At 33.2% G+C, this 72,089-nt stretch overlaps 2 protein-coding genes across 2 annotated transcripts; one reads left to right on the plus strand and one right to left on the minus strand.

Annotated features, from left to right (window-relative positions):
• Positions 1-30,413: 30,413 nt before the first annotated feature.
• LOC139856066 (putative phytosulfokines 6) lies at positions 30,414-31,120 on the plus strand. Its single transcript, XM_071845298.1, has 3 exons — positions 30,414-30,609; positions 30,728-30,804; positions 30,952-31,120. The coding sequence occupies exons 1-3, from the start codon at positions 30,465-30,467 to the stop codon at positions 31,060-31,062; spliced, it is 333 nt and encodes a 110-aa protein (XP_071701399.1). The 5' UTR covers positions 30,414-30,464; the 3' UTR covers positions 31,063-31,120.
• A 2,049-nt stretch (positions 31,121-33,169) lies between these two features.
• Positions 33,170-33,715, minus strand: LOC139854734 (uncharacterized). Its single transcript, XM_071844021.1, has one exon. It carries the CDS (start codon positions 33,713-33,715, stop codon positions 33,170-33,172), a length of 546 nt encoding a protein of 181 aa, XP_071700122.1.
• Positions 33,716-72,089: the final 38,374 nt, after the last annotated feature.

Consider the following 72,089-nt stretch of genomic DNA (forward strand, 5'->3'; position numbering starts at 1 on the left):
AGAATTACAAAGCCAATTACAAGAACTTTTAGAGCGTGGTTTTATTCGACCAAGCACATCACCGTGGGGAGCTCCTGTTTTGTTTGTCAAAAAGAAGGATGGTACATTCAGGTTGTGTATTGACTACAGAGAGTTGAACAAACTTACCATCAGGAACCGTTATCCACTACCGAGAATCGACGACTTATTTGATCAACTACAAGGCTCGTCGGTTTATTCGAAGATCGATTTACGATCCAGATATCATCAAATGTGGGTGAAGGAGGATGATATTCCTAAGACTGCTTTTAGAACACGTTACTGTCATTATGAGTTTATGGTTATGCCATTTGGATTAACTAAAGCACCAGCTGTGTTCATGGACCTCATGAACCGAGTGTGTGGACCATATCTTGACAATTTTGTCATTGTCTTCATCGATGACATACTTATTTACTCTAAAAATGATCAAGAGCACGAAGAACATTTGAGAAAAGTGCTAGAATTGTTAAGAAAAGAAAAACTGTATGCCAAGTTTTCAAAGTGTGCATTTTGGTTGAAAGAAGTTCAATTCCTCGGCCACATAGTGAGCAAAGAAGGTATTCAGGTTGATCCGGCAAAGATTGAAACCGTTGAGAAGTGGGAAACACCGAAAACTCTGACGCAGATACGCCAAATTTTAGGATTGGCTGGTTACTACAGAAGATTCATCCAAGATTTTTTCAAAATAGCAAAACCCTTGACTACATTAACGCATAAAGGGAAGAAATTTGAATGGAAGGATGAGTAAGAGAAAGCGTTTCAGTTGTTAAAGAAAAAGTTAACTACAGCACCTATATTGGCATTTCCTGAAGGGAATGATGATTTTGTTATTTATTGTGATGCCTCAAAGCAAGGTCTCGGTTGTGTTTTAATGCAACGAAAGAAGGTAATTGCTTATGCATCCAGACAATTGAAGATTCATGAGCAGAATTATACGACTCATGATTTGGAAGTGGGAGCTATTGTTTTTGCATTAAAAATATGGAGGAACTATCTCTATGGGGTCAAATGTACCATATATACTGACCAAAAAAGTCTCCAACATATATTTGATCAAAAACAACTGAACATGAGGCAACGTAGGTGGATTGAGCTGTTAAATGATTACTATTTTGAGATCCGTTACCACCCTGGGAAGGCAAATGTGGTAGCCGACGCCTTAAATAGAAAGGAAAAAAAACCTATACGAGTAAAAGCTATGAATATAATTAACAAAAATGCTTAAAATTGCATTCTCATTCATTTTCATCAACAATTCTACTCGTATACAACCGTATTCGTACTCGTACAATACCCAGCTTCTAAATGTATTTACTATTGGTATATACACTTCAATGATCAGCTCTTAGCAGCCTTAATGAGTCATCTAAACATGTAGGAACCATCATTTAACAACTAGCATGAAATATCTAACAAAAATACAAACTAATGGAGCCTATATCTTGACTCCTAATTCACAAAATTATGCACTCACACAAACACTTTCATTTTCCAACTTTTATGCATCAAACTACTCTCTATCAAGTTCTCTCTTCATGTTCTAAGTGTTCTTCATCATCCTCATCAAAATCTACATCAATCTAGTTCAAAAATCCTAACTTAGATCAACTTACAAAACAACTACTCAAGAACACATCAAGAACACTTTCAAGTTTGCAAGTCTACTTCCAAGCTTTCTAATTCATTCCAATCAATCATCTAAGATCAAGAAACCTTTGTTATTTACAGTAGGTTATCTTTCTAATTCAAGGTAATATTCATATTCAAGCTTTGATTCAATTTCTATAACTATAACTATCTTAATTCGAGTAGTAATCTTACTTGAACTTGTTTCCGTGTCATGATTCTACTTCAAGAACTTCCAAGCCATCAAATATCCTTTGAAGCTCAAGTTATTTTCTCATCATTTCCAGTAGGTTTACCTACTATACTTGAGGTAGTAATGGTGTTCATAACATCATTCGATTCATATATATAAAACTATCTTATTCGAAGATTATAACTTGTAATCACTAGAACATAGTTTAGTTAATTCTAAACTTGTTCGCAAACAAAGTTAATCCTTCTAACTTAACTTTTAAAATCAACTAAACACATGTTCTATATCTATATGATATGCTAACTTAATGATTTACAACCTCGAAACACTAAGAAAACCGTAAAACCGGACATACGCCGTTGTAGTAAAACCGGGGGCTGTTTTGGGTTGGAAAAATAAAAACTATTTTAATCTTTGAATTTGAAGTTTGTTTTCTGAAAAAATGATATCTCATATGAACATGATACTATATCCAAAAATCATGGTTAAACTCAAAGTGGAAGTATGTTTTTCAAAATGGTCATCAAGATATCGTTCTTTCGACGGAAATGACTACCTCTTTCAAAAACGACTTGTAACATGTATTTGTGACTATAAACTTATACTTTTTATTTTTAGTTTCATAAATTTTAGTTCATTATGAAACCATATCAACTTTATTCACTCAAAACGGATTTATAACGAAGAAATTATGGGTAAAACAAAATTGGTTAGATTTACTAGTTTAGCTACGAAAATTTTATAACAAATCTATACTAAAAATAACTTAACTAACTTATATTGTATTATACATGTAATCTAACATATATTATGTAATCTTGATAGACCATAGACACGTATACAATGTTTTGACATATCATATCGACGTCATCTATATATATTATTTGGAATAACCATAGACACTCTATATGCGGTAATGCTCGAGTTAGCTATACAGGGTTGAGGTTGATTCCAAAATAATATATATACCTTGAGTTGTGATCGAGTCTGAGACTAGTATACATTGGGTCGTGGATTGATTCGAGATAATATATATTGATTTATTTCTGTACTACTAACTATGGACAACTAATTGTGGACTACTAACATTGGACTGTTAACTTAACAAATTTAAATCGTTAAAACATAATAAAATAAGTTGTGAATATATTTCGATCATACTTTTGATATATATATGTATATATTTTTTATAGGTTAGTGAATCAACCCATGGCCAAGTCTAATTCTCGATGAATTGATAATCTGTGAAAGTGAGTTATAGTCCCACTTTTAAAATCTAATATTTTTGGGATAAGAATACATGCAGTTTTATAAATATTTTACAAAATAGACACAAGTACGTGAAACTACATTCTATGGTTGGATTATTAAACAGAATATCGACCCTTCAAGTCTGGTAACCTAAGAATTGGGGAAATGGCCCCTAATTGACGCGAATCCTAAAGATAGATCTATGGGCCTAACAAACCCCATTCTGGAATTTGGAATACTTTAGTACTTCGATTTAAATGGTGATTGCGATTGCCAATATTTATGGCATACTTACGAGTATGCGGGGGATATTCTATATGCATTATGTTAATGTCGGTTACCAGGTGTTCATTATACGAATGATTTTTATACACTTGCGAGTGTATGATTATTTATTAATGAAATCTTGTGGTCTATTATTACAATTTGATACATATATGTTAAACCTATAACTCACCAACATTTTTGTTGACGTTTTTAAGCATGTTTATTCTCAGGTGATTATTAAGAGCTTCCGCTGTTGCATGCTAATTAAGGACAAGATTTGGAGTCAGCATGCTTGTATAATATTGTTTGAAAAATGCATTCGGAAAATAAATTGTTGTAAAATATTATTGTGAACCATTATGTAATGGTCTTGTGTAAATGCTATATTTTTTATTATCATTACTTGATAATCTATGTAATGCTTTTTAAACCTTTAACGATAAAATAAAGGTTATGGTTTGTTTTAAAAATCGAATGCAGTCTTTGAAAAACGTCTCATATAGAGGTCAAAACATCGTAACGAAATCAATTAATATGAAACGTTTATAATTGATATGAACGGGACATTTCATAGCATGCAACAAAGCTTGAAACCAAAATTTTCGAAAAACTTGTCTCGTTTCACGTCTTGACTCGTTTTCCCTTTCTAAAACAAAAATGGTTTTCTTTAAAAGCCTTGTCTTCCTTAAGGCTAAAACGTTTTCCGTGGGTGACTCATGCAACTTGGCGCTCCATTTTACCAAAGTGAATCTTGTGGGTGATTTTTGATCGATTGTGGTACGGAGAACTAGATGGTGGAAATGAAACTCGATGATTTTATGGTTTGAAGAAGCTCGTAGAAAGGTTTGAACTAAAAAGCTCGAATCTTGATTTGATTACTCTTAATTGCAAAATCTTGAGGATATTTGAACCTTTTTAGGATGCATATATGTTCGTTGTTTGATTGTTTGAAGAGTTGTAAAGATCTGGAGATGTTAGTTTAGGCTTGAATTGTGATTTATTTGGAGGATTTTTGGCGAAATGAAGATTACTTGAAGCATTGAGTTGAGTTTTTGATTAGTAGAAGAAGAAGAAGAGAAGAGATTATGCTTAGTTCTTAGCAAATGCAAGTGTTGGAGTTCATTCTAGCCATCAAAGTGCACATTTATGGGGGGTATCATTTATTGCCCAACTATTGCACTTTGGCTTTGATCATTGATTTCTATTTATCTCCAAGTCTTGTTTATTGTTATGCTTTGAGGACAAGCAAGGTTCAAATGTAGGGGGTTTGATATTGCTCGAATTATATACGTTTTATCTCGCAATATTTATCTCATTTCATTTGGTTTTGAGGATCATTGAGCTCGAGAGTTATATATTTGTGCAAAAGTGTCGGTTCAAGGCTAAAAGCTCATATTGGTGTAAAATTGACCAAAATCTTGTCAAATTAGTGAACAAAAGTGCAGGGCATGATCCAAAGTGAAAAGGGGTTGCAAAATGGGCAATTCCAAGTGAAAAATGGAAATTCTGGAATTGCAGTTATAAGGTGCGGCGCACCAGATCCAAAAGGCGGCGTACCATTGCTCTAAAATCCCAGATTTCAAATTCAGAAGTTGAAGAATGAAATTTCAGTTATAAGGTACGGCGCACCAGCCTTGGGGTGCGGCGCACCTGGTCCCATGTTATAAGGTACGGCTTACCTATACATGGTGCAGCGCACCACGCTGTTTTGGGTGCATATTTTTTAAACTATAAAAGGCATAAGATAGGGTTTCAAAAGGGAGAGTTGCAGTTTTTGTCACGAATCTCATCCTAGAAACCCTAATTTCATCATCCAAGTAGAGATTAAGTCTAATTTGGAGGATCAAGCAAAAGCTCAAGCGATCTTATCACTAGATCTACTTAGTTTTCTCATTTGGGTTGTAATCTCCACCTTTATTTCTCTAGGTTTGAATTGAATACTTGTAATAGTTAAACATGAAGTTTATTTGTGATTCAATGCTTTTGATTTGTGTAATCTTAGCCACGCTTGGCTAATTTGATTGTGTTTGCTTATCTATGAATCTGTAGTGTAAGGATTTTGCCCCAATTCATTGAATAAATGTTGTTTTGAATGATATATATGAGCAGTGTTATTGTGTTAGCTATAGATCTATTGTTATGCATTTGTTTTAGGCTTTACTTTGATTACATAGATTGTGTAGCTATTCTAAGTGATTTGATTAGTGAAACAATTTGTGCTTCAACACTTTATGTGATCTTGATAACTAAATTGGGAATTTCAAGTGATTGTGTTCTTAATTTATGTTCGTTTTCAATTGGCCTTTAGTCAACATATTGATGTTCGATTATCTTAACTGATTTTGATAGTTGAAGGGTTCTAAGTGATTTCAACCCAAGCATAATTTCAATGACCGGTCATAATTAACTTGATCTTAGAATATGATGCTTATGTGAGTTTGCAAAGTGTGATTTGATTAAGGTTTGGTAGTAATGCTAAACATCTATTAGTTCAACAACTAATGCGATAGCAATTTGGGTAAAAATGGGGCAATCCAAGCATAGAGTGAATTAGATAAGTGAACATTACTTAGTTAATTGAATTGATTTAAACTCCTCTATTTCGTTACTTGCTACTTGTTACTAGTTATAATTGTTAATTTAGACTTTGCTTACTTGTGCGAGTTTTAATTGTTAGTCGAATCAATCAAAACCTCCCTAATCAAACGACCCTAGAACAATTATTAGTTTCAATTATTCAACTTATACCGCTCTCTTGGGATGAACTTGAAACGAATACTTACATGAAAAGTGCTATAATGATCGGGTTTTAAGTTGCTCATTAGTTATGTATGCTTATTTGTAGTGTTTAAATCTTGTTATAAATTTGAGGGTAATTGGTGTATATTTTCACACGCATCAATCAACAAGTGAAATTCCAGATCTACATTACCTTCTGATCCGACACTTTCTCAGGATCTACCCACCGAGTTACGTACACCCTCTACTCAATAAAGACATCACTCAAAGGGAACTGTCAACTCTTCCATGGTAGACAAGACTACGATCGAGCGAATGACCTTAAACAGAAGCGCTTCTCGGGAGGCAACCTATGCAATAAAGTAGTAGTAGAAGACAGTAAATAAGTGATGACAAAAGAGCCTACGAATAAAGAAGCCTTGAGAATGCTGAAGCTTCCTGCCCATCACTTAGCCAATTTCTTAAATCACATCCTCAGCAACTCGTCGAGAAGTACTCGTTACTAGCTCTAAATTCAAAATGCATTAAATAAAAGGCGCATCCTTGCTTAACACTAAGTGTGGGATTCCAAACCCCAAAGAACTACTAGACAAATATTACCAAAAGCTTTACTAAAAACCCTAAGTATGGGATTCCACCCTGGACAATAGGAACATTAGGGACAATGTTCGTCTAAGTGTGGGATAGCGGTGTACACCTTTTTAATGTTATATTGTATTAAACCTGTTACATAGATTCCCCGTCTTTAACCCAAATTCAAAATTTTTAATAAAAGAAAGTATTTGCGAATAAGTAGTTTCGAACACCTAAAACGTTTGTAATAAAAAGTAAGGCTTATTTAAGGCAGAAATCTTGTGCGGACGAACCGATTCTTTAATAGAACATTACATGACTTGGCGTATTCGACCTAAATTGATTATTTTGAGGCACCTAAATAAGGCCATGAAAAGCATTCATTTTTAATGCTTCACTATTTTTCGTTGAGTGTGCCGATGTCTGTGCTCGGAATCAAAACTTTCTCCTGATCTACATCTTCGAGTAGCGAAATGTGATATAGGTTTAACTAGAAGAGCTAGCCAATTGTTAGAAAACTTTCACCTCCCTACATCATCACCATCATCACTACCTTCCATTTTCACAACCATAAAAATATCATCTACCCAGCCACTATCACCCTTGGAAAACCTAGAAAACAAAATCACTTCACAAGGAAAATCCTTTCGTTAGTCACTTACAAGTATTGTGGTAGAAAATCTTCCAAGCCTACCAGTGGAATCTCTCTGAGGTTGATTGGTAAAAAAATCATCTCTTTCAAAGTTTTGATTAAAGGAGCAAAAATTAAAAAAAAAAAAAATAAAGAACCACTGGAGGACTAAAAACAAAAACTCGAAGGAAGTTTGTTCGCAAAGAACTTCAAAGTGCTTCACAAAATTAGTCGCACTCCTATCTATCATTTTCAAAAATATTCAAATAAGTCTTTAAAAAGACTATTCTACTCTTTTCACCTTTTTTCAACGAAAGTACCCAAAACTTTACCATCATCCATCATTTCTAGACACCCCTTTTTACCTTTCTCTTTCATCAAAATGACCTAGAAGCTATGGTTATTTCCGACATCACACTAATAAGAAGAATTTGAGTCTCGATCAAACATATGAAGAAGAGTGCAACATTTCTGGCTATGAGCGACATTATATCATAGAATTATAGGGAACCCCAAACACTTGCGTAATTTGGGTGACCCGTGAGAAATAGACAAAAAGTCATGTAACCTCCTCTCATTCTAGCAGAGATAGTTTCACACCCTAACAAAGAAAGACTCGTAGTATTTTTGCTCTTATAATAAAAAGCAATCCGCCTAAGCATATAGAAAGGAAATTTCGAAAGATTTCTTTAAGTTAAAAATTAGAAGTTTGCTTGCGGACAAGAAAAGTCTGAGTGTGGGATAATTTGATATCGGAAAAAAGACATGTTTTTATACCCGATATTAAGCCCTAAAAACAATAAAGTAATCAACTTTATCGAAGAATATGACGGTCATTCGCTTTATTTGGTAGATCAAGTAATTACATGAGCATTGCAAAAAGAATCGAAGAAAACGGACTTAAAACGAAGAATCTAAAGCGAAAACAATGAAATAAAGTTACGTCCCAGGAAACAAACCAAATCATCAAATTGTTCTTGACTATACGGGCTGCCAAATGGCTCAAACGAGCTACCATTTTGGATCTAGATGGGCTACCAAATGGCTCAAATGGACTACCAATTTGGCTCTACATGGGCTGCCACAAATCTACTCGGGCTGCCAGTTGGTTTGCTAAACGGGCGGTCTCCACGGGCAATAATTGCACACGGGCTCCCAAAACGGGCAGTGTGCATGGGCTGCCCAAATTACATGGGCTCCCAAAACGGGCTGCCAGGACCAGAATTCATTATAAATAGGCCCATTTGTCATCTATTTAAACACACACTTCAATACACACTCAAACACACAATTCACTCTCAATCTCACTTCTCTCTCTTGTATTATGATAATAATTATCGATTAGAGATAATTACCTACAATAGTTGTTAAACGGAGTCAGTAACTGATTAGAGGTTTCCGAAGTTATCACTTTTGTACTTCAGAGCTCGTTTAATCAAACGGTACTTTTATCTTCTTATACTATCTTTTATAATGACTTGCATTATTCTATTGATAGATGATATTATTGCCATGATTAGCGAGTATATTTTTAGTGTTTGTTATGCAGTAGTTAGTTACGATATTGAAACACTGAATGTGTAATGTGATGCTATTAAGATGCTCTCCGATTATGATTAAACTCAATCGCTTTTCCAACTAATAGAACGTGGTTATATGCTCTGTTATTGGGAAGTTGCGATCCCTGATTTGGGGTAAACTATCTGTTGTTTTAACACCCCGTCAAAATCCAATAACAGAATGTTAACTCTGGTCTCAGTGCTTGGCTTGACTTCTACGTAACATCAATGTTTTACAGCGGAAGCAATTAATACCTGAGAAATAACACGCAAAACGGGTCAACAATAATGTTGAGTGAATCTACAGATTTTAGGTAAACAATACAGTATATTTAAGAAACGATTTTCAGAAAACGTTTATTGGTGAAAGACCACCAAGGTTTAATATTAAAAGTTTGCAGACAACATTTGTCAAGTTTTAGTCTGTTTGTGTGCATCAATGTCAAGTTCAGTTGTGTATGACATTCAAAAATGTTTTGTTTCTCCTGTTTGCAAAACACAAGTTTAAGTGACCAATTACAACGTATGAGACCACAATGGTTTCATGTTTAATGTTTGTAGACAACATTGTGTCCGGTTTCAAATGTTTTTGGACAATATCATGTCAAGTTTTATTCCTCTTGTCTATAAACCACGGTTTTAAGTAGCGCAAAATAGTATCTGAAAACACTATTCAGAAAAATAGTTCATTTGCATTTGATCACGAGATTTCAATAAGCACAACCCAAAGTTGAAAAATGTTACATAATCCATGAGCACCTGAATACTAGCATAAAGACCTGTGTATAGTATACACTACACTTATCCTTTAGCCCATAAAATGTATACACTTGTTCGAGTGTACAAACAGTTCAAAGTAAATGCACCACAGTTATAGTAGAGTGAGGTTTGTCTAACCTGACAGATCCTCCCATCTAAATTGTGCTTACCCGAAGGTAATAAAAGTATTCAAGCTAGGGGCTTTGTGAACAATAACTCAATACGTAATAATAAGTACTCGTGTCAAACATTAAAAGCATGTAAAAATGTAAAAGTAATCAGCGTGTATTCTCATCCCTGAAAATATGTAAAAAGCAGGACTGTAGACTCACCTTTGAAAAGCTCGAAATGAAAAGTAAGCAAGCAGCTTGTACGGTTTACAGTCAAGTAAAGCAACCTAAGTATACGTATATAGGTTGGTCAACATATATGTCTTATACAATAGTAGTTTCATAGAGTAAGTTTTCCTATTGCTCGACTCGACACATTTCAAAGTAAAAGTCCACACATAGTCAACTAGTTCATGAAAGTCAACAAAAGTCAACCAAAGTCAAACAAAAGTCAAAATTGGTCAAAGTAGTCAACTAAAGTCAACCACATCAGTAGGTCATGAAATCTTGGTTAACATGTCGATCCTAAGTCAACTAACATGTTTTAGTTCACAGTTTGTCAAGTACGCGTTCACAGTTTATCGTCTAGCATAAAGTTCATGCACAAGTTGCAAACAACGCACATAATTCATAGCACATAAATCATGGTAATATGGAAAACTCCAGATCTTAACTAGACTCGTAAACATTTCCAGAAAGCATAGCCAGGGTCTCATACGATGTCTACAAGTAAGGTTTCAGAGAAGGTGCATTTATGATTTACCAAATCAGTTTCAGACTGTGCACCAATCTCGTAATGGTCATAACCAGAGCTAGGGACATGAAATTAACGCAGGGTCAGTGGAAATGGTTTAAGGACAAGTCAAATTACCACATATCAAAAGATGAGACATTTTTTTTTAGCCAATTGGTACAGTTTATTCATGAAAGTTAGACATTCTGTTTCAGCTCAATTCAGCAGTCACCAAAAATACGGCATTAGTGTGCACAATGTATCAGGTTTCAAAGTTTGCAATAACTTAGAATTTTATCCCATAATATACAAAGATTAAATTTCCAGAAGATTAAATTTTCAAACCATGCACAAGTCAACTTATAGGGCTAGAGGTGCATACGTAGCAGATTTGGGCAGAGTACAGGTTACCGTTTTCGCACACACATTACGCAAGCTATACTAATACATACAATGCAAGGCCTAGATGAAAAGTCACCTAAAGCATATGAATTTTCCAGATATACAAAGACTTGATTCATTATCTCATTTCAAATAGCCTTTAGAATTTATTTTAAGTTACCGAGCAATTCAGTTTCGTCATGAATGTTCGATTAAGCATAACGTGAGCATTACAACACGAAATAGCATGATATCCTAGTCTAACTTGAGTATTTTTGAATTCTCTACACATTTGTGGTCAGTATATAACTCAATTCCATGCATGTTTTTCCAGAATTCGAATAAATCACAGATTCATCAACAAAACTTCATTTAATCGTAACTTACGCATACGGTAACGAAAATACGCAAATCCAAAGCCTAAAATTATTAATTTTTCGAGAGGATTTCAAATATGTAATAATATTTAACATTCAATAAATATAAGTTTCTGTAATCATGCAAAACAAATTCGTGATCAACCCTAATCACATCAAACAATCAAATTAACGCAAGCAATTAATGATATCGTATATAGACTTGAGCAATAGACCTCTTACACTATTAAACACTAACAAAATCAGATCTATATGAATTGGGGTTTATCAAAATATACCTTAGATCACTAAATCGCTTATACCAACGCGTAGCTATCGACGTGAATTGCAACGTTTGTGTTGAAGGTTTTATCTAAAAATCAATTTTTGATGGTGATTGTATGGTGGTGATAGGCGACGGTTGGGAGAGAGGAGGAGGGAAAGAAAAGTCGACTGAAAAAAAATAAGTAGGATGGTTTACAATAGTTTAGGGTTAATTAGACTTATATACTTAGGGCCTAATCACAATTTCTACATGGATTAAACACACTAGTGGCCCAAAAATTAAATTAAAGGGGTGGGTAGGGGGAGGTCGGCCGAATGGGGCCCACATGGGTATCTCGGGCTCGTGTTGTCCAAAAGCGTGTATCTGTGGTTCGTTTCAAGTGCCGTTTAAACGTACCGAAGGCCTGGAACGCTAAAACCGATCTTTAAAACGCAACCAATCGTTTAATTTATTAAAACACCAACAAATTAAATATTTTACAAAGTTAATAATTATTAAAATAATTATTAAATATAAACCGGAGCGTTTCGTTACTCGAAAAGTAGTTTTGCAGTTATTCAAACCGTTGTGTTTTTATCGTAATTCATTATCCGAAATAAGTTTATTAATTAATATTAACCCATATTAATTCACGTAACCCTACAGGGATCAAGTATGCATTTAATACAGGTAAACACATATAAATTCAAGTAATCACCATTAAAACGATTAACAACACAGTTAACAGAAGTGACGGAAAAAGCAGGGTTGTCACAGTTGTCAACCCTTTGGTAAGAAAAATCTATCAGATACATAGTGCACTTAACAGAGGCACACTGGTTGTAGTACGTTAATCGATACTATGGATTCCAGTAGGTGGTCTTTTGTAAATGGAAACTCTAAGCGAAACTTAGAGTACACGGATGGCCTCATGCTATGTTACTGTAGTCAGTAGTATTTAAACATTGTGAGGAGGCACACCGGTTGTAGTACTCTATGCCTCTGCCATGTATGGCCATGGAAACGGTCTCAGTGTGGATAATGTACATTTACACCATAATGCGGTCTCAGGCATTGCACTAATATTGAGGGATTCTTTAGTTAATTCAAGAACTGTTTGTTTAAATCAGAAAGGGTTGGACTGTTAGGATAACTAAACGTGTTCGTGGAGTTTACGTTTGTATATCTAGCAATGGTGTTCTTCATGGTTGAATTTCTTCTAAATAAGAACATAACTGATCTTTTACCAATCATTACTGAAAGCATTGAAACACATCACGTCTCTCGTTTACGATATTCCTTTTACTTCTGTCCATGCTTAAGAAAGTTCAGACCTTAAGGATCGTTAATACGCCACCTTACCGGGTCGCTCCTATTGATGATCCGTCTAGTGTATTCACGTAGTCATGTTGCCCTGGCGTCGGGGGTATGGGGTTGTTGTCTATTAAGATTTTTTAAGCCTTTCATTATTACCTAGTGACATGTATTTGACAGGGCCATTAGGATAGTATAGCACGTAACTGGTACATTACACATATCAAGCATCGTACTAACAAAAGCTACAACATACAATAGCCTTAACCTTATATGAAATACGAATTTTATCTTTACTGCTTTATTTATTTATGTATCTATTAGTCAGGAATTAGAAAACAAAAATATATCCCAAATACTCCTTAGAATAATACTAAGATTAAACTAAAAGCAGTTGGTTCGATTATGTTGACTTCTTAAACGATCGACCCTAGGTCATACTTCCCTTGCTCACCCATAGGAAAGAGTAGTAGATTTAGGCCCCAAAATTATAAATTTAAAACCACTAGCCTTTTGCTGTTCTCTTAATCGAGGTTTAGCGACTTCATGACACCGAATAAAATAAACTGTCCGTTTCGAACACATCAGCCCGTGTGTTTTTTTGATTTTAGGGGCATAATTGTCCAGTTTATGCTAATTATCTTAATGGCTTCATTAAGATGAGTTGTTTAATCTAATGGTCATTATTTAAGATAATGTTTGTAATGGAAGGCTAAGTTGCATGTTTAAGTTTCTAAGGACACTAATGTGGTTTTCTTATTATGTATAGTAGAGATGTATAGTAGAGATGTATAGTATTCACCATTATTATCATATAGCTTATCGAGTCCAAGTGTGTCTTCAAAAATTCTAAATAAAACATACAACTCACTTTTTTCTGAAAGTATACACACCTTCTCTACTAATGTATACCATTCTTCATCAAAGTTCATATTTTCGGGTTCATCAATTCCTTCTTTGTAATATTATATTTCCATTGAATCTGGATTATCCGGTAACTTTTCTCAAAAGAACTCTTTCAACATCTCCATACCAAAGTCACAAAATCTACATTACTGAACGTAGTTTTCTACCCTCATGTGAATTTTGTTTCATCATTTCATACAAATTCACAGTCGTGATATACGTCAATTAAGACGTACGTCGAATCCATAGTAGGTGTGTGTTCATGCAAAGATCAATATGCACTTTTATAACCATAACTCTCCAAAAACTGGCTTTTTTTAAAAAAAAATATATATTATATAATTTATAATCCTAAAAGATACGATTATTTTACATAAATTACAATCCTAAAAAACAAAATACGATTATTTAAAATCTTAAAAAAACAAAATACGATTATTTTACATATAATAAAACCAAAAAAATAAAAAATATTACATAATTTATAATCCTAAAAAATTAAAAATATTACACAAACGGTCTCTTAGTCGGAATCCGTATAATAACGACCATCAGGATCGTAAAAAGGCCCAGCGGGTTCATCTTCTTCATGTTCGGCATTTTCGTCGATGTAACGACAACCCAAAGTTTCTTCATCTTCCAAAACTAAATAAACAGAAATTCGAGTTAAATGCGAATCAACGGCTTCTTTTATACCATACCATTGTTCGTCGGTACGAAGGTACGTAGTGAACACTTCCGAAGCACTGTCATAATACAACACGTCAGTGTGTTCGAACAATAAATTTTCTTTTAATAATGCAAACAACTCCTGTAAACCAATGTCATGAATGTTAATGTCTTCGAATGAAGCTTTTGAAGCACGCATATAAGCGTACATTTTATTTTCAATACAAAAGGGACTACCATAATACACATAGAATGAAACAATGATCGGCGAAATAATTAACATTTTTGAGTGAGTGAAGTGAGCGAGAGAGTAAAAATGTCATGAAAATGGGATTTTTATAGTAGAGGAAACTGGCATTTGAAATGGCGATTTAGGGCATGGGTGGCAGAAAAAAGGTAACGAGCTGAAAATTGGTGACACGCAGGACAAACTGGGGTTTGAATTGCCGACTTCTGATGACTGAGACAAAATCGGCATTCCAAATGCCAGTTTCACCAGGTTTACAAACTTGTTTTTTTTTTTGAAAAATTATTTGACATGACGAACTCAATATTGATGTGATAGGCTCAAAGTTAGACCGTTATTAACGCAGTCTTATGGCCTGAAAATCACCACTATCACGCCACCATAGCGTCACAGCGCAGCGTGATGGGCTGGAAAAATTGTCGGCACGATGTGTGCATCACCGGAAGGATTTGTGCATGATGGATGGCTTTGACCAATCAAAATCTTCCATGTATTTTTTACTTTGATTTCATTTTCTTTTTTGGTTATAAATAAGTTGGTAATGTAATTTATGTGTGATGTGTTAGTAAGTTTGATGACCAGATCCCTTTTTCTATATGTTATAATTGTTTCTATTCCTATGATGATAGATGATATTGTTGTCATGATTAGTGAGTAGTTATCTTTAAGTGCTTGTTATGATGTAGTTAGTTACGATGCTGAAATAATAACTGTATAAGCGTGATGTCGTTGAGATGTTTTTCGATTATGATTTAAACTCAATCTCTTTTCCAACTAATAGAACGTGGTTATTGGCTCTGTTATTGGAAAGTCGCGAACCCTGCTTCAGATTACGCTATATGTGTCACCCCTTGGTAAGAAACGCCGCGGATACATAGTGCGTCTGTTAGAGGCACAACGGTTGTAGTAAGGCAACCTACGCTATGGATTCCGATAGTCGCTATTTCGTAATGGAAACTCTGAGTGAGATACGTAGTACATGGTTGGCCCTGAGCTATGCATGTGTAGCCACTAGCATTTAAACACTGTAAGCATATGAGGAGGTGTGACGACCCGGAAATTTCCGACCAAATTTAGACTTAATCTTTAAATGATTTCGACACGATAAGAAAAGTCTGTAATGTTGAGTCTCAAAAATTTTGAACTGTTTTAATATATCCAGTTAACCTTTGACCATTCTCGACGATTCACGAACCACCATTTGTAAATAGAAATGTATGTGTAAATAATTATATATTATAATTTAAGTTATTGTGTGATTTAGTTATAATGAAAGATAACTTAAGATAATTTAAAATTTATTAATTAAAACAGTTTAGTTAATTACAGAAAGTATATTGAAAGTAGAAAAAAAAATTGAACATAATTATCAACGTTAACAAAGTAGTAAATGTATACTTGGAGTTTATTTGCTTCAATATATATAATTAATATACTTAGTTATATAATAAAATTTGATATGTATAAGTTGTTATATTATTATTATTAATATTATTATCATTAATAATATTAATATTATTTTAACTAGTAATCTTGATAATAAGATTATTATTATCATTATTATTAATTAAATTTATCATTTATCATATTATTATTTGTCATGTGTTATTACTAGTCTTTTTATTAATAATATTATTATTATATGTAATACTAGTAATAGTATTATTAATATATATTTATTAATTATAAAAAATTTATGAATTATATAAATGTATAGACATATATATTAACAGATTTAGAGAAAAATAGAATTTTATACATAATTATACAGTTATATATAGTTTAAATACAGATAATTATATAAATAAATAGTATATATAAATAATTATAAAGATTTATATGTATGTGTGTAGATACTGTTAAATACGTATATACTCCATATACAACACAGAATAATACGTAGAATAGTTGTAGATTATTTTCAGTCTTTTGGGAATCGATTTTCAATCTTCCATGTCGTACCAATCAGGAATAAAACCAATTGAATGAATCCAATTCTGTTAACACTCGCTATATGTGTTATTTTTTTTATATATTCTCCTGTCTCTGATTGTACTGAGTGTCGACCACTTTCACAAGCCTACAAACTCAATCATTCCCATTTTCCTGTTTCATTTATTCGATTACAAACATTATAACCATCTATATACATTATCATTCGCGTCTGCTAAGGCAATTAAAAACCTAAAAATCCTAAAACCACATGAACACCTCTGTACACTCATATTTTCAGCCAAAACATGAATTCTAATCTTTTGTCAAAATCTAAAAATGCAGAAGGGTTCTAAATCTAGTCGTGATTCTATCGGCAAAATCTCACCTTTCAATTCTTCAAAACGAAAGAGAATTTTCGAGTCAAAGTTAAACATCAAAAAGTCAAACAGGTTTGTTCATCAAGAAATTTAAGCCAGTTTTAATGTTTCTGGTTCAATTAATGATTTGAGAAGTTTATACGAATGATTTCCTATCTCTTTCATGTAGAAATCGTGATACAAAAACATCTAAATCTCAAATTTTGAAATTTTGTTCTTCGTTTTTGTAACAGCGAGTTTTTATTTTTTTTATTTTTATTACATATTTTTTTTTCTTTTCGTTTGTGGCTGTTAAAGATTAAAAAAAATGAAAGTCGTTTTTAAACTCACATCAAACCTTTAATTGACTGTTATGGTTATGGTATATTTTTATCGAGCTGCTAGGAAGAAGGAGAAGTTAGAATTGATAAATAATACGGTTTATAATGATTAGAAGAGTAATTAAATCAGAAAACGGGCGATAGCCTAACTGGTCAGAGCGTTAGATGGTTTTCATGAGGTCGGGGGTTCGAGCCTCGTATGAGGCACAATTCTTTTTAGAAGCCCTTTCGTAAGGTAGTTCTATTTCATTATTATTATTATTTTTATTATTATTGTTAATATTATTATTGTTATTATGATTATTAATATTAATGTTAGTATTATTTACTGTTGTTATTATACAATTAAAATGATTACTATTATTAACAATTAGTTATTATTAAGTAATAACATTAGAGCATAATAAGTATTATTATTATTATTATTATTATTATTATTATTATTATTATTATTATTATTATTATTATTATTATTATTATTATTATTATTATTATTATTATTATTTTGGTTATTGTTATTATCATTAGTATTATATTATTGTTATTGATACATGAAAATGATTATTATTATTATTATTATTAGTATTATTATTATTACTATTACTATTATTATTACTATTATAGTTAAGTATTACTAGGTAATATTATTATTGTAGTATTTATTATTATTATTATTATTATTATTATTATTATTATTATTATTATTATTATTATTATTATTATTGTGAAAATAATACAAATTATTATTATTTTCATAAATATTAGTATTATTATCACTTTATAAATGTTAGAACCATTTTTATTAATATAAGTATATTATTATTATTATTAATATCATGATTTTTATCACTAATGAAATCATAACCATTAGCATCTTAATGAGTAATATTAAGTAGTATAACTATTATCATTTTTTATTATTATTATTAATATTGCTCTAGTATTACTTTAACTAATATTTTGTAAACAAAAGATTAAGTAAATGAAAATATGTATAATAACCATAACTTAAATATATAAGCACTTTACTTAAATATACAAAATGAAAATATAATAAAGTATATAAGTTATTAATATAAAAATTATCACTAATAATAATAGAATTATTGGTTCAATCGCAATTATATGTATTGATAAAAATACAAATGATATAGGTTGGTGAATCCGAGGCCAACCCTGCATTGTTCACTATCGTCATATGTATTTTTACTACAAAATACAGTATGGTGAGTTTCATATACTCCCTTTTTAAATGCTTTTGCAATATAATTTTTGGGACTGAGAATACATGCGCTGCTTTTATAAATGTTTAACGAAATAGACACAAGTACTTAAAACTACATTCTATGGTTGGATTACTATACCGAATATCGCTCCTTCAAGTCTGGTAACCTAAGAATTAGGGAAATCGCCCCTAATTGACGCGAATCCTAAAGATAGATCTATGGGCCTAACAAACCCCATTCTGGAATTTGGAATGCTTTAGTACTTCGATTTAAATGGTGATTGCGATTGCCAATATTATGGCATACTTGCGAGTATGCGGGGGATATTCTATATGCATTATGTTAATGTCGGTTACCAGGTGTTCATCATACGAATGGATTTTATACACTTGCGAGTGTAAGTTTGTTTATGAAAAATGAGAATCTTGTGGTCTATTAAAATTATGGAAATGATTGATTATGATAAACTAATGAACTCACCAACCTTTTGGTTGACACTTTAAAGCATGTTTATTCTCAGGTATTAAAGAAATCTTCCGCCGTGCATTTGCTCATATTAGAGATATTACTTGGAATCATTCATGACATATTTCAAAAGACGTTGCATTCGAGTCGTCGAGTTCATCAAGATTATTACTAAGTCAATTATAGTTGGATATATTATGAAATGGTATGCATGCTTGTCAACTTTCGATATAATGAAAGTTTATCTTTAAAAACGAATGCAATGTTTGTAAAATGTATCATATAGAGGTCAGATACCTCGCGATGTAATTATATGTTATTGTATCCGTCCAGATGGATTAGGACGGGTCGTCTCATGTGGTATCAGAGCGGTGGTCTTAGCGAACCAGGTCTTGCATTAGTGTGTCTAACTGATAGTTGCTTAGATGCATTAGTGAGTCTGAACTTCGACCGTGTCTGCATGTCAAAAGTTTTGCTTATCATTTAGTGTCGAAAATTATTTGCTTATCATCCTTAAAGTCTAGACACGTTTTACTGCCTCTATTACATAGACTGTATATAGATAAATTCATATCTTAGCGTATATGTTACCGTTACCTTTGCCTGACAGCTTCCGTAGATTTCTCCGTAACTTATGGGATTTTAGTATTATATATGCATATGTAAATTATGTATTGCAGGGTAATAATCTACATCCTATAATCTATTTCTTATCGAAAAATCCTTCATCTGATCGTACGAGATAAATCCCTCAACCAGTTTCAATTCCTCGGATTCCGTCAGCTATTCTGATATGGAGTTTCACCTAAGCTCCGAAAGCAGTGTCACCAGAATGAATCAACCAATTCATCTGATGGGTTCGTAGCCTACTTAATCATTGGAGACAAAAAGAAGGTGATCCTTTCCATCAACCAAATTCACCTCTTGGCAAAGAACCTGAAGCACTTACCGGTGAACCAGTTCGAAATATCATTTTCACTCTCATTTCTCGAATATCTCATCATGATTACATAATATCTCAGATTCTAAATCTTATTCATTCGCTCGTTCCGACAGACAATCATCCCGGAATTATATAAGAAATCAACAAACTTCGCGCTCGAATAATCAATTTGGAGAATATGGTGCAAAATTTACCAGCTTCAACAACATCATCGGCACCAACAGTACCATCAATAGACAACACCAGTACCACCAACAACCTAAGTTTCAACATCACACGCCCCAACATCTCATCTGTACCTCGAGCATAATCATCATTTTACATGACGTTCTACATCATTTTTCTTCGCTCGACATGGCGATTATGTAATCTCTAATGTTTCAGAGATTATATATTCTTGTTCTAACGGTAAATCAAATGAGTCTAATATCATATTGACTCATTAAATCCATGATTACATCTAAAAAAATATATATGTAAGTATATTTTCATAAAATTGTAATTAAAAATTCTTTTGTACAAACTGTTAATGGTGAAAATATTTTAACGGGTAGGTAATACCCAAGGAATATTCAGATTTCACATTAATAAGTTACACTGTACATTCTTTCAAATCTAATTCAACAGTCATTTACTATCCTACTTACATTCACAGATATACGAATCCGTTTACCACATAATAATCATTTTCATTTAATTTCATATTTTGATTTTGATCTATCAGAATCCAACAAGTGGCATAATGAAGAAAACATTTGACAAAATAAAATTTGTTAGAAACAAACAAATTAACTATGAGAAATTCTGTTAAGAATCCACGCTAACTGTTTCCAGCTAACTGTTCCTAGCTAACTGATTACATTTTATTTATTACAATTTATTTATTGTAATTTATATTCTCGTATTTTAATTTATCGTCCTTTAATTTCTGTTATTTATTTTACGCACTTTAAATATCGGGACACGTATACAAGGTTTTGACATATCATATCGACGCATCTATATATATTATTTGGAATCACCATAGACACTCTATATGCTGTAATACTAGAGTTCACTATACAGGGTTGAGGTTGATTCTCAAATAATATATATACTTTGAGTTGTGATCGAGTCTGAGACATGTACACGGGTCACGATACGTATTAATTAATTCAAATAATATATATTAAACTATATATGAATTATTGGACTGTTAACTGTGGACTATCGACTGTGGACTAATAACATTGGATAATTAAAATGAATTAAAATATTAATTATAACATATGAAACTAAACATTTCTTCAAGTTTTCCACTTGATTTCATCTTAAACCTCATTTGTATCTTGACGATTACAATCTGCGTTCAAACCTTTCATGATTCTTGAAAACACTTCAGTCGAGAGGACGAACCAACCGCACTCCATCTACGGAAGAAAAGAATGATGAATATAGATATGCATTTGAAAACACTCTGAACCTGAGTAAAACGTTTAATCCGTATCTGTGTTAGCTCCTTTAGCATTATTATTACCCAAAATAACTTTACAATTCCTTTTCAAGGTAGCAAATTTTGTCACAGCTCCATCAAGCCAATTTCGACTTTTCGTTCGAAACAGCCTTATTATAATCTTGATATATATGCGTACTCTTTTATTGTTATCGAGGAACCTTTTATATTCCATCTTATTACCAGCAGACGTACCAGCAACCTCGTTGCTCTTTGGATTAAATCCCTCCGACAAATCACTACATTTATCTATTGAAGTCTCATCATATTCTCATCCGCATCTGGTAACGAGAATTGACATACCAATTACTGATAATCAGCAATCAGTATTTTGAATCTCGCAGTGTTTTTACATCAACAGTTATATGTATACATATAACATTTACCTCTTAGAATTATGATCTTTCATTCTGAAATTCTGAAAAGCAACCAGTCTACGAATCAATACTCGGAATGTTGAAAAGGCTCAAAAATTTTGATACTGAAAAAAAAATGAATTGAGCAAATCATGAAGGAGACTCTGAACAAATTACAAGGACTAAACTTGTACATAAAGGATTCAGATGATTCTGTTTCTGATAAAATCTTTAGCGAATACCTTGCTCCTTAATCGCTCTAAATCTTCGTGAATGAATTTCTTCATCACAATTTGATTCTAAAATTCTAAGATATTATCGTATCTTTCATTATTAATATCCTCAATATTTCTGAAAATATCTTCATAAATATTCTTATATGAAATCATCTATTTCTCGCATTATCAGTATTACATCATAAAGGAAACTGTATAGTTTCTATATTCTGTAAACCTTCGGGTTTAAATTATGAATGTTTTTTTTTTTTTTGAAAAAGTGTTGGAAATTGATGCATGAGTTAGTATAATATAATGACACTTGATTAACGTGATTATATTACAGTAAGTCATGCTGAGTTTCTAAATGAACGTGATGATTCACAGACCATAACGTCATCATGTGCCATGTTACATGACTCTTACATTCTATCTAATCTTCAAACATATCAAGAACATATTTTACTGATAGTTCTATCTTTTCCCTTGAATACAGGAAATCAACCGTGACTACGTCACCGGTTAAGACGAACCTGCATTTAATCATTTCATTCTTTTGCGATAGCTTGATTCGTACTCTTCGAGTAATCGAATTATGTTATCCATATTACTCTACAGTAATAAAGCTCTATTTATTAGCTCATATTCATCGGGAAAACATTCTTACTGTTAGCCATGACGATCTCGATCAAATTTCGGGGACAAAATTTCTTTAGCGAGTAGGTACTGTGATGACCCGGAAATTTCCGACCAAATTTAGACTTAATCTTTAAATGATTTCGACACGATAAGCAAAGTCTGTAATGTTGAGTCTCAAAAATTTTGAACTGTTTTAATATATCAAGTTAACCTTTGACCATTCTCGACGATTCATGAACCACCATTTGTAAATAGAAATGTATATGTAAATAATTATATATTATAATTTAAATTATTGTGTGATTTAGTTATAATGAAAGATAACTTAAGATAATTTAAAATTTATTAATTATAACTGTTTAGTTAATTACAGAAAGTATATTGAAAGTAGAAAAAAAAATTTTGAACATAATTATCAACGTTAACAAAGTAGTAAATGTATACTTGGAGTTTATTTGCTTCAATATATATAATTAATATACTTAGTTATATAATAAAATTTGATATGTATAAGTTGTTATATTATTATTATTAATATTATTATCATTAATAATATTAATATTATTTTAACTAGTAATCTTGATAATAAGATTATTATTATCATTATTATTAATTAAATTTATCATTTATCATATTATTATTTGTCATGTGTTATTACTAGTCTTTTTATTAATAATATTATTATTATATGTAATACTAGTAATAGTATTATTAAAAATATTAATATATATTTATTAATTATAAAAAAATTTATGAATTATATAAATGTATAGACATATATATTAACAGATTTAGAGAAAAATAGAATTTTATACATACTTATACAGTTATATATAGTTTATATACAGATAATTATATAAATAAACAGTATATACAAATAATTATATAGATTTATATGTATGTGTGCAGATACTGTTAAATACGTATATACTCCGTATACAACACAGAATAATACGTAGAATAGTTGTAGATTGTTTTCAGTCTTTTGGGAATCGATTTTCAATCTTCCATGTCGTACCAATCCGGAATAAAACCAATTGAATGAATCCAATTCTGTTAACACTCGCTATCTGTGTTATTTTTTTATATATTCTCCTGTCTCTGATTGTACTGAGTGTCGACCACTTTCACAAGCCTACAAACTCGATCATTCCCATTTTCCTGTTTCAATTATTCGATTACAAACATTATTACCATCTATATACATTATCATTCGCGTCTGCTAAGGCAATTAAAAACCTAAAAATCCTAAAACCACATGAACACCTCTGTACGCTCATCTTTTCAGCCAAAACACGAATTCGAATCTTTTTTCAAAATCTAAAAATGCAGAAGGGTTTTAAATCTAGTCGTGATTCTATCTACAAAATCTTACCTTTCAATTCTTCAAAACGAAAGAGAATTTTCGAGTCAAAGTTAAACATCAAAAAGTCAAACAGGTTTATTCATCAAGAAATTTGAGTCAGTTTTAATGTTTTTGGTTCAATTAATGATTTGAGAAGTTTATACAAATGATTTCCTATCTCTTTCATGTAGAAATCGTGATACAAAAACATCTAAATCTCAAAATTTGAAATTTTGTTCTTCGTTTTTGTAACAGCGAGTTTTTTTTTATTTTTATTTTTATTACATATTTTTTTTCTTTTCGTTTGTGGCTGTTAAAGATTAAAAAAAATCAAAGTCATTTTTACACTCACATCAAACCTTTAATTGACTGTTATGGTTATGGTATATTTTTATCGAGCTGCTAGGAAGAAGGAGAAGTTAGAATTGATAATTAATACGGTTTATAATGATTAGAAGAGTAATTAAATCAGAAAATGGGCGATAGCCCAACTGGTCAGAGCGTTAGATGGTTTTCATGAGGTCGGGGGTTCGAGCCTCGTATGAGGCACAATTCTTTTTAGAAGCCATTTCGTAAGGTAGTTCTATCTCATTATTATTATTTTTATTATTATTGTTAATATTATTATTGTTATTATGATTATTAATATTAATGTTAGTATTATTTACTGTTGTTATTATACAATTAAAATGATTACTATTATTAACAATTAGTTATTATTAAGTAATAACATTAGAGCATAATAAGTATTATTATTATTATTATTATGATTTTGATTATTGTTATTATCATTAGTATTGTTGTTATTGATACATGAAAATGATTATTATTATTAGTATTATTATTACTATTACTATTATTATTACTATTACTATTATAGTTAAGTATTACTAGGTAATATTATTATTGTAGTATTTATTATTATTATTATTATTATTGTGAAAATAATACAAATTATTATTATTTTCATAAATATTAGTAGTATTATTATCACTTTATAAATGTTAGAACCATTTTTATTAATATAAGTATATTATTATTATTATTAATATCATTATTTTTATCACTAATGAAATCATAACCATTAGCATCTTAATGAGTAATATTAAGTAGTATAACTATTATCATTTATTATTATTATTATTATTATTATTAATATTACTCTAGTATTACTATAACTAATATTTTGTAAACAAAAGATTAAGTAAATGAAAATATGTATAATAACCATAACTTAAATATATAAACACTTTACTTAAATATACAAAATGAAAATATAATAAAGTATATAAGTTATTAATATAAAAATTATCACTAATAATAATAGAATTATTGGTTCAATCGCAATTATATGTATTGATAAAAATACAAATGATATAGGTTCGTGAATCCGAGGCCAACCCTGCATTGTTCACTATCGTCATATGTATTTTTACTACAAAATACAGTATGGTGAGTTTCATTTGCTCCCTTTTTAAATGCTTTTGCAATATATATTTTTGGGACTGAGAATACATGCGCTGCTTTTATAAATGTTTAACGAAATATACACAAGTACTTAAAACTACATTCTATGGTTGGATTACTATACCGAATATCGCCCCTTCAAGTCTGGTAACCTAAGAATTAGGGAAATGGCCCCTAATTGACGCGAATCCTAAAGATAGATCTATGGGCCTAACAAACCCCATTCTGGAATTTGGAATGCTTTAGTACTTCGATTTAAATGGTGATTGCGATTGCCAATATTATGGCATACTTGCGAGTATGCGGGGGATATTCTATATGCATTATGTTAATGTCGGTTACCAGGTGTTCATCATACGAATGGATTTTATACACTTGCGAGTGTAAGTTTGTTTATGAAAAAAGAGAATCTTGTGGTCTATTAAAATTATGGAAATGATTGATTATGATAAACTAATGAACTCACCAACCTTTTGGTTGACACTTTAAAGCATGTTTATTCTCAGGTATTAAAGAAATCTTCCGCTGTGCATTTGCTCATATTAGAGATATTACTTGGAGTCATTCATGACATATTTCAAAAGACGTTGCATTCGAGTCGTCGAGTTCATCAAGATTATTACTAAGTCAATTATAGTTGGATATATTATGAAATGGTATGCATGCCTGTCAACTTTCGATATAATGAAAGTTTGTCTTTAAAAACGAATGCAATGTTTGTAAAATGTATCATATAGAGGTCAGATGCCTCGCGATGTAATCATATGTTATTGTATTCGTCCAGATGGATTAGGACGGGTCGTCTCAGGAGGCACAACGGTTATAGGACTCAATGCCTCTTCTGTGTATGGCCGTGGAAGCTAATGTTCAGTGCAGATACAGTACATTTCACCATAACGCGGTCTCAAGCATTACACCCCCTTGAGGGATTCTTGGTTAATTAAGGAACTGTTTTTTTAAAAACCCATAAAGGATTGGACCGTTAGGATAACCGAACGTATCTATGGAGGTTACTTTGTAACTTGGCCATGGTGTTCTTTATGGTTCTTCTCTTTTAATTAAAGGCCTAATTGATTTAATAAGTTCAATCATTAACGAAAACATCGAAAACACATCATATCTCTCGGATCAGGGATACCTTCTATCTTTACTTATACTTAAGAAAGTTTAGACCTTAAGGATCGTAATATGTCACCTCACCGGGTCGCTCCTATTGATGAGCCGTCAGTGTTTGCATTTAGTTCATGTTTCTCGAGCGTCGAGGGTATGGGACATTGTTGTCTATTCAGAATCTTCAAGCCTAACATATTTACCCGGTGACAATTCCGTGTTCTGACAGGGACGGTAGGAACAGTATAACGAGTTTAAGGTCATCACATATTCGTGAGCCAACATCATACATTTTCAGCTATGTAACTAACGAAATAATAACTAGCACTTGCTTTTAACCTTATATGAATTAAAAATTTTATCTTTATCGCTTTCGTTTATTTATCTGTCTTAGAAAATAGAAAAACTCAAAATACACCCAACACTACTCCTTAGAAATTATAAGTCTAAAAGTGTTTACTATTGCGAAAGGTTCGATTATGTTGTCCTCTTATAACGAACGACCCTAGGTCCCATAATTCCCTTACTCATCCTTAGGTAGGAGTAGTAGATTTAGGCCCCGCATATTATAAATTTAAAAAACCGTTCCTCTAGTGACTAACCTCAATAGATGGGTGGCGACCTAACGACACAGCCGAAAATTAAACCGTCCGTTTTGGCCACATCAAATACCATAGAACGTACGGGCATCTTTGACGAATATCTCCGTCCTAGAATTATTTCTAAAAGAAATTCAATTATCGGGAGTAAAATGTACCACCGTGAACCAAATGCCACTCATTTTTCAATGACTAAAGCATGTCTTCACCGGTGCATGACTCACAACATTAAAGTAAATATTGCTCATTTGGTCGCTTCCCGAATGAATCAGCTTCGTTATGCATAAACAAGACCTCATCTTCCGTACAGAGCATTTCTGAATCGTGTATTTACTAATATTGGTGTGGTTGAAGATCTTGTGTGACGACATCCGATAATTAGGTTACCTATCGATAGGTCCTTCGTCGCTGAAACATCGACAACATCGAGCTCAGGTTCTAAAAATTTGTCCACTAGGTCGGATGCTCGTAGTCATCCTCGTCGTCGTTAGTAGTGTTTCATTAATAAGTTTTCCAACTAGTTCGGATGCTTGTCGTTATCAGTGTGATTTAATTTCAGTAACTTTGTATGATTTCCATTTAATATTCGTTGTTGTAATGTGATTTAATTCAGTAACTTTGTATGATGTTGCTCGTAGTTGAAATGTTTTTATTTCAGTAACTTTGTTAGAAATCGAAAATAACTGCGATTTTTCATTCATTTATTAGAAATTACATTAAAATATTAAAACAACAACATAATTAAACTAAAACACAATACAATATTAAAAAAATGACATAATTAAACTAAAACACAATAAAAGTTTCTTCATCTTCCAGAATTAAATAAAGAGAAATTCGATTTAAACGCCAATGGACCGTTTCTTTGATTCCTCACCATTGTTCGTCGGTACGAAGGTACGTAGCGGACAATTCTGGAACACAATCATCTTCAAAATACAACACGTCAGTGTGCTCAAACGGTACATTTTCTTTCAAGAATTCTAACAACTCCTCTAAACCAAGGTCGCGAATGTCAATTTCTTCGAATGAAGCTTTTGAAGCATGCGTATAATCGTAAACTTTATTTTCATTACGGAATTTACTACACGTCGAATAAGACAATAATCGGTGGAATGGTTAACATTTTGTATGATGTGTGTGTTTTTATAGTAATTTAAGTTGATGTGTGTTGTGATATTAACTTAGCTGGTTAAATAGAGATTCATTTATTTTCTTTTGCGGCGAGCCTTGATTTGGTGCGAAAACCTGGAGGGAAAAATATTCACGGGGGAAATTTTGGAGGAAGAAAACAAAACAACGGTTTACATCGGCGATAAACATATCGTCGCAAACAAAAAATTCAACGTTTGACCATTTCTGAAGAAAAAGAAAAGAGAAAAGAAAGTTTTCTGGTTGTGGGCTCCGTTTATTTGCGACGACCTCTAAAATTAATCGCCGCAAAAGAGAGGTGGACCCCACATGGACCCAAAACGTAGTCAAAGAAACGAAAATTTTTGTCGTTTAGCGACTTCTTGCGACGACGGACCCTTGCCGTAAAAAATGGGCCGTCGCCCGTTCTACTTTTTCTTGTAGTGAATGAACAACCATATTATTCAAATCAGCACTAGTCACCCCGAACCCTGTGACGGTAACTTAACAAGTATAAAGTGAAGTTTATGAGTTCGATTCCACTCATGCATGTTTGGTTATGTGATTTTTTTCTTCCACGTTGACCGCAAGACTTACCTATGATGTTGTTTGGTTAAAAAGCTATCTTACAATACAACGCACTCGCTTTATAACTTATATAACGATAATAATAATAATAATAATAATAATAATAATAATAATAATAATAATAATAATAATAATAATAATAATAATAATAATAATAATAATAATAATTTTATGTCATCAATCTCAATTGTAATAATAATAATAATAATTTTATGTCATCAATCTCAATTGTGCATCAAGCAATATGGTTAGCATTTGTGTGTAAGTACATCTTTTTGTTTCTTTTTAATGAGAAAGAAAGTAAAGTAATGTTAGAAAATGGAAGTATTCATTCGAATGAAGTGGGCATATGTTTTACTTTTTTAGAGTAAAAGATACCGAGTATAAAAAAAGAGAGAGTAAAGATGGGAAACAGTTGTGGAGTACATGGAAAAGGTTGACTTGGGTTGGATGCTGTCAGCCACTATCACACACTGATTCTTGTAATGTGGACCACTTTCTTCTCTCTCTTATATATTCTATGGTGGTTTCACATGACTTATCATCATCTTTCATGTGATGAAAAAAAAAAAAACCACCTTTCATCATCATCACCATAATCATGCCTTCATAAAAATCGAAACCATTTACATACATGCCATAATAATATGTAATCATCACAACTTACAAATGTTATATACCTTGATGATAAGTAATTGGTTTGGATAAGTATTTGTATTTACAAATGTTATATACCATGATGATAAGTAATTGGTTTGGTTTGTATTATTTGTATTTACAAATGTTAAATACCATGATGATAAGTAATTTACTCTATAATCTGGTAATTATGTAAAGCACACTACTTTTCCTTTTTAACGTCCTCACAAGCGTACTATATTATATTATATACTCCCTATATCTCGTATTAATAGTCTAATATCCTATTTCGAAATGTTCTAAATTAATAGTTCACTTCCATACATATAAAAGAATAAGAACTGAAGTTCTATTATGTCCTTAATGTATGTAGATAGGATTAAAGGAAAAAGAAAAAGTAAGAGTAAAACTGGAAAGTAAACAGAAGTACAGTACTTTTATAACATTTTCTTAAACTATGTATTTTTTGTCTGTGAACTATTAATATGTAACGGAGGGAATATCACGTTTGATTCAAGAATAGGTCTCATTCTAAAACTTTAATTCTCAATCTTATACTGTAGTTAAAAGTGATCAGCTCGATATAGCTATATACATGTCTTTTGGTGCATATAGATCTTTTAGATCGATAAAGTTTCAAATAGCCAATTAGCTAATGTGTCAATTTCAAGTACAATAATTATGGAAAATGATAGACTGCCTTCTCACCATAAGATCTTTTTTATGGTAGATAGGATATTATTAATATATATTTAATTATAATTATCTATATATTATATTTATATTATATATTTATATTATATTATATATTTTATATATAATAAACAAATACACAATAAATTAACTTGTTTGATTAGGAGTCAATATGAGTCAATAAATCAGTATCTTATCAAGTAAATAAGTATCCCTCCAAACCATAAGTCAACAACTTCAACTACACATATATTATACACTACACACATTACAAAACACACCCACAAACCCACACACACAATTTCTCTCTAATTTTATACATATATGACATATCACTCATACTCAACACCACTCAATAGTAAGGCAATGAAGCACAACTTCCGTTGTAGTGTTTGTTTGATCTTCTTAATTATCTCCATTATTGCTTTATTCTCACAAGCATCAGCTAGCTTTTTGCACATCAAACCAGGTAACTTTATATCTAATACTTCTTTAATTGATTATGTTCTTAACCTTCATAAATCTCTCAATATATAATCTAATTAAGGTATGTTTTTAACACCTTTTTTTTTTCCATATATTTTCAGGTGAAAAATCTGATGATGAATCCATCAACACAAGTGAAAACTCACTTATTGACTTGGATCCAATCAACTCATTCAATGTAAATTTACCATCTTTTTATTTAACCTTTTTTCAATTTTTAAATTAATTAATAATTTATTTTTTTGTGTTGTCACTTCTTATGAATTTGGTTATTAATTAATTATTAATTATATATTATATTATATATTTATATTATATATTGCAGGAGTTGATGGGAATAGAGGAGTGTGGAACTGGAGATGAAGAGTGCCTGAAGAGAAGAGTTCTTGCAGATGCTCACTTGGATTATATCTACACACAACGCCATAAACCTTGATACATTAAGTCATATTTCACTTTCTTAATTAATAAAATAAAATAAAATTTATGTTTATATTTATATATAGTAGTGTTTTTTTTTTTATATCTTTCTGTCACATACGGAGTAATTTTTGTAAAGTAGAGACTTAATTATATGCATCCACCCCATGAAACTTAGAGTACTTAGTTTAAGGGAGATAATTGGGACTGGGTGTAACTTAAACTTTATCAACTACACTAATATCAATTAAGTAACTATAAATAATACAGAGTACTGTAGCTAGTAAATTTGTGTACTTCTACAATAAACAAGTCGATTTTGTAATATGAAATTCAGGTCGAGTGTTATATGAGTTATTAATTCATATTGAGCTTTTCTCCTGTTAATGAGTTTATTTCAACTTCAAAGATTATGCGCCCCAATTGTTCAAAAGTATTTTTGAAAAATCTCTTTGGAGTATTTGGAGATTGCGCAACAGTGTCATTTTTAAAGATAAAAGCTTCCGAAAATGCCATGTGATTGATAATATTGTGGTGACAAGCTTCAACTGGATTTTTTCGAGATTTCACAAGATGAATTGTAATTGGAACCTATGGTTGCAATCTCTTTGCTTTCCTTGTAATTCATGTTTTTTTGTTGTTGTTTTATAAATTGTAATTTCTGTAACTTTTTGTTTTCATTTCAAGCGTTTTGCTAGTTTCTAATAAAATTGTCAGCTGTCCGAAAAAAGAAAAAAAAAAGTTTTGGCATTATAACTTGTATGTAGAGTTAAAGTTTGAGCCGATAAAAACCCCAATGACATTAATATGAGTTCTTCATGCCATATATGCAAAAGCACTACTTTCTCTCGTTTATAAAATATATCGCCCAGAAATATTTGTCATATTAAGAATATACCCTTATATATACCCTTATTATATTATATACGTGTTAAACCTAGTTTCAGCTTCCAATTCATGTTTCGGTTGTTGTTTATAAAAGCCGGTGTTGTTTTAATTCCCTTCAGGTGATACATTACATTACAGAAATATATAGAAAGACATAAATAGGCCAAGCCCTAATCTAGAAAACACAAGCTGTTTGTTCGCTACTAACAATTCTGTCAATCACATGAGAAAGCCTGTTTGCAAGAATTTTAGAAACAATTTTATACAGAGCTCCAATAAAGGAGATAGGACGGTAATCCTTCACATTAACTGGATTAGTCACTTTAGAGATCAAAGTAATAAAAGAGGAGTTGGAACCATTCGGAAAATTACTAGATTGCATGAAGTCGACCACAAATGTTTCGATATCATCTATTAAACAATCTCAGTACTTTTTAAAGAAGAAAAATGGGAATCCATCCGGGCCGGGTGGTTTGTCCAATTAACAATCCCAAACTGCATATTTAATTTCTTCTCGAGAGATCGCTTTCCAAGAATAAACAATCTGTGTGAGAAAGAGTTTTGACAGCATGTAGCTACACAAAAGATCTAGTAGAATGGACAGATTAAAACTTGGTATTAAACACAATACAGAAAGTGTTTTTAACTTGCCCTGGATTAGTAATCTAAGTGCCATCAACAAGAATACCATGAACAAGTTGTGATCGTCTTCTCATTTTGAGAAGGTTGTGAAAATATCTGGAGTTCCCATCACCGTCTAGCACCCAACGAGCTCTAGATTTTTGAAAAACATCTATAGCTTTAAGGTCCTCAATATTCGTTCTTTCCAATATAAGAGATGCTCAACAAGATACATCATAAGTAGTAGCCGAGCCATTATCCATTAAGAGCTCGATCCTTAGAATATCAGAATTAATAGAGTTTAGTCTCACCATATCTTGATTTCGGTTCACTGCATTCCAAGCTTAAAAATCAGACTTCAACAGTTTCAGCTTTAAGTGTAGGGGTGCCACACGATTAGTATTAATATTGGTGTAATGAAAGTGTCAATACCCGCCCGATTTGACCAAGACTTAAAAAATTTAAAAGGAATGGGACCGTATTCCAAATTTTCAAAATGAAAAAGAAGAGTGTTATGATCAGAATACTTTTTATCGAGCACAGTAACGTGACCATCTTGTAACAAATCTGGACTTGAAACAGAGAAGAATTCTATCAACGCGGCTCATTTTGGTTCACGGGGTATTCATCCACGTGAAAGCTCTGCCTCCGATTGGAAGATCAACTAAACAAGCGGTATCAAGAAAGAATTTCAAAACACATGCCTCCTCTTCGGAAAATATTGAGCCAAATCGCTCAGATTCATCACGCACGACATTGAAATCTCCAAGCAACATATAAACTCCCTGATGCACATCCATAAAATCACGCAAGGCACTCCAAATAGCAGCCTTTTCACGTGGATCCTGAGACGCATATACATTAACCATGAAAAAATAATCATCACACGAACACCACTTGCCCTTCACAATTAAGTAAGAGCGATGCCACCACGGATCCCATATGGAGATAATGCCCCCTGAATGACCTTGCGAAAAGCTACACGTAAAATCATAATTATAATTGCCCCAAATAAACTTGATACGAAAATGTTCAAAGCGATGCATTTTAGTTTCTTGTAGACCAACAAAATGAATGTTATGTTTCAAACAAAGCTCTTTAACCCAATCCCGTTTACTTCGGTGCTTCGATCCACAAATATTGAGGGATAAAACGTTCATTTATCCACAAAATCATCCCCCATATTATTAAGCATTTCTGTGAAATTATTGTTGCAAGCATCAACATTTAAACCAAGTTGCTCACCAATGTTGGCAATGTCAGATAGCTCATGAAGAATCGAGTACCAATTAACATTTTTCTTCCTGCTTGTTACAAACGTGTTGAAACAATTTTGATTTAAAGCATTAAACTGGTGTGGAGTAGAAATAGAATTGTTACTTGAATCAGTAGGAACAACACGTGACCTTTTTATTATACAATATAATTATTTTGGTTAAATACTTTAATTTAGTCCAAAAGTTTAGTAAAATGAAAAAAGTTAAAATTAGGGAAAACAGAGGAAAGCGAAATGAAATTGAATAAAAAAAAAAAAGAAGCTTAATATGGACAATTTTTTGTTGACTAATTCAAGTTCTAAAGAATTTAAAACACAAAAAAAATACAACAATTAATAAGAATATGAACAAATTGAAACCACGATATTTTTTTGGGGGATGATTTTCACACACACTTTTTTGATCCTCACACACAAATTGAGTATTATTAGAAGAGTAAAAGGTTAAAATAGGTGTGTGAGGATCAAAAAAGTGTGTGTGAGAATCATCCCCCTATTTTTTTAGGTAAAGAACCACGATATATATTTTTTTATTAAGTAATTAAACTAAAATAGATATATTACAAAAATCACCATGAGAGTGGTAACGCGTCAACTAAAATTTCTGCTCAAAGTTCTATTTGAACATAAAAGTGAAAATAGTTGAAGTGTGATTCAGTGTTCTGTTCAGTTTAAAGTAATATACATGGACCAAAAAACAAAAAAAATGGAAGAAAGCTAAAAGAAAAATAGCCTAAAACATTGAAACCCAACGTTCGTGTAATAACTACAGACTGAAAACGTCGAGAGGATGCCGATCGTAATGTCAGGCGAGTGTGGTAGGAAGCCAAAAATCCGCGTTCGATGGGGATCAACCTTTGAAAAACGCAACCACTACTAGTACTCAAGGATAAAGAAGAAAACAAATAAAATATTTTAATACAAAATGGCTAAACAGACAACGTGAATATTAGAAAAAATATGTTAAAAAGTCACCTAATAAAGAAAACATAAAGCAAAGTAAAAAATTAGTACTAAATAACTAATAAATAGTCTATATTAAAACTTTACCTTTTAGACCTCTACCAACAGGCCTTGCCGCTCCCTCTGCCCTCAGCCGTGCCCTCGAGGGCGCTATTAGCACTATATTACCCTCAGTGTGCCCTAACAACCTCGCCCTCACTTAAGCGTTGGCAGAGATAGGCAGTGGTGCGCCATCTCCCACGCCAGTCAAACCCATAACGACATTTGACGCTGAAAACATGTCCCCACAATTAGATTTTTTTTTTTTTTACTTTTATTTGGAATCTAGCCCATTTAATATCAGAAAATAATTAAAAAACAAACGGTGATGATAAACGTTGAAATTTTAATATATATATATATATATATATATATATATATATATATATATATATATATATATATATATATATATAGGGGCAGGATCAATGGGAAAGTAACCAATCGGGGAGAAGCGGGAGGAAGCAAAAGTTTTTTTTTTCGTTTTTTTTGAAATTTTTTTTTTTCGTTTTTTTGAAATTTTTTTTTTCCGGCATCAAGATCACACAAAAATATGAATATTTAGAAGAGACACTTCGTGATGAATGTTATTATTTAGGCGGGAAAACGATCGACAAAAATAACATTCAAGATAATATTGTCCGTGAAGAACATGAACGTTTTTTTTTTTTTCATGTTTTGTGAAGTAAAATTTAGCCCGATTTAGAGTTTAGGGTTTAGGGTTTGGTGTTTTGGGTTTATTCCATAAACCCAAAACACCAAACCCTAAACCCTAAACCCTAAACTCTAAACCGTTCGTGTTAAAAACTCAATCTAAATCCTAAATCTAAACCCTAAATCTAAACCCTAAACCCTAATATTTAAACCCTATAAACCCTAATATCTAAACCCCAATAGCTAAAACCTCAAAATACGCTCGAAAAACACGATAATTGTTATATATTACTTCTTCGGGCCTTTTCCCGCCAAAATAAATATATTTATCACAAAGTGTCTCTACTAAATGTTCATATTTTCATCTCATCTATAATGTTTGTGAACAAAGTTTTTTCAAAAAACGAAAAAAAAAAAATTTTTGCTTCCCCCCGAATGGTTACTTCCCTCTTGATCCTACCACTATTTATATATATATATATATATATATATATATATATATATATATATATATATATATATATATATATATATATATATATAAAACGTAAGCTTACTTTTAGCAAACTATAAATACAACCCATTTTCATTTGACAATTTACACAGACAAAATTGACTATTTCGTCTCCGTGTTTTTCACTTTTTGCCCGTTTCATCCTTGTATTTTATTTTCTGCATTTTTCATCCTTAAAAGCATTTTAAAGTCTCAATTTGATCCCTCACCCTAACGAATGTTAACTGACTCCGTTAAAACTTTTCATAGGACTATCTACGTAATCTTTAACCAATTAAACTACAAAAATCAACCCCTTGTGAGTTTTGGTATAGGTTCTTGCGAAATCAATTTGTGAATATGATTTCTTCTATCTTTCTTTTTATCAATATAAACTTCCAGTTATAATAATCGTTCCATCTATTATTCATTATCAACTTATTATTGATTGAATATCATCAGATTATTATTGATTTCATGCAGCTGCTATTAATTATTTGTTTGGTATCTACCATGTTCATTAACAAAAACAGAGGTAAATGTAAAAACATGTAATGATAACTACTATGGAATAAGTCTCACCACAACATCATCAACGTATTTGTAGGTATCGTCTATTAATGCCAGTAATCGTTCCATTGTTGCTTCCATTCCATATCAGTAGGGAGTTTGTCCGCTGATGTGGTTTTGAGTATTTCAACTAAAATATTATAAATATCAATGTTTAATTTACCATCAAAAGTGAATTGATCGACTAAAAATCAATAATGTGCACTGTGCACAATACGCATGTTGAATCAGCTATATTAGGTTGTTCAATCAAATGGAATATTATCTTAAATATACGATTTCTAACAACTAATTACTTAGCCATCATTATGGTTTTTATATGCTTTGTCATGATTATAAAGGTTCTTTATGAATTGGGTTTACCCAAACTACCTGATGACCACTGTATCCTATAACCAAATTTAAGTGATTGATTTTTATAATTTAATTAGTTAAAGATTACGTGGATAGTTCCTGTAAATAGTTTTAACGGACTCAATTAACGTTCGTTAGGGTGATGGATGAAATTGAGACTTTAAAATGCTTCTAAGGATAAAAAATGCAGAAAATAAAATACATGGATGAAACGGGTAAAAAGTAAAAAACACAGGGACGAAATGAGCAATTTTGTCATTTACACAATAGTTCTACACAAAAACAATATCATTTCATCTAACTTCTACTACATTCCATTCAAAATGTCCGATTCATTCCCTAGTCTCCCGCACTTCTCAAGTTAGTGCGTGACTCTGTATGTGGACCTCATTCACTTCAGCACTCTTTGTAACAACGATTTTTACAACCATATGTTAAACATCCTATCCTGCCACCAAATAATATGTCTTCTAATAAAGCTATCAATTCGTATCTAAATCAACCAAGTTTTTCGCAAGTTGCTCCAAAATCAAAACGCATTCTATCAACAAAAACAACAAATACCATTTCCAAGACAAATACCATTTCACAAAAACTCATACATTTCACAACAATAACCAAATCTTTTCAACTAATAATTTTCTTTTTTCTCAACAAATGGCATACATTCCACAACTACCAACACAACATAATATTGAATTATTACCCAGAACACAACCCGAAATCGAACAACAAAAAGCAAAAGGAAAAGGAAAGAAAAAAGTAGGCGAAACAAGTAAACGCCCAAAACGTAAAGTTATGCTTTAAACCCCGGGTGAAGAAAAAATATTGGCGGAACGTTGGCGAGATACTTCGAAAAATCCGTCAAATCAAAAACTTGCAAACTCACGATTCTTTTTGGAATATAAATTTATCAAAATATAATCGTTTTGTTGTACTCAAAAGGAAGAAACATTGACAGACTAACTGGAAAATGGGAAAACTGTCAAAAGGCATTAAATTATTTATTTCTATTCACAATCACTATAAAAAAATGGCGAAGTGGAGCTAGCGAGTTGGACATAATGGAAGCGTCAAGTACGACATTCGAGAGAGATCTGGTCACAATTTTACGTATAAAGAGGCATGGAAAGTACTTTCCGATTGTCTGAAATGTAACTGTCCGGAAAGTATATTGCCAACCGAAGACGTGGTTTGTCACAAGAGGACTGGGTTTTAAATTTATAGTATGCAGGTCTAATTCTACTACTCCTATCTAAGGATGAGTAAGGGAAGTATAACCTAGGGTCGTTCGTTTAAGAAGACGACAGAATCGAACCTATCGCAGTAGTAAACATTTCTAGACCTATAATTTCTAAGGAGTGGTGTTGGGTGTATTTTGATATTTTCTATTTCTAAGACAGAGAAATAAAGGAAAGCGGTAAAGATAAAATTTGCAAATCATATAAGGTTAAAAGCAAGTGCATGTTATGATTTTGTTAGTTACATAGCTGAAAATGTATGGCATCGACTCATGAATAGGTGATAACCTTAAACCCGTTATACTAGTCCTACCGTCCTGTCAGAACACTAGCATGCCACTGGGTAAGTACGTTTGGCTTGAAGATTGTGAATAGACAACAATATCCAATACCCCCGACGCCCGAGAAACATGAACTACATGCAAACATCGACGGCTCATCAGTAGGAGCGACCCAGTGAGGTGACATATTAATGATCCTTAAGATCTAAACTTTCTGAAGTATAAGCAAAGATTGAAAGTATCCCTAATCCGAGAGACATGATGTGTTTCCGATGTTTTCGTTAATGATTGGACTTATTAAATCATTTAGGCCCTTAAATTAAAGAGAAGAACCATAAAGAATACCATGGCCAAGTTACAAAGTAACCTCCATGAGCACGTTCGGTTATCCTAACAGTCTAATCCTTTATGGTTTTAAACAAACAGTTCCTTAATTAACCAAGTATCCCTCAAGTGGGGTGCAATGCTTGAGACCACGTTATGGTGCAATATACTGTATCCGCACTGAAGATTAGCTTTCATGGCCATACACGGCAGAGTCATAGAGTACTACAACAGTTGTGCCTCTTGATATGCTTACAGTGTTTAAATGCTAGTGACTACACAGGCACAACTCAGGGCTAACTATGTACTACGTATCTTAGTCAGAGTTTCCATTACGAAAGATTAGCTGTCATAATCCATAGCGTAGGTTGCTTACTACAACTATTGTGCCTCTGACAAACGCACTATGTATCCTATAGCGTTTCTTACCAAGGGGTGACAGAGATAGTCTACTCTAAATCGGGGTTCACGACCTCCCAATAACAGAGCCAATAACCACGTATATTAGTTAGAAAAGTGATTGATTTTAAATCATAATCAAAAAACATCTCAACGACATCACGCTTATACAGTTATTATTTCAGCATCGTAACTAACTACATCATAACAAGCACTTAAAGATAACTACTCGCTAATCATGGCAACAATATCATCTATCATCATATGAATAGAAAGCACTATAACAGTTAGAATAAAAGGGATAAAAGTACCAATAGATTAAGCGAGTTTCGAAAGTAAAAAAGTGACAACTTCGACCTCTAAACAGCTCCTACCACGAGCTTCGGCGTTCGCCACCAGGTACTAAATTTCCCGCTTGGAGGTGAGAAGGCCTCGAAAGTGTCTAAAGTGAAGTATTTAGTAAGAAGTGTGAAGTGCGAAGTGTGTGATTGAAATGGATTACAAATGACCTATTTATAGCCAAACAATCTCGATGGGTAGGTCGTGTTCACGGCTGTGCACACTGGGCAAGTCGTATGCCCTGGCCATGTGAAGCAGTCGTGTAGGTGTCGAGCCCGAGTGAGGCAGCCGTGTGCAAGCCATCCTGGGCAAGCCGTGTGAAATGAGGGCCGTCCATGTGCCTGGTCTTCCTTGGTTGCTTTTGCTGATTTATTGGATCGTAACATGGTTTCCGGGTTCATAACTTAAGTTTCATCGTTTTCGCTCTAGATTCTTCGTTTTAAGCTCATTTTTGTCGATTCTTCTTGCATATCTTCGTAATCACTTGATCTATCAAATAAAGAAAATGAACGCTTAATCCGGAGATAAATTTATATCTTTAATTTTTTAGGACTAAATATCGGGGGTAAAAACGTGACTTTTTAGTCGATATCAAATATCCCACACTCAGACTTTGCTTGTCCTCAAGAAAATTTCTTGTTTTTAAGTTCAATAAATCTTTTCAAGTTTTCGTTCTATATGTCTAAGCGGTTTGCTTTTTTATTATAAGAGCTAAAATAAGGGTGAGTCTTCTATGTTGGGGTAAAAATTATCTCTGCGAGCATGATAGGAGGTTACATGACGTAGGCTTTCTCACATGGGTCACTAAATCACTCAAGTGTTTGGGGCTTCCTATAGATCTAAGAATCAAAATCGCTCAAAACCAGTCATGTTGCACTCTTCGTCATAGGCTTGCTCAAGACTTAAATTCTTGTTACTAGTGCGACGACGGTGATGACCATAGCTTCTAGGTCATTTGTTTTGATGGTGATGGTGAAAGGGTGTCTTGTTGATTGGTGTTGAAGTTGATTAATTATGAAAGGGTGTAAAGATGGAAAATGGGTGAAATAGTCTTTTTGAAGACTTTATTGGTGAAATTAAAAAGGATAGATATGAGTGCTGATTCTTGTGAAGCACTTGTGGAATTTTTGATGATTCCTCTTCTTTAGGAATTTTGATGAACAATCATCCTTTGATTCGATTTCAGTCTTCCAGCAGTCTTAAGTTTTTGATATAAGTTCTACTCCTTTTCTTAGAACTTTGAAAGATGTATTTTTCTTCTTTTCTCATAATTTATTTATTTAGTTTTTTAGTATCATCTCTAGGAATTTCTTCTTTGGTAGACTTCCAAGTTTCTGCCACAATGCTCGTTGGTACCATTTTCGAGAATCTTCTTTTGAGGCGATCTCGTTTTCTGAGGTTTTATCCATGTATGGTGATTTTAGGATCGTTGAAATTTTATTTTGGGTAGATGATCATGAGGAGAATGAATGGATGATGGTGTAGGGAAGATAAGGTTTTGACAAATGTCAAGCTCTTCTGGTTATACCTATGTCACATTTCGCTACTCGAAAATGCAGTTCAAGAGCAAGTTTTGATTCCGAGTACAGACATCAGCACACTCAACGGAAAATAGTGAAGCATTAAAAATAAATGCTTTTCAGGGCCTTATTTGGTTGCCTCACCACAATCAAATTAGGTTGAATACTCCTAGTCATGCAAAACTATTTTAGAGAATCGTTTCATCCCAACAAGATTTATGCCTTAATTAAGCATTAATTTTTATTACAAACGTTTTAGATTTTCGAAAGTACTTATTCACAAAGGCTTTCTTTTGTTTAAAAATTTTAAAATTTAGCTTAAGGACAAATAATCTATGTAACAGGCTTATTACGATATGAAATTAAAAGGTATATACCACTATAACACACTTAGACGAACATTATCCCTAATGTTCCCAGTGTGGTATCCCACACTTAGAATTTTTAATAAAGGTTTTGGGGAATATTGTCTAGTGTCTATTGGGTTAGAATCCCACACTTAGTGATAAGTTTTGATGTGATTTATTTAATGCATAAAATTTAGAGCTAATTACGAGTAAAAAGAAACGAGTACTTCCCTACGGACTGGCGAGTATTTGGTTAAAGAAACATTCTGGACGAAGAAGACAGACGGTTTTTGTTGACTCGTAAGTTTCGTCCTTTATTCATAGGCTCATTATCATCACTTATTCTCTTCTATTCTACTTTATTGCACGGGTTCCCTCTTGAGAAGCGCTTTTGTTTAAAATTGTTGGCTCGACCATTGTCACTGATATAGGCTAAAAAGTCACATTTTTACCTCGATATTAAGGCCCAAAAATAATAAAGTTCCAAACTTTATCGCCAAAATATTCACTTTGTCGGTTAATTTGGTAGAGTTAGTAATTACTAAGACGATGCAAAAAGATCAAGTAAAACGGAGCTAAAACGAAATCCCCTTGGAAGGGCGTCGTTCGTTTTGGTAAGCGAAGCAAATTAAGTCCACGTTATGTAGGACCTTTCAAGATTATTGAAAGAGCTGGTCCTGTGGCGTATCGGTTGGAATTACCCTCTGAGCTTAATAATGTGCATGATGTATTTCATGTCTCAAATCTTAAAAAGTGTCTTGTTGATGATACACTTATTGTTCCATTGGATGATATCCGCATAGATGATAAAATACATTTTGTTGAAGAACCGATAGAGGTTATGGATCTTGAGGTAAAAGGCTTGAAACAAAGCTCTATTCCTATTGTTAAGATTCGTTAGAATTCACGAAGAGGCCCCGAGTATACCTGGGAACGTGAAGACCAGATGAAGCGGAAATATCCTCATTTTTTTCCAATCGCTGATACATCAGAGAATTCTTCCTGAAACTTCGGGATGAAGTTTAAATTAACGGGGAGGTACAATAACAACCCTCATTTTTCCACTCTGAAATGACTATAATGCCCCTAGGGTTTCATTGTTGTTTTGTATTTCTGTGATATACCTATTAGGGTTGTTATCCGGACGAATTAAATGAAGTAATTAATATTCGTAATTAATGAACTAAACCCTAAAACCCTAATCATTTATTATAACCCTAACCCTAATAATTATAATTATAATTATAATTATTATTATTATTAATATTAATATTAATATTATTATTAAATGTATATATTACGTATTAAAATGTATATACTCTTTATTAGTGTAAATAAAATATAAATAAAATATCAATATGGGTATATATATAAAATAATTAAGTAATGGGTTATAAATGTAAAATTTATAAAATAAATATTTATGTATTTATATTTGTCCCCATACACCACTCATGTGGTATTGGGTTACGTTGTTGTTGTATATATATATATATATATATAATATATATATATATATATATATATATATATATATATATATATATATATATATATATATATATATATATATATATATAGGATAATTAAAATAAATAAATAAATAATATATAACAATTCTAGAATGTTCCTTTTATATAAATAAAAAAAAGGCCTAGTCGGCCGAAAGAAAAAAAAAGAAAAAAAAGAAATTAATTTGTATTTTTAAATGGAATGTATTTTCTTGGAGTCCAAGTATTTTTCAACTATAAAAACCCCATAATCCCTCATAATTTTTCATTCACAAATTTGAAGCTCTCAAAAACCCTAAAAATTTTGTGAGTTTTTCTTTCTTTCTTTCTTTCTTTTTTCGTTTTTTTTCTTTCTTTTATTTTTTCGGCCGAAAGCAACAACAACAATAATAATTTTTTTTAATTTGTTACACACTTAATTAAATCTAAATTTTTACATGATAATTATTATCATGATGAATGGGTTTTATAAAAATTTAACTTTTAGAAAAACAATTAGTTTTTTATTTTTAAAAATTGTTTGTATTATATTCGGCCGAAACACAAACAAATACATAATAAAAATATATTGAGGTTATTTAATTATGAATTATGCATGTTAATTATTAATAAGTAATATGAGATCTATAAAAAATAACTTTTCTGATTTATAATACGTTTTTATATTTTAATTAATTAAAACATTTTATTAATACATATATATATACGGTATAAATATATATTTATAAAAAAAGGAAAAAGTCTATTTAAGTTATATAAATATTTTTCCAGTAAATTATGATATTTAACTTAGTTATTTAGGTCATAATATAATTTATAAAAGTTAATTTCGAATTATGTATTATTTAATTAAGGAAACTAGGTGAAATTCATAATAAAAATATGTACCGTAAATAAAATATAATAATTAATTTTTCTGAGTTCTTAAACATTTTTTAGATATGATAAAAATATAAAAATTTATTTATGAGTCGAATTAATAATTATTACATAATTAAACACTATTGTAATGTAAATAGGAAGTAAATAAGGAAATAATTATAAATTAAAGAAATCTTTTATTTAATATTTTTATACAAGTATATTTACTGTAAGGAACATATAAAAATTTTAAAAATAATTATTTAGGTTTATTTGTTATTTTATGTAGAATTAATCCTTTTTTGTGATTAAATTAAGAATAGAAAAAGAATTTAAATACAAAATTTTAATAAAATTATTTTCTTAAATTTTCCTACTGATTTTTATAACTAACTAAGGCTATAAAAATTATTTACATTATTATTAGGTATTTAATTAATTATTAGAGTATTTATGGAATATATTGAATTAATTATGTACTATATTAATAAGTATCTTGTAACTAAGTAATAAATAATGTAACTAATTATATTATATATAGTATGAGATAATGATTAGTATATTATAAATGTTAATTAATCTAAGATAATAATTATGATTTAAGTGATAGTGCACGTATAATTATTAAACTATTAATAGTTATACGATACTAATAATAACTATATAAATAATTAACCTAACTATATAATAAGAGATTATACACCTATATGTGTGAAGGTTATAATCAAGATAAAGTGCACTATATACAAAACTCACTGCTACATATGGCCTAGGGTGGTCCTTGTTGCCTTATGGGAACCGCTTGTGGATTTCGAATGCCATGACATAGATTCTGGTCAAGAATCCTGGGCGCCCGGTAACAACTGACCATCAGAGTGACTTGTATGATAGCAACGAGATTTGGGTAAAGGTGTACAACGTCTTGTTATAGACTATAACACGAACTTTCTATAATTAGAAAGTTACTGTAAGTGGAACCTTTCCATAAATAGTAACTTTTCCGAAAATGGAAATTTCTTTAGAAAACCATCATTATTAGTATAATTATTATACTTAAGTCTTTTAGGTGATATCTGATCGTACATTCTATATCTAGGTTGAGATTCCGATCATATCCTTCCGTTCAATCCATTACTCTTGTGGAATATCTCTTCTGTGCTACTAAGGTGAACTCATAGCCCCGTTTTTACATATTTTAATGTATTTTATAAATCTTGGGGTGAGACACATGCTTGTTTTAAATGATTTACAATTTAGACATAAATGCCTAAACTTTTTGATATGCAACTTCATGAGACTATTGTTAACTTGTATTCTTACATGAAAATCCCCGCCATAATATCGTTAATTGCTGGAATTAAAATGTTGCAAGCTTAATTATTGTGAGTAGGCCTATTGAGAGTGACGTCTCTACCCATTGACCGATCGTCAATGGGGTACATAATAATGATTACCGACACACGCGCAGTGTTAGGGGTTAATGTTTAGCTCGATATTATAACTCATGGCATATTGAATATTTTGATGTTTTGAAATAAATCTTGTGATCTAAAACTTATTAATTATTAAATCTATGATGTTCACTCAACCATTGTGTTGACATTTTAAGCATGTTTGTCTCAGGTGAAGAATAGATTATGTGCTGCCCTATGTGATTTGCTAGCTGGTGCATTGAAGTCTGCTTTTATTGTTTCTGATCATTTGTTAAACATTAATTACTTTTGGGTTTACCATGTAAAACATTTCATTTTCCGCTGCAATTGAATTATTGAATTATTTAAACGTCTCATTTAGAGTCGTTCTCGTTTATTTAACCATGTGATGATATTGGAAAAGTCATATTTACCCCAGGCCATTTTTGGGGGTATGACAGTTTTTGGACTAAGTATACCTTCTATCGGGGGAAGATCTGCCCATAGGCCACCTGTAACGACCCTAGTTTTTCCGTAATCTTTTTCTGTTAATATTTAACTACCGTTATCTGGTATTCTTGTAATGTCATTTTATATGACTTATATTATTATAAATAATATTTTCATATTATTTTTAAATGAAAATGTACACTTATGTATATATACGTTTCTACGTGTAACGATTTTATTCTGGTGACTCGTCTCGATTTTCAAACTAACGACCAGACTTTCGTGATTTACAAATCCGAATTTATTATCTATGATATTTCTATGTCATATGAAGTTATAAAATATTTCTAGATTTTATTTTTTGCGGGTGCGTGTTCTTCCGGTAATTTTAATCGTGTAACGGTACTTTCGCCAATCGAGCTACATTTGGACTTTCGAGCCAAAAGTAAATTTAATAAATTAAGTTTTGGGCTTGTGGGGCTCACTCCCATGTGGGGTTTCGGCCGCCTACTACCCATAAATCATTCAATGAATTGAATTTTGCACCTACACTCATTCTTACTCCCTCATTTGCACTTTTCTTTTTCCAAAACCTAATTAGACTTTCTCACCTCTCCTCCCTCTCATCTAGGCCCAAACCCTATCCTCATCCATCACCAAAATCAGCCAAGAACAATCAAACATCAATTGATCATCATTTCTCAAAACTAGTTACACAATCGGGTTCTCCTTTCTGCGTTCTACATCATCCTTCTTCTCAATTTTTGATCAGGGTAAAATTCATAAACCCTAGCCTTTTTATTTATAATTATTTTGATTGTTATTAGGCATGTTTTTATGTTATAGTGCTTGTATGTGATTGTGGATTGTTGGATTTGTTGTTTGGAATCAAAAATTTTGATGATTTCAGATTATATAATTTTGAACAGCAGCTATAAGGCTATTTTCGTGACCTTTAACATGTGAATCTGTTATGGAAAAGTATTTAATTGAATTCCTTTCTTTGAGTACATAATTTTTTCATATAGGATTCATATTAATCAGATAAACAGATCATAAATTACGCATAAAAAAGAATTATTGAATTTTGAATACATATACATATGAACATCTGATTTGGATTCGGTTTTTGGACCATTTCTGGAACTTTTTATTGATCTAATGTGTTAGGATTGATAATTTGATGATTTTATACGTTTGGATCATCCAAATCCGAGTCACGGATCAAAATCTATGAATATTTTAGTGTATATTATATAATGCAAGGGTAAATAAATGAGACAACTTAAGTTACCGAGTGCTCACAGAAGATGTAATAATCATTTTATACGTTTTTCAACATTAAATCCTATGGTCTAATTTTATACAATTGTTATACTAAACATATAATTCACTCAACATTTTTGTTGACATCTACTCGCATGTTTTATTCCCAGATACTTAATTGCTTTGCATATGCTTCCGCTGGCTAGAGAGTCTGCATATTGTGTCGCAGATTTATGTTTAAACATTTATATTGCATTCGACTTTAATACATCTATTACTGTGGGTATTGGTTGACATTTTTGGCCAACTTTATTTACATTTGATTTGTCTTAAAACTTACAAATGTTTGTATTTCTTTTTTGTGTAATCCTTTTCCTTAAATGACTGCAATATTTATTTAAAAATGCTCATATAGAGTTAATGATCAAACTGTGGAACCAAGATAACGTTGGTTGTCATGGAAATTTATGACGGGACGTTTTACCACCCAAAATAAATCGCTTTCAAAAAAAAAAAACCCAGATTTGTTCAGTTTGGAGAGTGCCAAACAGGCATACGCAGGAGTGGCATACGTCACGAAAGTGTAACGTCTAGCATTCTAGAATTTGATTTCGATAATTTCTCCTTCGTTTCCGAAGAAGCAAGCCAACATGTCTCTAGTACACTACTCAAGTCTACCCACAAATATCGTGCACCCATATTCCTCAGATGTGATGTTCACAGCACTATTCCGGATCTCCTGTGATGGAACACCATTTGTACCAGCAAAACCACCAACAGAATGCAGACCGACGAATTAGTATCATCCGATAAAAATCGGCACCAATGGAAGAGGGAAAGGTGGGTATGGAATGTAGGATTGTAATGGAGCGATTAGTACTGTTGGGGGGAGAATGTGGGTTAACATGGGATTATGCTTAATGACTATACTAATCTTAACCCATAACAATAAGTGTTTTGATGATGACATATGCATATTGCTAAAAGTAATGGTAGACATCTTGACATAAATAAACCACGATCGACCACAGGTCAGACCGTGGAGACTTGTACCCAGATTTACGAAATCATGATTGCACAGTCGACTCCACGGCTGACCGTGAATCGACCGCATAAACCTACTTTCTGGATTTCGATCAAAAAATGTTTGACCACTTCCGGGCATCTATAATTTATGAAACCTGTTTAAACATGCTTAGGATAGTTGCCTTCTTCATTTTTAAAGGAGCTTTGGTCACTAAAACACTAATCTTGGTTAATCACGCCTAATGACACCTTAATGACATTTAAGCCTTGATTAAGGATAACACATAAGTGTTATAAAAAAACATGTACATTTAAAATGTATCTAGAAATACTTAGGATGGTCACCAAGTCTCAACCAAGAGTTGCTCTTTCCTTGTACATGTTTTGGATATTAATGTATGCTTATACGTTAATCTTGCAAATGCCGCTTTGCAATTAAACTTACATAGCCTTAGTTTAATGCTATGTTATCACTATATGCTTAATTCTAAGATTACTCAGTGATCTCTTGCTAGTCATTACATGAATATTACTTAACTACTTTGTAACATCCTGTAATCGGGCCTAGATAAAATGACCATTTTACCCTTGGGTATGGCATAATTAGTGATTTTTATAATTATAAGTTTATAATTATTTGGTTGTTTAGTTGAGACCAGTTTATGACAAGGGTCACAGAACATGTTCGTTTATTTAATTTGAACTCCGTTAAGGTTGTCAAATTAAATACGATAGATATTAGATAACTGGTAAATACCCGTGTGTGATGGGGTATTGTGTTTAACATTAATATATAAGCTAGGAGTCAGCTCCTTCTCTCATTTTCTTGAATCTTCTAAACAACACTCTGTACCTAACTTTCACTCCCTTGAAACCCTAATCTTTATATCTTGATTTAGAGCTTAAATTGTGTCTGAAATCGTTTTCCTTGTGTCATTGTGATTCTATCATGGTAAGATTTGTATGATTTCATGTCCAAATAAGTGTTTTATTTAGGACTGAAGCTAGGTTTTTGTAACAACCCTCACTTTTCGACTTCTAAATTTACTGAATTAACTCTAGGGTTATCTGCCTGACTATATGTATTAAGGGTTGTTATATACAATTAAATATTGACCGAATAGTAATTTTAGTCAACAATGTACGCTTAAATAAATAATATATTATTAATTTATATAATTTGATATAATTTAACTAAGTATATAAACTTTGTATCACTTTTATTATTTAGTTAATGTATTATATATTTAACTATATAATAAATCCAATTATATATAAATGTAATAATATTTACAAACTTACTAAAACTATAGTTTAATAATTAAAATCATAATTATTATTAAAAATATAAAATACCGAATTATTTATTATTTTTATGCAAAATTTGTATTTATTAATTAAATAAAAAAAATATGTTGACAAATATTCTTGGAAAAGCACTAAATTAATTTGTTTATTTATATAAAAAAAATCTTTAAAATAAATGAATTTAAAAAAAAATAAATAAATAAATAAAATACTTTTTAATTAAAAATTATAATGGAAAAACTACTTTTATTATTTTATTTTGTGCATTATCCCATGACCTAACATTTAATACTTTTGAATTTTAAAATATCATTAAAATTAAAATATTTCTTTTTCTTTTAATTATTTTATTTTTTTACCTAATTTTTTCAAGTATAAATACCCCTCATTTCTCATTTAAACTCACACCAAAATTTTTCTCATTCTCTATTTGAAGAATTACTACTAGTAAGTATTCCTTTCCTACTTTTTACTTTTTACTTTTTACTTCGGTTTATTATTTTATTTTTTTACCAAAACATGTAAATAATGTTATAAATTATATGCAATTAAAAATAAAATAAATAACATGTTATAATTAGTAATATATGTTACTAAAAATTATAAAAGTATTTTTATGAATTAATATATAGGAATTATAATTAAAATCGAATTAATGAATATATATGTATATACGCACCTAACGTGAAGGTTATAATTAAAGATAGCGTACAAAGACTATAAACATCACCGCTACTTGTGGCCTAGGGTAATCTTTGTTACCATTATGGGACGCTTGTGGATCTCGAATGCCAAGACTTAGATTCTGGTCAAGAGATCTTGGGCCACTCGGTAACAATAGATCATTCGAGTGACTTGCATGTTAGCAACGAAGTTTGGACGAGATTGTACAACATCTTTGTTAAGAATTATAACCCGAACATTTTTAAACTAGAAGCTTACTATAAGTGGAAGCTTTCCATAAATAGTAAGTTTCCAAAAATAGAAACTTTTGAGAAATAGGAACTTTTCTCGAAAACCGTCACTGTCAATATAGTTGCTATATTAATAAACATACTTTATGTCAGTTAGACATTAACTAATCAAACGTTATACCTCTAGGTTGATATCCAGATCACTTACTTGCTTTACTTTCCTTCTTGCGTGGAATACTTCAACTGCTATTTAAGGTGAATTCATAGCCCATCTTTATTGCTAGCAAACTTACTTACTTTACTTGGGGTGAGACACATGCTGTTTTTACTTTTTACAATTTAGACACAAGTACCAAACTATTAAACTATGCTATACCCGGCTATGTCCGACTAAGTCCCTACAGTGATATTTTTAATTGCTTCTGCATGCTTAATTATTGGGGGTAGGCCTATCGGGAGTAACGTCCCCGATACATTTGACTAAGTCTTTGTATTACTTGATAATGAAATTAAACCGACAAGGACAGACACAACTTGTCATGGGGGCAAACTTGAACGTTTAGTCTAAATATCACGCTTTGGCATAACTTTTTGATCCTGTGGGAGATCAACTTTACAAACTAAATCTTGTGGTCTAAAACAACGGTCAAACTTTTGTTAAACCTATGAACTTCACTCAACCTTTTGGTTGACACTTTAGCATGTTTTGTCTCAGGTGCTGTTTGATTCAAGCTTACTTATCTACTGCTTATGTGATGCTACTTGGACATAGGATCAAGAGATTATCGCATTTATTACTATTGCATTTAAACATTTACTTTACTCCTTTGTAACGACATTTCATTTTCCGCTGCATACTCAATAAAGTTTAACTTTCTCATTTAGTATTGTTCTCGTTATTATAATATGTTGGTATATTTTGATATTAAGTCACATTTCGCCCAGGCCCTAACTGGGGGTGTGATAGTTTTTGATAAATGTGATTTTGGTATCATAATGCTTAAATTGATGTTGTTTTGGCTAAAAACTTGTGGGTTTATACTTCTAAATGTTTTGTGTACAAGTTATAATCGGTTTTGACGTAAAAAACAGGTCCAAGATCGAGATTTGGGGGATTTTGGTTCGAAACCCGACAGTTTTTGCTGCTGTTGCTCGATGAACACAACCGTACGGTTGCAGCTTTCAACCGCACGGGTACACTGTGCAACTGTACGGGTGCATGTGCAACCGGACTAATGATACGCATAGCGCATCGGGCTAATAATTGGTTTTGTGCTTGAGTCTGGCCCGTTAGCAGCCCATTGGCCTTTTCCCTCAAAACTCTAATATTGCCTCTATAAATGAAGGGCAGAACTTCTACCCTAAAAAATACACACATCCTGGAAGCTAAAACGCTCTCCTCCTCTCGTCTAGGGTTTTACCTACACAAGTGTAGGGTTTTCCCCTAAAACAGCCATAACCACCCTCTCGAGATCATCATCTCGGCTAGGGTTATCATGGTAACCAGACTGGAGGTTAAAGCCGTTGTACATAACAAACTCTCCTCTATTGCACTCAAGCGTATCTCTAGCATTCGGTGGAAATATGCTTGATCAATTTGGCGCCATCCGTGGGACAAACGACAAACAAAGTCTTCCTACCATCAAACGGGACCTGACTCGCGTATGTAAGTATTCATTTATTTTAAGTATTCATTTATTTTACAGCAAAAACGCATATGAGTAGGTTAAGTATTATGATCCTGCAAAAGATAACTAACAATTATATTTATGCATAGTGCTGTTATGATCATATACGATATATTGTTATTGCTTGGAGATTAACCGGGTTTCCCGTAACTTTTTAACAAAAAGCAACTCTTTTTAATTAATCTGAGTTCTACTCATTTAACATTCATGCGATTATTTTGCTTTTGAATACTTGTCTTTAATTCAAAGAACTAACAATTGGATAAAAGTTCAAAAAGAATGTTAAATTACGTCAGGGAAGCACATGGATTTCTCTTATGTTGCGATACGGGTATAATAATATAATATGTGTTACTTCGTATGCCCGCTGAAATTGTTCAATTCCTAATCGTAATATTCGTTATTAAAATCTGAATTATACTTGCATTCTCGTAAACGAATTATATTACATATACGATCTCTCGGATATCTTGTGTATTTCTGTGATCTTATGTGTCGTGAGATCTTAAATTAAAGGCAAGTACCTGACTTTCGTACAAGGAGTCAACAAAAACTATTCAAGGTTTGATATGCAAAGTACGACATTAGTATGAACATGACTTCATGAATGGTTTTGATGACCACATTCTTCCACGATCTGCTAATGGTTTACAATCGCTCGGCTAATAATTAATCGAACTCGATCTCGAAGGCTGATCACGACTCCTTCGGGCTGATCATGACGCTTTTGGGCATGATCACAGCGCCCTTGGGCTGATCACGACGCTTTTGGGATTGATCACTGCGCCCTCGGGCTGATCACGACGCCTTCGGGCTGATCACGACGCATTCGGGTTGAACTCAACGCCTTTGGGCACACCCGGTGGGATCACGAAAATTGCTTCGAAACTACACGTTGAAAGTTCTTACCTCTTGGTCTTTCAAGCATCTCTTTCATATAAGGAATGAACTATATTTCATTAAAGTTATGACCTGAGATTCTCTCAATCTGAATTAACCCATTGAGAAAGGGTTATCAATATCCAATGTTGCATACGAATTAATTCATAGTTGCAATTTATGATTTAATTAACAATTGTAGTAGCTATGGTTTAACAACACGACAATGCTATGATTCTGCATATTAAATATGTGATTATCAGCCGTCACGTAATTGATGGTAATTACAATTGAAATTTGGACACAATTCTACAATTTAGGGCAATCAAATCATATGATTATGATTTACGCCACTAGAAAACAACAGAAAATTACGAATTACGATAGTCCACATCTGCGATTTGCGGTGTCTAAATCCTACGGAACTGTTCGTGACTTGATCCTTGTTATTGGATCATACGTCGTCACCGCCATCAGCGCATTCACAAGTTGAACTATTCGCTTTCAATTCTCTTCGTTACAATTGATTAACTAGAGTTTGAATAAGCTATTGGCTAAGTCAACGAATAATTACTAGAAATTGCAATTAGCTTATACACAGCTACAATATTGGATTTGATCTCGAAGCCTTCAGGCTGAACTCAACTGGGACCAGAAAACATGTGCCTTCCTACCGACAAGAGAATTAGCGAGTCAGGTCTGAACTCGCATCTGTAAGTTTCGTTATGATTTTTATGAATCGAATTATACATATTAATGATTACGGAACTGTCAGCATCAAGTAACAAATTGTTTATATGTTGTCTAATATGAATTAGTTGTATGATAGCATGACATCAAATATTAGCCTCACATCCATAAAAAATTACTTGATCTGGCAAAGTTTATTCAATCTCAAATTGTGGATAATTAATACTTGATGTCATGCAAGTATTAAAATTAAAATATTGGGTTTTACAAATCGATAGTGAATAATTAATACTTGATTTCATGCAAGTATTAAAATTAGTGGAATTAATATTTTGTTTTGCAAGTCAAGATCATGGAGATTTGGTTTACATTAACTGACAATATAGTTTCCATAGATAAATGATTTTACCTTGACGCGTAAATAATGATAATTTACGATTTAATGGGTTTAGAAAATTCTAGTAAGGAGGATTACCTTATTTAATATTAGCTCATTTATTTGTTTATGGTTTGAAGCGGTTTATGGGATGTGTCAGGTATCGACTTTTAATACGCATCTTTTTATCTTCACATATACTTTTATCTGTTTAAATTATTACGATTGTTCAAATGAAAGGTACAAGTACCATAGCTTCTGTTGCCACCATGTACAGAGCTTAACTAGCGAAGGTTGATCTGAGAAGCTTATTACTATATGAAGCCTAATCCGCGAAGTTTAATTTGCACAAGGTTGATGTGTGAAGTAAATTTCAACACAACTAAATACTTTAGTTATATTGAAATGGGGGCTGTCGTAGTATATACTACAATACCAGAAAAGGAATGTTTCCTTTATCTTTGGAAAGACGGTTGGATACGGAATACGTCTCCATGAGATGCTAAGATTCCGCAGTGCTACTCCGCAATGCCGCTCTATAGTGCCCCCTTGCAGTGTTAAGCACGTGATATCACATTCCGCACTAAAATAGTCCATGGCTGCAACGCGTAAGCCCATGGACAATTATTTAAAGACCATGGTCGCGTAAGCGCGCCCATGGCATATTTATTAAGTCCATGGCTGCAACGCGTAAGCCCATGAACAATTATTTAAAGACCATGGTCGCGTAAACCCATGGACAATTATTTAAAGATCACGCGTAAGATTGTTGTACTGAACAATGCATAAGATATTGAGATTGTACTTTGCAATCATTATGCTTGTAAATATTGAAATCATATTCTCCGTTATACGCTTTCCGTCATAAAACTCATGAGGAAAAGTTATGAATTATTTTCGCCTTTAAATATTTTGCTGGACACCATGGTCCGTTTTCCGTTTTGCTCTGCATTTTGTGTATATAAGTTGTGTCATGACATTTTTTGTAGATTCGTTTCATCGCTTCGATGCTTTAGTGAGTTCTACATGTCTCACTATCGATACAACCATTTTGAGTATGATTGTACTTCTACCACCGAAAGGCTTTCTTTCTTTCTGCGGGTAGGGATGACACACAGCTATGTGACACGTAGGCTAAAAAATCCTTGGCCGGATAAAACTTATGAAAAATATTGCCATAAGAATAATTGCTATTATTCATATTCTTAAAGAAATTTTTACATTTATGACTATATCTCATGCATTTGACAGTTGATCAAGCTGTCCATGCATATAGTGCTACGCATAAAATTTATTTAAATTCATTGCATTCCAAGCTCTTTCATATTGCTCGACGTAAGGCGCAGCAAACATGTATGATCCATTCTGATTTACTTTTGTGACCTTATAAGGTCCTTCCCATTTTGGGGCTAGCTTTTCAAATTTGATTTGCCTGCTTGCCTCATTATCTCGTAGTACTAAATCACCTACTTCAAACTGCACATGCTGCACTTTCTTGTTATAATATTTTGCCATTTTATGCTTGTGATCTGCTTGTCGGATGGCGGCCATCAACCTTCTTTCCTCCAACAAGTTGAGATTCTCCCTTAATGCCTCAGAATTAGCCTCAACATCAAATGCCATAATGCATTGCGTTGGCACACATATTTCAGCCGTTATCACTGCCTCTGTTCCATACACTAGAATGAAAGGTGTTTCCCCCGTGCTCCGCTTTGGTGTCGTCCGGTGTGCCCACAATACATTTTTCAGCTCATCCACCCATCCAGTTTGACTCAGACCCAACCGTGCCTTAATGCCAACAACGATTTCCTTGTTGGTAACCTCTACTTGTCCATTCGCTTGAGGATGAGCAACAGATGTAAAGTTTTGCTTTATGCCCAGCTCTTCACACAAACTCCGAAATGGATTTTCTGCAAATTGCTTGCCGTTATCGCTGACTATTTCATTTGGCACCCTATAACGGCATACAATATCATGCCAGACAAACTTCTTGACATTTTCTCCTGTGATTTTTGTTAAAGCCTTTGCTTCAACCCATTTCGTGAAAAAATCGATCGCTACCACCAAGAACTTAGCATTACCAGTGCTCCTATTGAATGGCCCCACAATATCAATAGCCCACTTGCAGAACGGCCAAGCGGATGACACTGGTATCAAGTCATACTTTGGAAGACGCTGAATTGTACCATGCCTCTGACAATTCTCACATGTTTTTATGATTTCTGCGACATCCCGATAAAGAGAAGGCCAAAAATACCCTTGTCGCATGATCCATGATGCCACAGTACGGAAACCGGAGTGTTGAGAACAAACTCCTTCATGCATTTCTTTGACCACTTTTAATGCTTCATCATCGATTAAACACTTTAACAATGGACCATTGTATGATTTTCGATAAAGGACACCATTAACAATTTCATACATTGGTGCGGTCACTCTTATTCTTCTTGCTTCCGCCTTATCAACAGGTAACCATCCGTCATGCAAATATCTCAAATACGGAGTCATCCAAGTTTCCTTAGCTCCTTCAACTATTGCAATAATTGGTTTTCCATGTATTGATTTCTCCTTAAGCTCTTCAGCCAACACTTGTCTGTGCAAATGATCAAAGGTTAAAGTAGCTAACTTGCTCAAGACGTCAGCTTTTTTGTTCTTATTTCGAGGAATTTGCACGACTTCAAGATTATCAAATTTCTTTGAAATTGCCTCCACCAACTTTACATATTGCCTCATGGATGTATCCCTTGCATCAAACGTTCCATTAACCTGCTGGGCGACAATTTGAGAATCAACATATGCTCGTAAATTTGTTATGCCCATTTCTACCGCTATGCGGAGGCCGGAGAGTAATGCCTCATACTCTGCTTCATTGTTTGAAGCATAAAAACAAAATTTCAATGCATAAGTATACTCTTCACCGTCTGGACTTGTTAAAACTAGTCCTGCACCTATTCCCTCTTCACTGGATGCTCCATCAGTGTGTAACTCCCACTCATGCTGTAATGGTGCCATTTTGTTGTCATACTCTACTTTTTCATTTGTCTCCAAGAGGAAATCTGCCAAAATTTGTCCTTTAACTGCATTCCGGGGAGCAAAATTGATTTCATACTCCCCCAACTCGATGGCCCATTTTGCTAAACGGCCAGATGATTCTGGATGCCGGAGTATTTGCTTCAATGGTTGATCTGTTAACACTAAAATGGGATGACCTTGAAAATATCTTCGTAAATGTCGTGCAGTATGCACAAGGGCATAAACCATGCGGTGAAGTGGTGGATAATTTGTTTCACTAAGCTGCAACACTTTGCTAACAAAATATATAGGCATTTGTACGCCGTTCCGTTCTGCGATTAGGACAGAACTTATTGCTTCCTTTGAGACAGCTAAGTATAAAATTAGGGTTTCCCCCTCTTTTGGTGCTGTTAATGTAGGTAATGTTTTTAGCAACTGCTTGACCTCTTGAAATACATTTTCGGCTTCCGCCGTCCACACAAAATCTTTTTTATTTAAACAGCCCTTTAACACCTTCATGAATGGAAGCGACTTTTCAGCTGCTCTGGACAAGAATCTTGTTAATGCTGCTAGACACCCATGTAACCGTTGAACATCTTTCTTGCTAGTTGGTGACTTCATATCTTCAATTGTTTGAATTTTCTTAGGATTAGCTTTAATACCACGTTCTGTGACAATATGACCTAAGAATTTTCCCTCTTCTACACCAAACGTGCACTTCTTGGGATTTAATTTTATGTTAATTTTTCGCAGAGATGCAAAAGTTTCCTGTATATCTCGTAACATCTTTTCTTCAGTATGAATTTTGATGACAATGTCATCAACATAAGCTTCTAAGTTTTGCCCAATTTGATCCTTAAACGCCATATCAATAAGTCGTTGATATGTTGCTCCTGCATTCTTCAAACCAAAAGGCATTTTCATGTAACAGAATATGCCTTCCGTCGTGTGAAAAGCCGTTTTGTCTTCATCTTTTGAAGCCATTGGGATTTGATGATATACCTTAGCTGCATCTAGGAAACATTTGAATCGATATCCTGCCAATGATTCAACCTTCCAATCAATTTCAGGTAAAGGATAATTATCCTTTGGACATGCTTTATTGATATCCGTGAAATCCACACACATCCGCCATGAGTTGTCCGGCTTCCTAACCATGACTGGATTGGCTACCCATGTCTGATATTTGACCTCTCGCAAGATCCCATCATTCACCAAACTTACCTCATCACGGAGGAATTTGCTTCTTTCTGGCGCCATGCCACGCTTTTTCTAACAAACAGGATGTATGTTGGGATTCACGTTTAGCCTATGCTCTGCAATTTTCCTTGGAACACCGGTCATATCAGACGGTTGCCATGCAAAAACGTCTAAATTTGTTGTCAAAATGTTGTATAATTTTTCTTTACATTCGGCGGACAACGTGTGCCCAATTATGATTTTCTGATCTGGAAATTTAAGATTTGGTGAAATTGACCCATCATCATGTGTGACTGGCTTAATTACTGCCTTTGTTACTTGAGAATACTCAATTGACTTCTGCCGTTCTGTATATAACGTTGCTACTCCGCCTGGCGTTGGAAACTTCATCATACCATGTACAGTTGATGTTACAGCTCCAAACGTCATTAAAGCAGTTCTTCCCAAAATTATGTTGTACTGTGAATTTGCTTTAACCACCAAGAACTCAATGTTGGCTGTGCGTCTTAGGGGTGGCTTGCCCAAGGTTACTTCAAGCAGAATACTTCCTTCAGACCAGGATGGCTCACTTGTAAAACTTGCTAACGGCATATATGTTTCCTTCATGCCCACCTCTATGGGTATGAATTCGTTATCCTCGCCGTCTTTATCAGTGTTGGTGAGATGATTCGTCTTAATAATGGATGGCGCCATTGTTAACACCTATTTCCTTATGAGGTAAGGCTTAGTGTGTCAACACAATACTAGAAGTTATCTAGCTTTAGGAGGGCGGAGTGTTGCCGATTGTTTTTTACCCTTGGGAAATAATCCCTGCAGACCCGGTTCACAAGTGTAGAAACTTGTGGGGTGGCTTAATCAATCTGTCGTCCATAGAGCATAAAAGTGCTAGCCGGATGACTTCTAGTGAGAGAAAGTAGAGAGAGAAAAAGAAGTGAAGTCTCAGCTCTCAAAGTTGTCAGAATGTCTGAACCCTGTAAAATGACGACCCAAGGGGTCTATTTATAGTGTTAGATCCACCAGATTGCTCGGGGACACGTGTCAGATGATGATACGTTCTGTTACTTGTGATCCGAATTTTACGCTGAAGGTGGCATTCTCCGGCCAGGGCTTACGCGCTAGGCGGCCTTCAGGGCTTACGCATGACGGAGCAGCCTGTACAGCGGAGAACGCTGGACGGATAATTCCACAAAAATGTTGTTTCCAGTCTTCCTGATGCTACTTTTATGCAACCATTATGCCTTTTATGCGTGTATACGATAGGATACACCATTACCCATGGACAATTATTTAAAGACCATGGTCGCGTAAGCGCGCCCATGGCATATTTATTAAGTCCATGGCTGCAACGCGTAAGCCCATGGACAATTATTTAAAGACCATGGTCGCGTAAGCGCTCCTATGGCATATTTATTAAGTCCATGGCTGCAACGCGTAAGCCCATGGACAATTATTTAAAGACCATGGTCGCGTAAGCGTGCCCATGGCATATTTATTAAGTCCATGGCATTTATTAAGTCCATGGCTGCAACGCGTAAGCCCATGGACAATTATTTAAAGACCATGGTCGCGTAAGCGCGCCCATGGCATATTTATTAAGTCCATGGCTGCAACGCGTAAGCCCATGGACAATTATTTAAAGACCATGGTCGCGTAAGTGCGCCCATGGCATATTTATTAAGTCCATGACTGCAACGCGTAAGCCCATGGACAATTATTTAAAGACCATGGTCGCGTAAGCGCGCCCATGGCATATTTATTAAGTCCATGGCTGTAACGCGTAAAACCATGGACAATTGTTTAAAGACCATGGTCACGTACGCACGCCCATTGCATATTTATTAAGTCCATGGAGGCAACGTGTAAGACCATGGACAATTGTTTAAAGGCCATGGTCGCGTACGCGCGCCCATGGCATATTTATTATGTCCATGGAGGCAACGCCTAAGACCATGGTCAATTCTTTAAAGACCATGGTCGCGTACGCGCGCCCATGGCATATTTATTAAAACCATGGCTGCAACATCTAAGACCATTGACAATTATTATAATCTCATGGCAGCATTGCGTAAGTCTATGAGATCACTTTATTTGCCCATGGTCGCATACGTACTTTTGCACTTCCCTTATAAAAGTGGTTTAAGTTCCATTCTAGATTTCAACACCACTAAGTACTTCAGTACTATTGAAATAGGAGCTACCATGATATGAGCATAACTATTATAAAGGATTATTTTCCTTCCAGTGATTAGCGGTTGCATGCCAAAAATCCTTTAAAAAGGTAGGATAGAACCGCATATACATTACGTATAATATTTTTGCGGTTAAGCCCATAAAGAAAACACACTTATCGAGGGAACTGATCAACCCTCTGCAGTGTTTCTTATTTAGTGCATCCAAAACACTATAAACATTAAGTATGTTGATTGCACACACCACTGCACAGGAAGCACTCCGAATCCCAAGTGACATTGTTTAGTTTGGCTACTAAAACTATAAATAATGGTGACAGTAGTAAAATATTGGTTTGTTTCAAACGCTTGTACACCGCGCAGGACGAAGATCTGCAAAGTCATGACTATAAAATACAAGTTTAGTTACTTGTCAATATCACGGGCATTTGATTGGCCGGAAGACTCTTGAGATAAGCATTGGATTGCTTATATAGACGGATTCGACATTGGATTGTCAATACGTGTAAACACTTATAAGAAATTTATAAAAGTCAAGAGTATAATATTTAGAGCATTGGCTTGCTCTCTGCGGACAACATTGGATTGTTGCCGCAAGAATAAAAAGATTATGTCAGACATAGAGGGGTCGCTCCCGTCATGCTTTAATTAAGGAACTAAGTTGTTTCTTTGCTCAAGCATTTGCCAGAATAAACATTAAATGCAGAATAACGACTCGCGCATAAAAATACTATAAGAAATAAAAAGACATTAGTTTGCCTGTGTAAATATATGCAAATTGCGGCATTGAATTGCCCGCACAATTAAATACCCCTCACCTTTTGGTTGGGATGCATCAAAATGACTGAGTACGGAGCTTGCAAGTCAGAGATGCCTTGAATGCAACATCAATCTCCGATTTATCGCATTGTTGCTCAAGAAGGCTCCTATGCGAATAGCTGGAGAAGCCTCGATGTGGCCTCGAGATTCAAAACTCAAAGTCACTAGCGAGATGTCTTGAACGCAAACGGAAATTCCGAATAATGTTTGCTTCAGGAAAGCCTTACTTTACGATAAAACTTTTTATGAGTAGACCATGACTTTGTGCTATGGACCTCTCTTTACTAAGTCCATGGTCGCGTAAGCGCGCCCATGGATTATCTTTACTAAGTCCATGGTCGTGTAAGCGCGCCCATGGCATATCTTCACTTAGACTATGGTCACGTAGGTGCTCATAGCATATTTTCATAAGTCCTCGGTCACAAAATGCCCTTGGCCGTTATGCGTAAGACCATGGACGCATGGTAGTACTTTGTAAATCCATGATCGTGAAATGCTCATGGCCATTATCATAGTTTAACACAACTAAATACTTTAGTTATATTGAACTGGGGGAGTAACGATATACTAATATACTATTAGTATACTTTATCGGCATTAATATATTGGGTTTATGTTTCGTAATTGTCCCACATAGACATAATTGTATAAATCACACCGTATGTCATTCATAAGTATAGGTGTTCGACATGGGAGCTGTCGTAGTCACGGCGTCATTTGGCGCAATAGATGCTCATTATGCATCATTACTTGGCGCACAAGATGCGTATCAAATGCTTATTACAAACTTTATTAAATGTGATAGTTCTTTCAAGTTACATGCGGTGGCATATATAATAACTTCGATATGATACATTTGCTATATATCATACCAAACTTGGGGAACTTAATGATACGCATAGCGCATCGGGCTAATAATTGGTTTTGTGCTTGAGCCTGGCCCGTTAGCGACCATTGGCCTTTTCCCTCAAAAACCTAATATTGCCTCTATAGATAGAGGGCATGACTTCTACCCTAAAAACATACACACATCCAGGAAGCTAAAATGCTCTACTCCTCCCCTCTAGGGTTTTACCTACACAAGTGTCGGGTTTTCCCCTAAAACAGCCATAACCACCCTCTCGAGATCATCATCTCGGCTAGGGTTATCACGGTAACCGGACCAACGGTTAAATCCGATGTACATAACAAACTCTCCTCTATTGCACTCAAGCGTATCTCTAGCATTCGGTGGAAATATGCTTGATCACGTATGGATGCAGTGGTGTTGGTGCAACTGAGCAGTGAGTGTGCAACCGTACGGATGCATGTACAATCGTACAGATGGACCTGTAACCGTACGGTTACACCTGCAACCGTACGGATGTAGATCCGTGCTGACGGTTGTTGTTTAATGGCTGTTTATAGTCGTTATGCTGCCCGTGTGTCTAATTTTGATTAGAGCATAGTACTAACTTGGTTTATGTTGTATCAGGTGGAAAGGACGTAGAGAAGGCTCAGTAAGATTAGAATTCTGAGTGCCTTCTATTGTTGGTAATCGGTGAGTGGAACTAACTAGAGTATATAGTATAGAGTAGCATGTTATATTATGATTGTTATGCTTGTTAGATATACTTACTGTTACAGTTAGTTAGTATGTTGTGACGACTGCATGTTGGTTGATGCTTGTCAGCTGGAGCCTAGTGCGTCCCTATTGTATGGTACCCTCGGTAGGAGAGATCAACCTGCGGGTTGGGTTCCTCATGTGGTAGCCTAGTCAATCGTAGTGTATATATATATGTGAATGACGTGTCCGTCGCGTGTGGATTATATATATACAATACGGTGGTGGAGGAACTTCTGGTAAGTCCCAGTCCGATCAACTAGTGGTTAATGGTTTGGTCGAGCCGCCAGAGTCTCTGTAGACGGCACTTGGGTGATGATTATGCGTTAGACTATGTGACATGATTAGTATGACGGTTTCTGTATGCTATTGCCTGTAATTAGTTGCACTCACTTAGCTTTGTGCTAATTTCCCCTCCTCTTCCCTGCAGGTTGACTGTTTCATACTTGATAGATTTCAGGGAGACGGATTTTTGGGAGATATGTTTGACTAGTCGGAACTCTGATGTCGCGCCTTTTCTATTAAAGTTGTATTAATGTTTTAATATAACACCCGGTCATTTATTTATTAATGTGTTTATTATTAACGGGATTATATATATATATATATATATATATATATATATATATATATATTGGTAAATTGGCCTTCAACTATATTTTTAAAAAAATATGGGGTGTTATAAGTTGGTATCAGAGCGTAGGTTTGGCAGCATGTGCACGAAAGTGACATGTTCCTAAACTATGTGTCGAGTCAAACATATCTTGGGAGTGGGTTAAGTGAATGAAGTTGGTATTGACGAGTTGGTTGACAGAAACTAACAGATTATCTTCTAAGCTTTTGTGTGTGAGATGTTGTGATAAGACAGGTATGAAGATCGATTCCACCCTGTTGGTTCCCTGTTGACCCTCAGTGCTGACAGAACTTCAGTGGTCGTGCTTGATACCGATTTTGACGAGTATTAGTTGTCGTGGCTCCAAGGATGAAGATTCAGTTGCATAATTGATGAGGGTCAAGGGCGCGGGTGTGATCGAGGTGTTGATAGATACAGAAGATGTCTTCTTATTCATAAAGGTACATTCTTGTTACATTGCTGTAATTGTTATTATTGTACCTGTAGATTGTGTTCTCGTCTTTGTCGAATTTTGTATTGTTGTAATGATAATATGGGACGATTAGTGTTGCTAGTTGCGATTAATTGCATATTCCTATAAGATAGAAGTAGATGACTGTTGACGAATCTAGTTACGACGATTGTGTATGGAGCTACCATTGCCATTATCGGGATTTTATTCCGTTAGACTGGCTGCCATGTTCTAGGAGACTTTATAGATATGACCTTTGCGATATGGTGTCCTGCTATTGTGAATTATTTGTTATATGGCCTGTTATACTATATGTGAGACTACTGTTGGACTAGACTGGAAGAATTGAGTTGAATGATTTGTAGTATTAACTACGACGAATATGAAGTCCTTTCTTTACCGTTGACTGATGGGACACGCATAGTGACCCATAGAGACTGATTAGGGTAGTGACCCCTTGATGATTGGTGAAAGTCCCAAACCCTATTGTGTAACTATGTGAATTGTAGCCTTCATGCTTGTCGACCGTGACTGAACCAGTAGATGACGGACCCTATGATATTATAGTATGATGGGACTTGTTGTGTTGGACATAGGTGAAATGTAATCCCTTTCCATGGATCTATGAGACACACGTAGTGGCCCATAAGGATTGGAATAGAGTAGTAGTTTCCTTGTCTTCAAATAAGAGGACCCGAACCCTGTTTTTTACTGTCGTATGTATGTGGTTTGCGTGTCACGTATGATGTTGACTTTTTGTTTAGATGATTGTGACCGTAGTAAGACCTTGAGGAATCTCTTTTCCTACCATAGAGTCATGTGAGTTGGTGGTGACCTTTAGGAAGTAAGTTTGAACGGAGCTTTCCATGTAGTCTTGACTGAAGATAGGAAAAAAAAACTATGGTTTATTGTTTTGAGAGGAGTATACTAGCATGGCTGTACCGTTGCAAGATTTGACTAGCTATGTAGGACCCGTAGAGTTATCCTGAGAAGTTGTTGACTTTTGTGAATTGATGCAGCTTATTAGATATTAGTATATGAGACATTTGTTTAGTGACTTTCTTGGAAGTAGAGAAGACCTTAATCGGAATAAGATTTCAGTTCAAGCTGAATTATGATGAATCTTGATTAGGTCGGGAGACGTGATTAGAATAGTGATCATATTACTGTTAAGGTAGAATCATTGATCTGGTAGTTCGATAGTGACTGTTGTGAATATTTTGTCTTTTGAAGATTTGAATGTAAGGTCGAGGATGGACGATAATAGTATTTGCAAATAAGACGAAGTGAGTAGGTATAGTTTATTGAATGTTGGATCAGATTTACAAATGTGGTTGCTAAAAAGGACTTAGTAGAATTAAGATTGAACTAGAACCGAGTTAGGTGTTTACTTTCAAGACTTCTGGCAGTTTTGACAGTCTTAGATTGTAAAATCTATCAGTTGGGATATAGCGGAAATTTATAACTACCGGTGACTTGAGAAAATAGACTGTGTTGTATTGATGAACTCGATTAAGATCTTGTTCTGAAATACTCAAAATGAAAGTGTGATTTAGAATGATGTATTGCGTCTGGCCAACGAAAATACATTGTATTAAATCATACAGTAGTTTGGAGAGTCGGAAGAGATGTAACAAGTGTTAGATCGAAGGTTGTTTGACGATTGATGCGATTTTCGATGACTGTTGACCGAGAGTTGACTTTTTCGACATAGTACTGCTAGTTGAACAATATCTGGACCTAGGTTATTGATGATCGAATAAGCTTTAGTTTTGAGTTCTGATGAAGTTCTAAGCAAAATAAAGATGATGCAGAGATAGTTTTAGCAGTGTCAAACACGTGTATTGATGCCATTTGACGGACTTCAGTGTTAAATGGAGGTTTGTTGCTTATGTTAGTGGATGTCGTTGACTTGAAATCCATGTTCGAATGATTAATGTTGGTTTAATATTGCATTTGTAAGTGTTTCATCTAATGATGATATGAATAAAGCCATGCTTTTAGTGATGAATTTTGGGTAAGTATCGACCTAGATGAGTGATTTATGACGAAACTGTTAAGTATTGAGTTTGAACTAGGTATTTATCTGCAGATGTCGGGTTATTTTGTTGTGATAGGTGTTGACCTAGTGTTAAATTATTTGAAGAATTAGACATTTTTCTTTGTGTATAGAGGTTAGTGTTAGCCTTTGACCTATAACGCGAACCTAACTAATACTGAAATTCGATGAAAATGATTTTAGGAAATAACCCTACGACAAAATTGATCGATATAAAGTGGTGAGTTGATTGCGGTATTTAGTGACTCTAGTATGTAATGTACTTCGACCTTGTGTAATTCTTGGTTAAAGGGGGTTATATATGTTGGTTCTGATAGCATTTTAACCAAGTGGTGATCTTTCTGATGTAACTTTAGCAATGTTGGGCATGTGTATTGATGTTACCTGAGGGAATTAATCCTTGGATAATTACTTCCGGGACATGAGGACGGTTATTCTTTACTCAAGATTTGTGATGTAATGATTGAATTGATTTGAAATTTGGTTGGTAATCGTTTCTACTATGATTGAGTTGACCAGAAACACGATTTAGTCAATGAATTATTGAGTGAATATCGATATGGTTGAGTGAAATTAGACGAAATTCTTAGATATCGGATTGAAACGGGTATTGAATTACATAATTTGGGTAATTTTAGTGTAAGCCGAGTTGACTTAGCAATACAGTATGATAGGAATTAGCTAAATTGTACATTTTAAGGTCGGTAATAGATATTCACTAGTTATTTGAATTATATTAATTTGGAAATTTAATGGAAATGACTCAGAATTAACTTCAAAAAAACGAGATTGACTGATAAAAAGTGGTGGATTATTACCGGTGATTTGTGACTTTAGTACATTAACCTAGTCATGATGTGACTTATTTAGCAGAATCCATAAGATTGACGATGGAACAAGGTGATTGACCTGAGTTATATTGTGTTCATGGACAAAATTATATGTGACTAACAGTGATTGACTGATGACTTGTTAACCCTTTCAGTTTGAGATTCGGACAAAATTTGACTCATTCAGTTTTTGGATAGCGACAGGTTTTCTGTATTGAATTACTTTTTAGCTAGTGGTGAGGATTATGTTTTAGACCAGAGTGTGGAGTTCAAGTATTCGTGTAGTGTAAGTGAACTTGCAGACCGGCGTATAGTGGGTCTTTGATTAGAGGGTTAGTAGTCTTATCAAACTATTATTTTTGACTTTAGACCAGTGAGCTTTCATTTGATCTATGAGAATTGACTGAACTTTGTAACGTTGTGACCGCAAGACGTGACATGACTTAGGTCACATGGTGGGCCGTTGTGGTGGTTTATAATACCCATGACCTTTGTTGACTTTTACTGACCCGATTCCGAGGACAGAATCTCTTTTAAGGGGGTAGATTTGTAACATCATGTAATCAGGCCTAGGTAAAATGACCATTTTACCCTTGAGTATGGCGTAATTAGTGATTTTAATAATTATAAGTTTATAATTGTTTGGTTGTTTAGTTGAGACTAGTTTGTGACAAGGGTCACAGAAAAGGTTCGTTTATTTAATTTGGAATCCGTTAGGGTTGTCAAATTAAATACGATAGATATTAGATAACTGGTAAATACCCGTGTGTGATGAGGTATTAACACTAATATATAAGCTAGGAGTCAGCTCCTTCTCTCATATTCTTGAATCTTCTAAACAACACTCCGTACCTAACTTTCACTCCCTTGAAACCCTAATCTCTATATCTTGATTTGGAGCTTAAATTGTGTCTGAAATCATTTTCCTTGTGTCATTGTGATTCTATCAAGGTAAGATTTGTATGATTTCATGTCCAAATCAGTGTTTTATTTGGGATTGAAGCTAGGTTTTTGATAAATGTGATTTTGGTATCATAATGCTTAAATTGATGTTGCTTTGGCTCAAAAGTTGTAGGTTTATACTTCTAAATATTTTGTGTACAAGTTATAATCGGTTTTGAGGTCAAAAACATGTCAAAGATCAAGATTTGGGGGATTTTGGTTCGAAACCCGTCAGTTTCTGCTGTTGTTGCTCGATGAACACAACTGTACGGTTGCAGCTTGCAACCGCACGGGTACTCTGTGCAATCGTACGAATGCATGTGCAACCGTACAGATGCTGTGGTGTTGGTGCAACCGTACGGATGCATGTTGTAACACCCCGTAAAAATTGACATTGACGCAGATGTTAACTCTGGTCCCAGTGCATGGCTTGACTTCTAAGTACATCAAAGTTCTACAGCGGAAGCATAATATATAACTACCTGAGACAAAACATGCTTAAAAGTGTCAACCAAAAGGTTGGTGAGTTCATAGGTTTATCATAAACAATGATTTTGATAATAATGATAGATCACAAGATTTAGTTTAAAGTTGATTGATATAGAAATATCAATATAAAAGTGTTGCTGTAGTTTGTAATATCGCTACTAAACAAAATTTACCCTGTGACACCTTGTGCTGTCAGTGTCGTGAAATCATTATTATGTAACCAAAGACCAACGGTCGAATGTTTAGAGACGTTACTCTCAATAGGACTACTCACAATAATTAAGTTTGCATTTATACGTAGCAATTAACGATATTACGGTAGGGATTTAGCATGAATCAAAGCAAGGCAGCATAGTTAACAGTTGAGTACTTGTGTCTAAGCGTAAAACAGTTTAAAAGCAAGCATGTGTCTCACCCCAAAGTTGTATAACAGTTATGAAATAGTAAAAAGTGAGGCTATGAAAATCACATTAAATAGCAGTTGAAGATAATCCACAAAGAAAAGAAATAACGGAAGCATGTAACGGAGATCTCAACCTAGAGATATAACGTTTAGTCAGTTATGTTCTAACAGACAAAAAGTATGTTTATTAATATAAGGATTATATTAATAGTGACAATTTATAGTAAGAGTTTCTACTTTTGAAAAGTTTCCATTTAAAGCAGGTATATAGTTTTAGAAAGTTTGGGTTATAATCCTCCCCATTAAGACGTTGTACAACTTTGTCCAAACTTCGTTGCTATTAAGTATGTCAGGATGACCAGATGTAACCGGGGGTCAGGAACTTTCAGTTGGACTATAAGTCTACAACCGTTCGTTTAATCCAAAACCTTATTCCCATTATGGCAACCTAGACATCATCCACTTTACCGTAAATAGCGGTGAGTTCACATGAATTGTACATTATCTTTGATTAACCTTCACTTTTGGTGTATACACACAGCGAATTATTAATGTACTTAATAATTATATATGTGATAACCCAAGTATTATTTAATATTTAGTTATTATACCTTAGTATGTCTTATATATATTAAATATAATTACCTTTAAATAAATACCTAAATTACTTCAAAAATAATAGTATTTTATTAATCGAACATTATCCAAAAATGTCTAAATAATTAATTAAATATGTAAAAATTATATACATAATTTTTATAGTCTTAGTTAATCATATAGATTAGTAGAAAAATTTAAGAAAACGTTTTTATTATATTTTTGTCTTTATTTTTGTTTTTATCCTTAATTTATTTACAAAAAAAGTTTAATTCTACATAATTACTAAATAAACCCAAACAATTATTTTTATAATTTTTATAAGTTTCTATCAGCCTAATAACCTGTAGAAAAAATATTTAAAAAATATTTTTTATTATTTTATATTTATTCTTAATTTACCTTCAAATTACATAGTAATAGAGTTTAATTATATAATAATTACCAATTCGAACCAAGTAATTACTTTTATAATTTTTGAAGGTCTATATAAGTTTTATAAACTCAGAAAAAAATTATATATATTTTATTTTTGGTTAAAAGTATTTATTACGAATTTTACATTGTTTTTACGTTTAAACACTACATAATTCGTATTTAATTATAAATAATATTTCATAAATTATCAAAATTAGTTTTATACATCATAATACTTATAATACTAATTATAACATATAAACATAATTAATTTCAAATTTTACAAAGAATATACAATAAATATAAATATAATCGACAATATTAAAAAAAATAGAAAGTACCTCAAATTTTCTTCAATGTTTTGAGAGAACATCTTAAGTTTTTGTTTTTGACAAGAAAATATGAATGAGGAGCCATGTATTTATAGGTAAAAATGGTTGGTGAAAAGGAAAAAAAATAATAAAATAAAGTTGCCAATTTTGATAAAATAATAAAAACATGTTAAAAATGTTTTTAATAAGTTTTTGTTTTTGAAAATATTTAGTCAAAATTCATGGGCTCATTATTTAATTTATAAAAAAAATCTTATTTCTTTTTTTTTATAAGCTAAAAATATAAATATTGATTAAAATAACTTATCATTTAATTAATAATTATGTTACATATAGTTTTATATATAATACACATTAAAATTAATATTAACTAAAGTTTTTTTTTTATAATTAGTATAAACTTTAGTTAACAAAACGTGTCGACAAAAAAAAATATATTTAATCAACGTCGAATTTAATCATATATTAAGCATGGATAACAACCCTAGGGGCAAATTAGTAAATTCAAGTATGGAAATATGAGGGTTGTTATAGTACCTACCCGTTAAAGAAATTTCGTCCAGAAATTTGACAGAGATCGTCATGGTTGATAATAAGTATGTTTTCATGACGGATATGAGTTGGAAAATAGAGTTTTATCACTATTGAGTAATAAAACAATTCGATTACGTAAAGAGTATGAGTGAAGCTATCGTAAAAAAATGAAATGAGGAAAATAAAGATTTGTTTTAACTCTTGACGTAATTAAAGTTGATTTCTGGAATTCAAGGGATTTAAAGAAAATCTTTATAATCTGTATAAGATTTGATTCTCCTGTAATTAAGGAAATTAAAATTGCGTTGATTGCTGTGTCTGGAATTTTGCTATAAATTAGCTTCTTCCATCTCATTATCTTCACCACTTCTATACTTTCTTCCTCAATTCATATTTTCAAAAGATTTGTTAATATGCTCAATCCCGTATTGATTCTTGTTATTATATTGACCATATATACAGTCATTCTTCTTTTTCATTTACCACCAGAGGAATTTGTTTTCTTCTACTATTCTGAAACACCCTGCTTTTTTTTTTAAATCACAGCGAAAGTCTTAATTCACATAAATACCCTTAGTTAATTACGAACATGATTATCACAAATCATTAGCTAGTTACTTATTACAAACAATCGGTGTTACGTTAAACAACTAGTTACATATTTATAAAAGTTAAGACATCAGAGTTCGTCTTGTCAAACATATCGTCAACCCAACTCCCGTCCCTACCAGCACTAAGATCGAAAACCTGCAAGGGAGGAGGTGAGGGGGGTTAGCACGAGGCTAAGTGAATGGAATCATCTAACAGATCTAGCATACAGTACCAACTTGTACAACTACAGCAACTACAACAATCCATAACAGGCAACTGACAACTAATAACTAGCAACTATCAACTGGCAACAATCAACTAGCAACTATGCTCCAACTAGAGACTCGGCGGCTTGTACGAGCACACGACCACTAGCTGATCAGTCTAGCGTCTACCGAAAGTCCTTACTACTGAATCCCTAGTATAGTAAATCCACACGCAGGTGATGCGTCATTCAGCACTATACTCAACAAACAGTAGCCAACTGGACCCAACCACAACAAGGTTGACCTCTCTGAGCTGAACCTAACAACAATAGGTTCCAACAGGCAACTACAACTTGTGCACACAACTGTTAAGCAACTACCACTACGAACAACTGTTCCTACGACTAGCATGGCAACTCTACGATGATCATTATTACAACATATCTACTAAGCATAGCAACTATAACAGTATAACATAGTAGCACAACTTGCTACTGTATACTACACCCGGAGATAATTCCACTCACCGATTACCAGCTACAGCTCAGTTATCTTACTTCTGAGCTTCTTCCTTGTTCTTATCACCTGAGAACAACACAACGAAGTCAATATACATATCTCAATCAATAGTATAATCAAATCATACTATAAACTAGGTCATAACACCATATATTCATAATTTTATGAGTCTACATCATGACTCCATTCAATAATGGCATACAGGTGCGTGCAAAACACGACATACACACTAAAACTCCTTTTTCGACCCAAAAATAGTTTGATCTAGTTTCTTAAAAGTTCACCATTGAAAAGTATTCTTTATTACAATTCTAACGATAGTTTATTCATCAAAAACGGAGTTACGTTTTGAAAGTTACGCCCGTTTCAATTTCATAAAAGGTACTGTAGCAAATAGTGACACTGTACCAACTCGGGTACTGTAGCAACCCGGGAACTGTAGCAACTCGGGGGTACTGTAGCAACTCGGCAATGTAGCAAATAGTGGTACTGTATCAAATAGTGAAACTATAGCAAATAGTGACAC

The sequence above is a fragment of the Rutidosis leptorrhynchoides genome, chromosome 6, assembly GCF_046630445.1.
Source record: "Rutidosis leptorrhynchoides isolate AG116_Rl617_1_P2 chromosome 6, CSIRO_AGI_Rlap_v1, whole genome shotgun sequence".
Taxonomy (NCBI): Eukaryota; Viridiplantae; Streptophyta; class Magnoliopsida; order Asterales; family Asteraceae; genus Rutidosis; species Rutidosis leptorrhynchoides.

Excerpts from the sequence above, each read along its gene's own strand:
- LOC139854734 (XM_071844021.1), bottom strand. The coding sequence starts at position 33,715 with ATGAACGTTTTATCCCTCAATATTTGTGGATCGAAGCACCGAAGTAAA.
- LOC139856066 (XM_071845298.1), top strand. The coding sequence starts at position 30,465 with ATGACATATCACTCATACTCAACACCACTCAATAGTAAGGCAATGAAG. Across the intron at positions 30,610-30,727 it reads CTTTTTGCACATCAAACCAG|GTGAAAAATCTGATGATGAA; the intron begins GTAACTTTATAT and ends ATATATTTTCAG. Across the intron at positions 30,805-30,951 it reads ATCCAATCAACTCATTCAAT|GAGTTGATGGGAATAGAGGA; the intron begins GTAAATTTACCA and ends TATATATTGCAG.